This window comes from Danio aesculapii, chromosome 16, assembly GCF_903798145.1.
Source record: "Danio aesculapii chromosome 16, fDanAes4.1, whole genome shotgun sequence".
Taxonomy (NCBI): Eukaryota; Metazoa; Chordata; class Actinopteri; order Cypriniformes; family Danionidae; genus Danio; species Danio aesculapii.
The window spans coordinates 13,932,680-14,004,768 of NC_079450.1; the positions used below are offsets into that span (position 1 = coordinate 13,932,680).

Below are 72,089 nucleotides of genomic sequence, written 5' to 3' on the forward strand. Positions count from 1 at the left end.
CAAAGTCACAAAGAATATGCAAATGATAAACTTTCATTCTATTATTTTCCACAAATCACCTCTTCCAAAATGTGCTAAATATAATTGTTAACAATCCTGCAACGTGAGTGTTGCAAATGCACACATTGCCATGTCGATTCTGAAATTATATATTGCACAACCCTAGTATGTTTGCGCAAAATACAGTTTTAAATATCAACTTCTAAATATAGCTAAATGCTAAATTCTAAAACAAATGAGTGCACCAACAATGCATTCTTAAGCCCTCATAAAAATTCACTAATTACTCATCCTCAATCAATTCCATACCAGTTTTCTTTTTCTGTTGAACACGAAATAAGATAGTTTGAAAAATGTTAGGAACCTGTAACCATTGACTTCCATAGTAGGAAAAACAAACATTATGAAAGTCAATAGTTTCAGGTTTTCAACATTTTCAAAATAACTTCTTTTGTGTTCAACTCAAAAAGGTTTGTGACAAGAGTAAATGACAGAATTTCCCAATTTTGGGTGAACTATCCCTTAAACATTGGTCAGATCTGGCTAATTTTATATATCGCATGTGTTTAATACACCGTTGCATAATCTAGAGCAGGCACAGAGCCTGATTAGATCAGCTTTGCCCTGCTGCACACACACAAACACACACATTTCCTAAATATCATCAAGAATCAAAATCATATTAACCGACATGCATCAATTCCATGAATATTATCATCATTATTATTGCAAAACTAACATATTCTGCATCAAACATCCTCTACACAGCACACACACACATGATAGGGTGCATAAAACTAATAATGCAATGTAAGAATCAAAGAATTGAGCTAATTGAATAAGTTTCCCCCCTAGTGGAAAGCAGAGCTGGTCATGTGCATGTGCGGGCAGTCAGTGAAGCTGGAGCTGATCGTGGGAGCCTCGCATCAGCTCACTGCCCACCGCACGCCCCCGCAGAGTCTCCCAAACTCTCGCTCGCAGGAGGAGAGATGATGTGGGGGATGTAAGACACGGGGATCAGCAGACAGCAGCTGGATTCTCGGGCTGAAATCAAGCGCTCTGATGGACTGAAGACGGCAGATATACGGTAAGAGCCTCTCGAAGCATAGTCTGCTGCAAATGCATCTTTCAGAATGTTGCATTATTGTTATTATTTCATATTTATTATTTTGTAATGAGCTTCATTCCTTCGTATTGCAGCGATGTCTTAACATTTCCTTGGTCAATCTTTCCTAATGCATCACTTTTACACTCCATTTTTTAAAAGTCGTTGCGTGTCGTTGTAAAGCGTGCATTTTGCGCCGGGATGCTTGCGCGCTGTTCAGAAATGGTCGCTGGCTGCTTATTTTTAGATGTGAAGGTAAATGCAAATGTTTTATTGGAGGAACGATGCACATGTGGCTGCAGCTGTTCATAGGGCTTCATGAGCGTTCACTGCGGTGTGAATTCGCGCGATTTGGATTCTCAGCTGCGCCGACTGTGCTGGCATTTCCTTAAAGACGCTCTTTAAGATTTACTGGATGTCTGAAGGGTTGGGTTTTGGGATTGATGTTTTAATAATGAGTTTATTTGGTGATTATTTAAATATATAGGAGGATTAATGTGAAGCTTTGGTTTGCAGAGGATTGAAGTGTGTGTGTGTGTGTTTGGTGCTTGGAAGTTCATTTGTGGACACTGAAGCTTTGCGTCAGGCAGAGAGCTGACGTGAATAGACACCAAATTTGATGCTTCGAGACTAAAAATAGTCTTGAGCTGAAGATATTTGCAGCTGGAGGGCAAATCGAGTCTGTAACGCACTGAAACGGCTCCGTTTTAAGACTGATGTTCAGCACCGCGGACAGCGACACTTAATCGGGAGCGACTCACTTATCGTAAGCCTTGACTATCTAATATTTCACTCACGTGATCGAGTCTCGTGGAATTATGCTGTTTATTTTCACGTCTGGTTATGTTTGAATGAAGTAATGGATTTTGGAATACAGTGAGCAAGTTTTTTTGAACATGCAATGCATGTTTTTGGACATGTATGCGTGGTAGTCTTGGCGTAGAAGTGAATGTTGCTAAAGATATCGAAAAGATGCCCCATATACTGTATATTACTCTTCAAAATGAGGAAAACAAAACTAATTTTATTTTGTATAAAGAAAGTTAAGCCTTTTAAAAGAGCGATTGAGTATTTTAAAAAGTGTTTTACACCAGTTTTAATTTGAAATATACAGTGTTCAGCAAAGATAAGTGCACCCCTCACAAATATCTTTTAAATTCAAATTTTTAATAGGAAGCTATATACTATATTTGTGCAAATACGTTAGATTAGTCAGTACTGAAGCCAAATCCGGAGCTTATCTAACAAAATAACTTACGATAATGGTCCAAAAACTAGTACAGCCAAATTTATATGTTATAGAAAAATATTAAATACAAATTTAATAAGAGGAAAAATCAAGAGAAGCAAAAAAAAAAAAAAAAAATAGTTGGTTGTAATTTTTTTTTGCAATATTTTGCTTGAAATTAATTGTTTTATCGTTCAATTTCTAAATATGTTTGGTCATTAAAATATTATTTAATAAAATATATCTGTTTAATAAATCTGTTTAAATGCACCAAATCACATTGCCTATATTCACTGAGAAATGGATACAAATATTTATTTTCAAAATGAGCTGTACTCAATGATGCTGAGCACTGAATGCTATATATATTATGTATGTTTGATGAAGCAGTCAACGCATGCTGGCAAAACTTAAATCAGATATTAATAACTGATATATGAAAGATAAATTACTTTGTGTGGTAATAAAAGTGTCAAATGACAATTGTACATTACTGTAGCACTTTTTATTCGAGAACAGTTGAGCTGGTTTCAGTTCTTTCATTTTCGTTTTCTTTTATTTAAAATATGAAGAGTTCACATGCAAAAACCTCTAAGTTCCGTCTGAAATTCCCATTAAAAATGAAAAATTTTTTCAGCCTCCTTTTGTTTATGGTTGAGTTATTTTACTTTAAAGACCAGGAAAAGGACTTAATCTTTGCCATAAAAGTGATATTACTGAACATACACACGAGCCTGATTAAAATGCTCATTTTAGAGGAAAATCTCAGACAGCATTTAGAAGTTTTTGCATCTAAACTCTTCATATATTTATTAAACTTGTTTGTTAATTAAATGCCATTTTGTTATTTAACATATTATTTTTATTCAGCATGTAAGTTGCTTGTTAATTTGCTATGAAGAATAGGAAATCATTTATTTTCGGCTTGCCGATTCATGTGAAATCGTGAGTATATGTCTATATAATTACATTCCAATTTTGAAATTATTGTTTTTTTTGCTTTGAGTAGGCTATTCTATGATCAGTTCAAACTTTTTCGTTCATTGTATAAAAATACAACATTTTGAAATATTTAGTTTTATTGGCTTATATATCGGTCACTGGCCTCCAAATCTAAAGAGTTATTGGTTGTCAATATCGACCCAAAAATCCATATCGGTGCATCGGTGTATAATATATACTGTATATGTATATACGTTTATATATATAAACGTTTAACCAGTAAAATTTATGTGCTAATTTTATGCATAAATATGTTATAATACATAAAATTAGAACATTCATTTTACTGTATGGTAATGTTTCCATACAATTGCAAAAGTAATTGGAAGAATAAGAGAGATATTGAGATATTATTAGATTATCATTTTTTTAAATCATTGTAAGGCATAATCTTTACTGTATAGAAATACAAGTACTATTTCAAGTATAAGAATTATATTGGAATAGTAAGAGAAACATATGGTTAAGATTTAATAATAGATCAATTGGAATAGTAAAAGAGATGTGACCAAATTATTCAGGTTTAGTTTAAATTATTGTGTTATAAATTATAACTTTGATAAATCATAAAACAGTAAAAAAAAAAAAAAAAGTACAGTTATTTGAAGTATAAGATTAAAAAAGGACTCAAATTAGCCATTTGAATTTTTTGGTCATTTGCCTAATGCATAAATAAATAAATAAGTAAATAAATAAATGAATAAATACATAAATAAATAAAAACCAAACAATAAAACAGTAAAGAATTACAGTTATTTGAAGCATGAAATTAAAAAAGGACTATTTTATTTTACTATAGGTAAAACAATTATAAAAATTAGTCATTTGACTATTTTTTGGCCATTTGCCTAATGCAGTGTTTCCCAACCCTGTTCCTGAAGGCACACCAACAGTACACATTTTCAATGTCTCCCTAATCAAACACACCTGAATCACCTAATTAGAACATAAGAAGAGACTCCAAAACCTGAAGTTAATTAGTCAGGTTAGGGGGACATCCAAAATATGTACTGTTGGTGTGCCTCCAGGAAAAGAGTTGGGAAACACTGGCCTAATGCATAAATAAACAAAAAATAAAAATAAATAAATAAAAACCAAACAATAAAACAGTAAAAACCTTTTTTACAGTTATTTGAAGAATAACATTTTATTTATTGGTAAAATTTGTAGGTAAAAAAAATAATGAAAATTAGCCAATTGACAAAAAAAAAAATAAATAAAAATAAATAACAGTCTTTAAATGCAGTGTTTCTCAACTACGTTCCTGGAGGACCACCAACACTGCATGTTTTGGATGTCTCCTTTGTCTGTCACACCCATTACAGGTCTTTCAGTCTCTATGAGCTGATGATCTGAATCAGGTGTGTTTGATTAAGGAGACATGGAAAATGTGTAGAGCTGGTGGCCTTCCAGGAATGTGGTTGAGAAGCACTGCTTAAATGCATCCTATATTCTGGCTAGTGCATCAATCATCAGATTTTTGATGATGCTGCGTTCCTGTCTACATAAAACAGTATATCCCTGAGATCCACAGTTCCAGAACACATTGGTATGTGCTTGTGTGAAAGTAAGACATACAGATTGCTCTCGAATTGGAGGAAAATTCATTCCCAGCTCTGTAAATGACTGCACACTCAATCTAGTCGACTCAAGTGCTTGTGTTGTCATTCATCTCATTACAGACCAAGTGTAGAAGAAAAGCGAACTCGGCATGACTGAAAATGACAGCGAGACTATAAGTAAACAACACCGAATGAACACAAACAGCAGCACAGGCAGTTTGGAGGAACGTGTCAGGAGCATTTAAGACGTTTAGCATGAAGGAGATAATCTCGTTGCCTCTCTGCAGGACGGCTCTTTTTGAAGCTGCCAATATGAGTGATGAATTGCCTGAGCGGTGGTGATGCGACTGGGTCACAGGGTCACCATGCGCCGCTGACGGATGCTGTTCGCTCAGCTGCTGTGAAAGTGATTGCACCTGCCTTGATCCGTGTGATCTAATGAGGCAAACAGCAGCATAGAGCGCTTGCTGGGCCGAAAAACGCTTGACTGCGCAGCCCTTTCTGGTCATGGGCAACCTCAGATGAAGCCTCCAGTCGAACAAGCACACTCGTGTTGTGTAAAAGAGAGAGCCGGAATTAGAGAACGCTTTTATTTGGAAAATAGTTTAAGGGAATTGTTTAAAAAGGTGGAGTTTTTAGATTATTTATCATTAATCAAACTAAAAGATTGAATATGTCTATTTTCAGTGTTGTTTATTAAGAAACTGATATGATTGCATGTTATATTTTGTATATTTAGTATAGTTTTTGCCATGAATATATCCAATGCTGCTGATATTGCATTAAAACAAAGATAGACAGACAGACAGACAGACAGACAGACATCTAGATAGACAGACAGACAGACAGACAGACAGACATCTAGATAGACAGACAGACAGACATCAGATAGATAGATAGATAGATAGATAGATAGATAGATAGATAGATAGATAGATAGATAGATAGATAGATAGATAGATAGATAGATAGATAGATAGATAGATAGATAGATAGATAGATAGATAGATAGATAGATAGATAGGCATTTATCTACAGACAGACAGACAGACAGACAGACAGACAGACAGACAGACAGACAGATAGATAGATAGATAGATAGATAGATAGATAGATAGATAGATAGATAGATAGATAGATAGATAGATAGATAGATAGATAGATAGGCATTTATCTACAGACAGACAGACAGACAGACAGACAGACAGACAGACAGACATCCAAATAGACCCACCCACCGACAGACAGACAGACAGATAGATAGATTATCATGCCATCTATTCGGTTAAATTCGATATCACGGTGCATTGACGATGCTTTCCATAAACAGGTTTTTTCTTCACAACACAAGAATTTTTAAAAATTTAAATCTATAAATATATTAATAATTATATATTTTTTGTAATACAATTTTGTCCTATAATACAAGCAGTCAGATATTTGAACTGTACCTTTAATTAAACCTGCTCAAAGAAAACACTCTTTTCGAATGTATCAAACAAAACTCAAAGACATGCACAGAATACAACATGAGCATTTATAGCAAATAAACTCATTTAAATATTGTCCCGCTTGCTTTTTGAGGGCTGTCAAGCGAGGTCTTACACCCCTGTGATTGGTCATTGTCTCACCTGCTCAACAGAAAGGGCTGCGATTGGCTTTAGAAATTAAAGTGATGCGGGAAGAACAGCCGCGGTTACAGTCTATATGTGCATAATGTGCAGTTATCACAGGTAATCCATAATAGACACATTGAAGAAAACTCTGGATCCACAAGTATCGCTTTAACAGCCGAGAGGAGAGGAAAAGTTACCTCACAAACACCCCAGCGGCTCAAATGTCCCAAGTGAGAGAGAGAGAGAGAGGCAGAGATGGATTTTTACAGCGTCCTAGACTTTTCAGCAAACTTACAAGCAGTTGAACTGTGCATAATTATCTACTTTTTAAGTAGAAGGAGCATTTTGTTTACTCGCCCTCACCTTTTTCGCCATAGTATTCTATTGCGACATCGCGCATAGGAGATAAATGACATCAGTACATAATAACCGGTTATGACCTATTACTGAACTGATATCGAATTGTCCCTATCTGCATCACGATGCACCGAAGAAACAATTCATTTTGACACCCCTAATAGATAGATAGATAGATAGATAGATAGATAGACAGACAGACAGACAGACAGACAGACAGACAGACAGACAGAAAGAAAGAAAGAAAGAAAGAAAGAAGGAAAGAAAGAAAGAAGAGAGCTGGAGGGTGGTGGATCTCTGGGGCGTGACGATGAAGACATGATACTCATTTCAATCAACAGAAAGAATTAGATACGATTTGTCCCGACAAGACCGCATGGTGTTTCGCCTGCCTCCTGCTGTCCTCAAGACAGGAGAGGTTATTTTGGTCATGTCAGATAGCTCTTCAATGTGTATACACGCTCCATGATCCATAGGGAATGCTGGGAAGAGCTTGGGTTTTGTTTAAATCTGATTTATCTGACAGATTCAATCGTTCAGGCTGTCATTTTGTCTGATGTGTTTGTTAACATCAAAGTTGGTGTACACCCAATATTGATTGACCATCTTAAAGAAACACTCCACTTTTTATTGGAAGCAGGCTCTTTTTTTTTTTTAAGACCCCTAAAATTAAAGGGCACCTATCATGCCGAATCAACCTTTGGACACAGTTTGAAGAGGACAATGTATAGGTTTACACTACCTGACAAAAGTCTTGTCGCCTATCCAAGTTTTAGGAGCAACAAATAATATCTTGACTTCTAGTTGATCATTTGGTATCAGAAGTGGCTTATATGAAAGGTAAAGACCTCTAGATTACACTTACTTTACCAAAATAAAATATGATCATGCCTTGATTTTTAATTATTTAATTAGGACAGTAAGGTCTGACTTTGCTTAGACAAAAGTCTTATCACTTAACAGAAATAATGTACAGTATAGAATATAAAGTCATGGTGCAGTGGAAAATGAATTAATATTGTGTAAGACTCCCATGGGCTTGGAGGACTGCATCCATACATCTCTGCAGTGACTCAAATAACTTATTAATAAAGTCATCTGGAATGGCAAAGAAAGCGTTCTTGCAGGACTCCCAGAGTTCATCAAGACTCTTTGAATTCGTCTTGAATGCCTCCTCCTCCATCTTACCCTTACGTTTTCATGCCAAAAGCACAGAACAGACTCACATTTAAGAAAAAGGGGAGTCCCCTGGTGGTTCAGCGGTATGGGTTGTGTATAGGGAGGATCGGCTCTTTAATGTTTATTGCCACCCTTCAGAGAAAGACTTAAAATACAGGAGAAATACAGGAAAATACCTTTACGGGATGATAGCGGGATAGATAATACGGGAGAATTCTGGGAAAAATGACAGGTGTGCACGTATGATTTCGCAGCCACGACTACATCATTACATGAAGACAGAAATGACATTTTTGGGTGAATTATGCCTTATAAATAGAGTATGTGACACTTTTAACATCGTTTGGAAGTGTCCACGTATATAAAAGAATGTGAAGACTTGTGCGGGAGCCTTTACGCTTCTCTCCAGACCTCGAAAATGTAATTGGCTGAATCGCAGAAAAGCTAAATTAGGATGGTGTGTAGGGTCGAATTGAGATCGCAATCTTTTTTAATTGTTCATGCAGCCCTAAGTGGTACCGCCTTCTATCATTTGTTTTACACACAAAAGATGGTGGCCTTTTGTGTGTAAAATGAATGATAGAGGGTGGTACATATTTCTTGGTTCTCAGACATGCAGCCCTGGGCACATATTCCAAAGTGCACATACAAAACACAACAGGTCATAATATTAGTCTAGCGCAAGTACTGCTAAAACCTTTGTTCTAATAATGAAGCTGCTAAATCAACCTTTTACTCCTACCATTTCAGTACTCTGCTGTGTATGATGAGATTGTACAAAAGTATCAGTGCATTTATTTTCAATAAAACTGTGAGATGCAGATAAAAACATGACTAATATAAACTCTTCTGATTGGCTGCTGCATTCAAAAGCTAAACTTGTGTTATTGGCTATAAGGCTGTTGGCGTTACGGTGCTGCAGTGGGTAGCACGATCGCCTCACAGCAAGAAGGTCGCTGGTTCGAGCCCCGGCTGGGTCAGTTGGTATTTCTGTGTGGAGTTTGCATGTTCTCCCCATGTTGGTGTGGGTTTTCTCCGGGTGCTCTTGTTTCCCCCACACGTCCAAAGACATGCACTATAGCTGAATTGAATAAGCTAAATTGGCTGTAGTGTATGTGTGTGAAAGAGTGTGTATAGGTGTTTCCCAGTTAGGTTGCGGCTGGAAGGGCGTCCACTGCGTAAAAACATGTTAGATAAGTTGGATAATCAGACAACCCCTGATTAATAAAGGGACTAAGCCAAAAAGAAAATGAATGAATGGTTATAAGGCTCAGCACTGCAAAAAAGTGGGAAAATCAGATCAAATCTAAATGTAATGCTGTTAATTAACACTCTTTATTCAGTTAAATCAACAGTGACACCCGTAGCAGGTTAGTTTAGTTGTACATGAATGTCTTTTGCAATACCTTACCTTGAATTTATGTGGAATTTTGTTCATTTTAATAGCATTTATTGCCACAAGCTACTGTTAATTTTTAACCTGGTGTAAACAAAACCTCAGAAATGTTGACAGAAAGATGATGATGTTTTTTTTGTCCATAAACTGAAAGAGTATTGACTTTATTATTTGACATAACATCTATTTTGGAGTGACAGAGCTGTTTTGTTTGTCTGTCAAGACCTTTGTTTTGAATTTTTGCTCATGTGTTCTGTGGAGTCAAAGACAAAACTGATGGAGCTGATCAGGTTTATGTGTTGAATGCAATGTAAGTCTCAGCATCTGGCTAATGCATGACTGTAAAACTCACAATCCCTCTCAGAACTGTACCAGGTGTTCTGGGTTTAATCAGTCTGTGTATAAATACCCCTTCAGTATCTCTAAAGAGTGCAAATTAACTGAGAGAACAGGTTATTATTTTTGAAAACACAGATGTTGGCGCAAGAATAACTGCATGGAGCTATATGTATATATATTAGCTCTGATTTAAAACACTCTACACACACTCTGTTTATTTCAGTCCAAATTAGGGTAAAATGTGGACAAACAAACCATTGGGTTTAAAACATAACACCTAATAAAATAAACCTAATGGTAGCAACAACCCAGCATTTTCTGAAGTATGGGAAACTCCTGCAGCATCTTTATTGAAACTGCACTAAAAACTGGTTATTAGTATCATGAGACAGTGGAAGCTTCTCTGTGTTACTGAATACTTGAACAAAAGCAAGGGAAACAAGAAAAGAGACTTTTGATTAAATAAAGAAGACCTGTGAATCGTGATCACAGACGAGAGCAATTGAATTCAACTTCAAAATAAAGGTCTTGACATTAATCAGAACAAAAGCCCTGTCTGATGTCCTTAAAGGGATTGTTCACTCAGAAATCAAGTCTGTCATCCTTTGCTCGGCTTCTGTAAGATGTTTTGACGAACACTGGTGTCTAAAAAATACTGGACCCAGCTGAGTTTACTGTGTTCAATTTCACTGGAGTATTTAGAGTGCTCTCGTTTTGATATTTTCATTTTAATTGTAGTGTTTTTTCAATAGTTTACATCCATCAGAGTCAAAAGACAATATAATATAATACTATATAATACCGCCTCACAGCAAGAAGGTAGCTGGTTCGAGCCTCGGCTGGGTCAGTTGGCATTTCTGTGTGGAGTTTGCATGTTCTCCCTGTGTTCACGTGAGTTTTCTCCAGGTGCTCTGGTTTCTCCCACAGCCTAAAGACATGTGCCATAGGTGAATTGGGTAAGCTAAATTGGCTGTAGTGTATGTGTGTGAAAGAGTGTGTTTGGGTGTTTCCCAGTATTGGGTTGTGGCTGGAAGGGCATCTGCTGCGTAAAACATGTGATGGATAAGTTGGCGGTTCATTCCGCTGTGGCGACCCCTGATTAATAAAGGAACTAAGCCCCGGCTGAGTCCCGGCTAAGTCAGTTGCCATTTCTGTGTGGAGTTTGCATGCTGATTTCCTCCGGGTGCTCCATTTTCCCCCACAGTCCAAAGACATACAGTGTAAGTGAACTAGTTGAACTAAATTGGCCCTAGTGTAGGACTGTGTGTGTAAAGGAGAGTGTTTCTCAGTACTGGGTTGCAGGTGGAAGGGCATCCGCTGAGTAAAACATATGCTGGAATATTTGGCGGTTCATTCCGCTGTGGTGACCCCAGATTAATAAAGGGATTAAGCCAAAGGAAATTTAATTTAATTTAATTTAATTTAATTTAATTTAATTTAATTTAATTTAATTTAATTTAATTTAATTTAATTTAATTTAATTCAGCTCCTTTTTAACAGTGTCTAAAATTATTTGTTCAAGGATCTAGTCTCTCTAACGGGCCATTTACACGCTCTCCGAGGGGCCATTTACACAAATGCATCTGTTGTCATTTCCATGTAAACATTTGAACGTCTCGGGAGAGTTGCTGTCAATGGAGGATGGGGGAGCTCTCGAATTTCATCTAAAAAATCCTAATTTCTGTCCTGAACATGAATGAAGTTCTCAGGTGGTTGGAACGACATGTGGCATATATATATATAGTTTACTGTACAGGCAGCACGGTGGCGCAGTGGGTGGCGCAATGAGTAGCGCGCTTGCCTCACTGCAAGAAGGTCACCGGTCCGAGCCTCGGCTGGGTCAGTTGGCATTTCTGTGTGGAGTTTGAATGTTCTCCCTGTGTTGGCGTGTGTTTCCTCCAGGTGCTCCGGTTTCCCCCACAAGCCCAAAGACATGCGCTATAGGTGAATTGAATAAGCTAAATTGTCTGCAGTGTATGTGTGTGGGTGGAAGTGTATGGGTGTTTCCCAGTGATGGGTTGTAGGGCATCCGCTGCGTGAAACATGCTGGATAATTTGGTGATTCATTCCGCTGTGGCGACCCCAGATTGTTAAAGGGACTAAGTCGAAAAGAAAATGAATGAATGAATAGTTTACTGTACAAAAGGCTAAAACATGTGGTAATATTTGGTTTATGATAGTTACTAATGATACTACTTTATGAAGTGTAATTCATTAATGAAGAGCTGTAAATATATATACAATATAATGGTTATTCCTAAATATTTCCATTTACTATAAATTACTATAGTATTTTAAATGTGTAACACCTGGTTTTACTGGATTTTTTTGTGTTTGCTGTTATATACTATAACGTGTTTCTGTTTTGTACAGCGTATTATTTACAGTAAATGCAAAAACTGAACAATTCTGCCTCATATGTTTCATTGACAGTTTTATTGATCACTAAAATATGATTGACTTGGATTTAAGTTGCTTCGATTTAAAAATAAAAATTGCAAAAATAGCTTGGATGTAGCTAAGCTGCTTTTTGCCAGCTTAACTTTTAGCTTAGCTTGCTACATTTCCCAGAGGGTAGCTTTTAGTGTAGTTAAGCTACATTTTAAGTAGAGTAGCTAATAGTTTAGCTCACTACATTTTTCTAGCAGCTTGCCCAACACTGATTTCAATCTACTAAAATGTCAATAAAAGTGGAATAAGATTTGAATTTTAGCATCAAAAGCCCACAGATCAAAGATCAATGTCCCATAATGCGGTTCAATTTCAAGTCGCTTGCCCAACACTGAATATCCGTTATGTTAATTTACAAAATAAACCTGATTTAACGTCCACAAACTGGGATTGAAGCGTCTTCTTTTATAATTGTACTTGAATTGAATTACGTAGCGATTTTACTGTCTTTATTACAAACAAGCACTGTTTTAAAAACATTTGAAACTCGTTCTTGAGGTGCAGATGATCACAGAGAGCTGAACAGATCTTTTAATCCCAGTTGCTTTGCGCACATCCTGTCTTGTGGATATGTTTATACATGTTACTATGGAGACTTGTTAATATGTGGCTGTAATCAATTCGGTGGGCGGAGAAAACTGCACTCCTACATCATGTTGTGGTGGGCCTCAGAATTGCAGGGATTTGGATCCTATTTTAACGTCAGGAAATTTTAAAAAAGAGACTTATTGTGTTTCTATCACTCCAGTACGACTGTGGAAACACTATACCTACACACAGTTCTGTCCAAACAGCTTACGAATGTTGATTTTTTTTGAGTGAACTAATCTTTATACGGTGGAAGCAGATGTTGTTTGAAGGCAGCCAATGCAAGACCATAAACTGTCATAATGCATAAATCTGGTTCAGAAAGCAAGACTGAATTACTGACGACTCATTTCAGACAGAAAGTGTTTCTCCCTTCTTTGAATCTTGTCCTTTGATATTCACAGACAGCTGCATTACGCACTACATGTAAGTCATTAACCAAAAAAGAATAATAGGAGCACTTTAAAACTGCCTGGTCAGGTCAGAATACATAGCAGGACGCCTTTGCGTTTCGGCAGGCTGATCTCTTGAGAGACGATGCCTGCCCCAAGTCTTTGTGCCACATCTCTCCAGTAAGTCTATCATGGAGATGAGTCATCCATGCTGTCTGCCTGTATGTATGTGTGTATGTGTGTGTGTGAGACAGGAGATTAACCTCACTGTCTCCAATCTCAGAGAACCCGCTCTCTTAAAGGGGGATTTTTTTGCGATTACACTTTCAAAGAGTTCTTTTCTCCATGTTCCCCTCCACCTCCTATAATCTTGATGTGAAAACAGTAGCATTCCTCTTTCTTTCTTGGGGTGAGCTGGCTTGGAAATCACAGAGAATTCCTTAATACGGCAGCCAGGAGGAGCAGCTCGCGGTCTGTGGGTGTGCTGGTGTGATGCAGGAGGGTTGTGAATTGGGCACAGCTCGCACATATACTCTCCATATTTTGTTTTCTTCATATCCGCAGGAATAGACTGGGTTACGGAGCACTGGGACCAATTCTGGTGTGTAACTGGACTGTAAATCAGCGGTAGAATAGCTGCAAATCAAGTTTATGTACAGTTGAAGTCAGAATTATTAGCCTCCTGTATATTTGTAGATTTTTTTCCCGCAATTTCTATTTAACAGAGAGATTTTTTTTCAACACATTTTTAAAAATTTGACTAACTCATTTCTAATAACATTTCTAATATCTTTGCCATAATGACAGTACATAATATTTTACTAGATATTTTTTTAAGATACTAGACATTTAAATGCTCAACTAGGTTACTACAAGCTAGGGTAATTAAGCAAATCATTGTATAATGATGGTTTGATCTGTAGACAGTCGAAAAATAAATATTGCTTAAGGTATCTAATAATATTGACCTCAAAATGCTTTTAAAAACATTAAAACTGCTTTTAATCTAGCCAAAATAAAACAAATAAGACTTTCTCCAGAAGAAAAAATATTATAGGAAATACTGTGAAAAATTATTTGCTCTGTTAAACATCATTTGGGAAATATTTAAAAAGGAAAATTCACAGGAGGCCGAATGACTAATATTTATATATTTGTCTTCAACTGTATAATGTAAATGTTTATTTATTTATTTATTTTTATTTATTATTATTACAGTTTATTATAAACTGTGACCCTGATTCATAAAAAGTCACTTGCTACAAGCAGTTTGAGATTCAAAATAATATAAAAAAATATATATACAGGTAAAACAAAATGAATACCAATGGCTCCTGATAAAATATTGAGGTCTTAAAGTGATTTTTGTTGACCCAAAACAGAAAATTCTGGCATCATTTACTCTCCCTTCACTTGTTCCAAACAATTTATTTGTTGAACACAAAAGAAGAGATTTAGTAGAATGTTGAAAACTGGTATCCAATGACTTCCATTGTAAATACCTAAATTTCCTATTATGGAAATCAGTGGTTACAGGTTTGCTCGTCATGATTTTGCCAAGTACGATGCGATCCTGGATTTACATCTATGTTAATCCTGGAACATCATTTTTGGTTTGAAAATGTAATCCATACATATTCCCTACCCCTAAACCCAATCATAACTGTAAATTATTCCCGAGGGGAATAATAGTTGGATAACAATCATGTAGAAGTGCCTAAACCTAACCGTAAGCCTAAAATTTACATAAATGGTAAACGGTATCCCTTAATTCTGATTGGCTGATTTAAATGTTGTTCCAGGATCAACATAGATGTTAACCCAGGAACATGTCCTACCTGGTGAAATCAAGTTGGCATACAGGTTTTTAGCTTTCTTCAAAGTATCTTCTTTTGTGTTCAGCAGAATAAAAAAATTCACAAAGGTTTGGAACCATTTGACGGAAAGTAAACATCAAGCAAATTTTCATTTTTGGGTGAACTATCCCTTTAAGAAGTCATGAAGGACTCAGAATTGTTTGGCTGTGAATTATTGAGATAATCAGACCATTTTTGTTCAATAAGACCTCAATGTATGGTCAGGAGCCACAGCCATTCGTTTAATTTTGCCTGTTTATGTTTTCTAACTGTTTTCTGACTTGAATTTTAAGAATCACGGAGGAGAGCTAAAAAGTTAGAGCTAATAATCTTCTTTATTGTTTCAATAAAGAAAAAAGTCCCATTTGAATGCTATGAGAAATGCAAATCTTCGTTTTTAGGTGCACTCTCCTTGAAGAACATAAACATATATGCTTACACTATACTGTATATGCCATGTTTGGCCATGTTACATTTTTTAATGCTTTATTATGGCTGGCAAGGATGCTTTTTATTTAATAAAAAATACAGCAATAAAAGTAGTATCAAATTCTGTGTGACAGTTTCCAAAGAAAAAGAAGCTGTATTTTAAGCATCAGTACTCCAGTCTTTAGTGTCACATAACAGTTTAATCTGATCAAAGACATTTATCGTTTTAAAGCAATATATTTATATATTATATATATATATATATATATATATATATATATATATATATATATATATATATATATATATATATATATATATATATATATATATATATATATATATATCATACAAAATAAGACTGCTTATCGTACTACAGGAATAATAATCACTAAATTTCCTACAGGAATAACAGCGCAATCTGTGCACTAGAATAATTATTGTATTTACTTTCCTTGGCGATGGCGTAATAATGACGTATTTATTTTTAGCTGCGTAAGGCTTAAATTAAAATGTTGTTTTCGAATTGAGATAAGAGTTTGATCAAAAGCTTACGAGAGCTGAAAGGCTACAGTGCTTCCAGTATTCTTTGTGAATTTCCGACTAAAAACTAGACAAAAGGTGGAATGGATTAAATAAGGCGGGGTGGAAAATGTATAAATATTATATAATTTTATCTGTTTGCCATCTAATTATTTTTATGAAATTCTGACAGAAATAATTTTGCTAGAATTTTTTGAGACACAATATATATATATATATATATATATATATATATATATATATATATATATATATATATATGGTACACCCCTCACAAATCTATCTTTTAAATTGATATTTTTAATAGGAAGCAATACAATATTATATTTGTGCATATACATTAGATTAGTCAGTACTGAAGCCAAATCTGGAGATTATCTAACAAAATAACTTATGATAACGGTCTAAAAACTAGTACAGCCAAATTTATATGTTATAGAAAAATATTAAATACAAATTTAAATAAGAGGAAAAATCAAGAGACGCAAAAATTTAGTTGAAATTTTGTAGGTTGTAATTTTTTTTTGCAATATTTTGCTTGAATTTAAATGTATTATCTTTCAATTTCTAAATCTGTTTGGTGACTAAAATATTATTTTAATATATATATCTGTTTAATAAATCTGTTTTGTTTAAATGCACCAAAATACATTGCCTATGTTCACTGAGAAATGGGTAAAACTATTCATTTTCAAAATGGGGTGAACTCAATTCTGCTGAACACTATATATTTAACATGATCAATGTCTTTGATCAAATGCAACTAAGTTTTGATTGGTTTAATTAATGCTGAACAAAGAAATGTATAGTCTAAACATCTGAATGGTGGTGTACATAATAAGTGCATTGTCATCCATTTTGTGTTGTCCTGAGCCAGAAGGGGTGCTGGGCTGTTTTTAGTCAAAATACATCTTTGTTAATCCCTGCTCTATATCCCTAGAGTTCGGGATCTTCATGCAAAGCTGCAGCGACAGGAAGACCACTGGAAATAAATCAAACTAGTCATATATGAGAAAAGTAGGACTCTCGTTGTGTTCAACAGATTATGATGTAAAAAGCAGTGCAAAAATAAATAGCAAGTAAATCCTGTTAAACAGATACACCCTTGCGAATTCCCATATTGACCTCGGGTAATGTTACCAGCTTTCAGAGCTGAACCAGCCTGACAATCCTTCATGACAATACATGATCAACGGCAAAATTAGAGTCAAGCCAATGTGATCCTCCTCTGCTCTGTTTGTGTAGATCAGTTTCTTATTGATCGGTTTGGGTTTGAAAAGAGGCGGAGCTTCATCCTCACAGCGCCTGTATCAATATGGCATCTGGCTCATTGAATTTCAAATAAGTCTGAGTTGATTTTTGATAGCTGCGGCATGTTAGTGGTGCTATTATTGGACTGGATGCCCTTCTATCCCACCCTCATCACTTGCTTTAATCATCTTACCAAGATAGTTACTGTAGTGATCTGCTGGCCCACGTTCATACATATGATAAAGCTCATATGTTGCACAATTGGAAGATTTCTGATTGATGTTTTGAACGTGCACCCCAAAGCACGGTATATTTTAGGCTAGGATTTGTATTGGTGTAATGGTTATTATAATCATCTTTCACACTAATGCCAGCCCACACAGATTTTTCAGCTCCAAAACGTTCAGTAATTCTGTTAAACAAGGTTTATTTGCCTTATTTTGCAGTTGCTAAATGTCAGATAACAGTGAAGCAATTTCAGACAACATCATTTTTTTGTGTTCGTGTATTTCTGATATCTGCTTTGTGTAAGATGTATACACACATCATAAATCATTTCTTTCGTGTGCGGAGCTGACTGACTTGTCACATGTCTGGATGCTCTTTGCACTACTCAGGAATTCAATTTTCTTTTCTTTACTCGACTGCCATTATCATCGTCTCTCCTGCCTTCATTACAGAGAAGATGAAGAGGAGAGTGTGTTAAAGAGTACAGGGCTGCACAGAGTGTCAGCGTACAGGACACAGTGTTCAGAACGCAACAAAATAAGACGTCAGTGCTATACAATATGGTTTGGCTTAGCTGTAGTTAATGCATTGGGTACATGACTAACTGACAACCAGTGTTGGGTTAGGTACTTAAGAAATAATTAACTACTAATTACAAATGACATCATTAAAAATGTATTTATATTGTCTGAAAAGAAATTTAGTTTTCATTCATTCATGTTCTTTTCGGCTTTGACCCTTTATTAATCTGGGGTCGCCACAGCAGAATGAACCGCCAACTTATCCAGCATATGTGTTACATAGCGGATGCCCTTCCAGCTGCAAGCCATCACTGGAGAAACATCCATACACACTCATTCACACACATACACTACGGACAATTTCGCTTATTCAATTCACCTATAGCGCATGTCTTTGGACTTGTGGGGGAAACCGGAGCACCCAGAGGAAACCCACACAAACACGGGGAGAACATGCAAACACCACACAGAAATGCCAACTAACCTAGCCGAGGCTTGAACCAGCGACCTTCTTGCTGTGAGGCGACAGCGCTACCCAGTGCACCACCGTGTCGCCCCGTAATTAAATTTTTCGATGAGTAATTGAATTACTTGACAAAAACACTAGAAATCTCAATGCATGGACAATATAAATTTAAATCTTTAATTATTTAAATTAGAGTCAAAATGTCTTTCAGCTCTATTAAATAACTAAACTAAAAATAAAAGTTAAGCATCATATGGATCAAAATATGAAATGTTTTAAAGTAATGATATCACATTTCATACATGCCATATTGTAATTAATGTCTTACTCAATTGATTGTGTCTTAAGCTTGTGCAGTTCTTAAGTTGAAAAATAGAATTATTGTGCAAAATATTTTGTATGACTATATATATATATATATATATATATATATATATATATATATATATATATATATATATATATATATATATATATATACACACAGTTGAAGTCAGAATTATTAGCCCTCCTGTTTATTTTTCCCCCAATTTTTGTTTAACAGAGAGAAGATTTATTCAACACATTTCTAAACAAAAGTTTTAATAATTCATTTATATATTTTATATATTTTATGTTGACAGTAAATAATATTTGACTAGATATTTTTTAAGACACTTCTATACAGCTTAAAGGCTTAACTAGGTTAATTAGGTTAGGGTAATTAGATAAGTTATTGTATAACGATGGTTTGTTCTGTAGACAGTTGAAAAATATATAACTTACAGGGGCTTATAATTTTTACCTTAAAATGGTTTTTAAAAACTGCTTTTATTCTAGCCTAAATTAAACAAATAAGACTTTCTCCAGAAGAAAAAATTTTATCAGACATACTGTGAAAATTTTCTTGCTCTGTTAAACATCATTTGGAAAATATTTGAAAAAAATAACTCAAAAGGGGGCTAATAATTCTGACTATATATAATAATATACATAATTACTTTGCTTCTCTGGATTGGTGTGTAGAAAAATAATTAAATACAGTGGTCCCTTGCCAAAATGCGGTTCATCTTTCGCGGTTACGCATTGCAGTTTCTGTATAGCTTTTCCACATTGTCCTCAGTTTCGCTAATTCGATGTTCCGCCTCTTATAATCTGCCTCCAAGTTTGGAAATTTCATTTTAAATTCCTTAAATAGCATTCAGAATGCCTTCGAATTGAGATGCAAAAAAGGGTTTTATATCTGCGAGAGCATTCATCACCTCGTTCTTTCCGCTTTTCATTGTAGCGTCACCTGTTAGCTTGGTGCTAGCGTTAGCTTCTTCGCTGTCAGGATTTGCGAAGCAAAATTCATTGTTACCACAGTTGAACTCTGAGGCTATTTCGTCTGTTGAATATCTCAAAGTGTCCTAAAGTTCAAAATCTGGCCATCTGTGGTAGGAGCGTTGAGTTGTATGTCTGTCTAGCTTGTCGCCATGTTAAAACCCTTGGCATTGCAGTTTTGCAATTTTTTTTTAGTGCAATTTGACATGTTTTTTACAGCATATAGTATTCTGCGTTCTGATTAGTGCATTGTGTTCTGCATCCTGATTGACTGTAGACTATTGTCAATCAATCTCCTCTGTTTTACATAAATCTTTGATTGCTAGCAGTGTAAGTCTGAAGTGCTGTACTGTATGTTTGCAAGTTTTCTCCCCAACAAACCCCACAATGTCAACGAAACATTCTGCACTGTCAAAGGCACCTGCGTTAACACCCAAAAGGCAGAGGAAGACGCTAACATCGCACAAACAGTTGGACTTCTGGACATGCTAACAGAAGGTTGAAGTTATGAGAGTGTTTAAACAAGAGGGAAAAGTGTGAAAATGTTAGTGTCTGTCTGAGAAAAGTGTATAAAGTGGGTAGTGAGGGGTTTTACAGCCTTAAAATATCTTTAATAATTGTAAAAAATAAAGAGGACTACTTCAAGGATTTCACCTATTACAGGCTATTTTTAGAATGTAACTCCCACGATTAATGAGGGACCACTGTATAGAGTATTTTAGGCAAGAACATAATATTGTTATTGTGGCGCAGCACGTTTTGAATTGTATGTGCATCTAGAAAAGTTTATGGTCATGGGATATGACGCAGTTTGGCGGCAACTTACCAGAATGTACAAGTCCACCACTTGAGGGAATTCCAGAGAATGCAGTCCAATAAACATTGGTTCTGACCACATGAGTTCCTAAGTAAGACAAAAGCAGAGTTTGGTTATTGCTATGAGGGTTTCCCAGTTTGAATGTAGGATGCACACAAATTCATGTTAATGTGAAGAACAAGGCTATTAAACACCTTCCATAAACAGCATGTTGGAATTAGGCTGGCACTTAAACATGAATGCAAGAGCCTCACTACACAAACAGATTTTAATGGTTTATATACAGTAGTTATATTAGTCTATTGGTTTACATAGTTAGAAAACATGTAAACATGGTTGATTGTCAGAGTGCCAATGGCAGGGCGGCCAAAGCCAATGATGCTCTTGTCAGCAATGCTTTGAAAGCATATCATCGTTGGCAAGGCAGCCATATAGAATTCTGACACTCTTCCCAGTGGCGATGTGAAAGCCCAGTTAGTAATATAAAAATGCCAAACATACCTCATGACAAGTTACTTTTATTTGTTTATGTTGCAGGTTCGAGGTAGGATGTACCAACATTGTTAGAGCCGGAGGAGAGAGGTGGGAGATTCTGGGATTCCAGAAGGGGAGAGCAAAACATCATGGGTGATGGAGGGGCCTTGCACACAGAGGGCAATGCCCTTCTGAAGGCAGTGTTTCATGGTAAACTCCGCCTTGCCCGCCTCCTACTTGAGGGCGGAGCTTATATCAATGAAGGGAATGAGCGAGGAGAGACACCCATTATAGCGGCCTGTCTGGCGGGATACGATGATCCACAAACCCGGCAAAGAATGGTGCGCTACCTGTTGGAGAAGGGTGCAGACCCAAATATTCCTGATAAAACGGGCCGGACTGCTTTGATGCATGCATGTGCAGAACTGGCAGGCAAAGAGGTGGTGTCCCTGCTGCTGGAAAACGGTGCTGATCCCAGCTTGAAAGACTACTCTGGGGCTTCTGCACTTGTACATGCCATCAATAAGGGTGATCGGGACACTCTCCAGGTCCTACTGGATGCCTGCAAAGCCAAAGGCAAAGAGGTTATCATCATTACCACTGATACATCTCCCTCTGGCACTAAAAAGACCAAACAATACCTGAACTCCCCACCATCTCCTGGTATAGTGGACAAGCTCTCCCCTGCTTGCATGTCTCCATCAGAAGTAGAGATCCATACCACTGGATCTGGCCCTAGTGAAGAGGAGGAAGGTATCTTCAGCTTTGCCATGACTTCAGCACTTCCGCTACCATCCAGCAGACCACAAGGGGAGCGGAGACCACCGCCCCGCAAGCTTCTGAAAAGACTGAACTCTGAGCCTTGGGGTCTGGTTGCTCCTTCTGTACTTGCTGAGCGAGCTGAGAGGATAGAGGGCGATTTAGCAGAAGAGGACAAACTGGTCTCGGAGATGAATGGGATGACAGTTTCTGGTCCAGGCAGACCTCTCCTGTCACGTAGGCACAGTATAGAGACCCATGACCCATCCTCTCCAAAGCTGATGGACCGGTCCTGTTCAGAAGACTGTGCTGCACTTTGTGGCTCTTCCTGGGCAGATAAAGTTAATCAGCACCAATCACTGTATCGTAGAAACACAGCTCCTGAGACTCAAGACAATGTGGCTCAGGCATCAGCGGGAATCCGCGGTTTACCACACCCTAAACTCACCCGCATGGAGCACTACGAGTCGGACACTCACCTGTGTCCTACCTCCATCCCTGGATCTCCAGATTCTGGACGCGTCTCGGTTGAGCGCCGCAAATACAATGCCTCTCCTTTGTCATTGCTCACAAGCTCTTCTCGAGAGTCTCTGGAGAGCATTCCCAACTCAGTATCTCCTATCACAATGCGGCGGCGTCCCACAGGACTGCTGGAAAGGCGGGGATCAGGGACTCTCCTCTTGGACCACATCTCCCACACTCGACCTGGGTTTCTTCCACCCCTCAACATCAATCCCCAGCGACCTATTCCTGATATCCGTGCCAATGGAAAGCCCACTTCTCCCGTTCACTCAGGGAGCAAGATCCTGCTCCCGGTCGCACCTTCATCCCCAAAACGTGGGCCAGACTTCAAGATGAAGAAGAAACTCATGAGGAGACACTCAATGCAGACAGAGCAGATGAAACAGCTATCGACCTTCCGGGAAATACTTACAGAAAAGGTGATGGAGATGAATGGAGATTGAGAGCAGAAGAGAAAAAGATGGAGAGAGAGTCAGTGATCTTCCAGGATCATCTACATCTTTTTTTGAGGCACAACTGCTCTTGTTCAGTTCAGCTCCAAAAGAACATAATACATACATCAAAACAACATTGCAGAAATAAAACGTGATCAAGATCTAAAAATTAAAGAGAACATTTGTCACATCACTCAATATCAAAAAAAGGATCACTTCCAAGTGTTCCATGTTTTTAATGGTGACCATTCTTATTTGGGATTATTCCTTGATCGTGAAAGATTGAGAATGTGTGAAGATGGACCCATTTGTGTCAGTGGAAGTGCTGTTGGTGTTTGAATTTGCTGCAAAACTTAGATGAGACCTCACAGATTTTGTATTCTGTGGGTTTCGCTATATATTAGCGCTGTTATGGCTCTCAGCTTCCTTACTGTTGTGCACTGTTAGAAAAGAATGTGCAAAAATTATTTGACCTTTAGAGATACCACAGCTTGTCACTGGGGCAGTATCCTGAATTGGGCCATTTTTGGAATATGATGTGCATTTGCATATGTTGTCCCCTTAAGATGTACATTGGTGTACCCTTAAGCAATGGCTTGGTGTTCTGGGTCCTATGCTGCACAGGTTTCTACTCTGGGCATTTGGGAGGGGGACTCCCCTAGGTAAAAAATTGCACCCCCCTTCACCCCAGACACTGTGGGCCCCTCCAAGCCTCAAGGCCTTATCTACTCTCTATTGAAATTTTTAAGGGGAAAACAAAGATGGTACTGCCCATATGAGTGTCTACCCTTAATTTTGGAAATTTTTATTATCGAGTGTGGCTCTGTGGTGATCCTGTGGAATAATTCTTAATTAATTTTAATGTTCCTTAAAAAATGCCAATTTTCCATTAAGTATTGTTGTTCGAAACTCAATCACTAAATTATTCAGCCTTTACAATACATTTGAATTTCAATCTAAGGTAAGATAATTGAAGATGATTGATCACTTTTTTAATAATTTTTTAATGTGATATTTAGTTTTGTTTGTCCTTTTAAGGACTTTTAATTGACAAGCTTTCTGATTTTCCATAGGATGTACCCTAGAGCAGTGGTCTCCAACCTTTTTACCACCGTGGACCGGTCAGTGCTTGACAATTTTACAGTTTTACCGTGGCCGAGGGGTGCTAGACCACCATCAATCGTTTTCTCACAGGATGACAAGCTAACAAAACATTGCTGCAGAAAATTAAAAAGCACTGCAGTGTTTGTCTGAGATAACTAGTCTATCAATATTTGTATATTCCATACACAATATAAAGCTAATCGATCAGTTCATGTCACGTGACTTGCGGTGCGCAGCAACTGGGTGCGCCGCTCCTGCGCATTGCTCCTTCATTAATAATAACGAGCATGCATGTGGAAAAGACGCATTATGTGAACGGCTGCCGTCATTTGGGATCTCCAGCAGTTGATCTTCTTGCAAAAAAATGCTGGATTCATCTGATTTGTTGACAAATGGGTTGCGGATCCATTCCTTGGCAGTTTATGGATCCTTCACTGGGCCTTTTCCCTTTCACAAAGAAACTTTCTAAAGTCATCTGTTACTTACTCATTTTGCTGCTTGTGGTAAATTTTGGCGCTCAAGTGAACGAGATGTAACCGAGAAAATATGGTCATTTTTCAAAACAAAAGATTTTTAGATTAAAAGATCTCAGATAATAAATAAAATGGAAATAATTAATGATTTATTGTGCGGCCCGGTACCAATTGATCCACAGATCAGTACGGCTCGGGGGTTGGGGACCACTGCCCTAGAGGGCATTGAAGTTTGCGGACTGCTGATTATTACTGTAACAAACTATGGTGTTAAATGAAGAAAATATGATTGCATACCAGAAGTGCATACAAATGTTTAAACTAAAAAAAAAGTATTTTTACAGCAATTGATTAACATAAAACTATTTTTAAAAATATGTAATTACAAAACCCAATAGTACCAGTTAAGCATAATGCATGTTCAGGGCTTTTGGATGGGTTGCATATCTTTCTTAAACTCTTGTGCGTGATACAAAATAAGTCAAGTGCAATTCTTGAAACTCAAAATCCCAAAGAAACTCTACAAACACCCATCCAAAACCACACATATCAACAAACCCTGACCCGACTCTGCGGGGGGGCAGAGAGAAACCCCTGGCCTAACGCACACTCTGGAGACACAGAGCACAGATATTGTGTACATACTGTACAGAGTACTATTGTGTCTCAGACGTTTGAACGTGCAATATTCAGTGCTGCCTCGGCACTGATTTCATATTATTATTGTGAATGTGAACAATCACTCGGACGTGCGTCTGTGCTAACATGCTGCGCTAAATAGTTCAAGATGAGCTGGCAGCTCAGTTTACATACAGAAGAGGAATCTCTGCACAAAATACATGAGAATGAATTTCTCTAAAGAGCTGTCCGTGTCAAACACATAGTTCAACTCAAGCTTATGATGATGTGAGTGAATTTAGTGCTTCTGCTTTGAGATGTTCTAAACTTGATGTGAATTCAACTTAGTGTACTTGAAATGTATCATGAAAACTAAAAGAGGAATATTTTTTTATGCCTGTAGGGTTTTATTCTTGTCGTTTTTTATTTTTATCTAAATGAATTTTAACGTTTAATACCGAAGCGTTGGTGCAGTTTCACTTTGACGGTAGCTTCTGTGTCACAGGGTGTTTGTAGGAAATAATATATGAACATCCGGAGCTCAACGGCTACAGCAAATCTTCCAGAAAATGCGATAAAGTCCCATCGATGGATTGAAATCTCAGATCTCTGACTACCTGGCTCTTTGTTATCCTGATGTGATTAGGAGAATCTTGGCACTTTGCTGTGTGTTCATTGATTTAAGCGATTCTCCTCTTTTCATTTCACACACACCAGTCAGATAACGGAGTTTGATTAGTTTGTATCTAAATATATATTTCTGACCTGCTGTACAAAAACATCAGTATAAATGAGTTGTTCAAGTGTACCTGAAAAGGTTTTAATAGTGTAAAGGGTGTTTTAGGTGCTGTACACAATGACCTCTGTCTGTGCTACACTGTCGTCGGGTAGTTTGAGCCGTAGCCCAGTGTTCTGCTCTCATTTCACATAGAAGGGTCACAGTTACACTAACAATGCATCATTTAATGGATTATGGATTAATTACTTCTTGTTATTTTGTATGTTTAGTGTGATACACAGGTCAAATGTAGTAAACCAAATAATTTTAACAAGTATTAAATTATTTAAAAGTATAAAAAAACACTTTGTGGTGGTACTTCTTTGACTATTAGCATGTAATTGTATTTGTATGAGCTTTGGTCTGCTTTGGACAAATGACTGAATAAATCATTTATCTTAACCGGTGGTTCTCAAATGGGAGCTTTTAGCTTTATTTAAATAGGTTTTCTTTTTGTCACTTGAACAAACAGGAAAATTGGATTCTTCTAAATGGTAGATGTATAAAATTGAGTAATCCTTGTTAATAGCCATTACTGTAGAAAACAGATATTGTATTATTATTATTATTGGGAGATACAAGGGTCTGTGACTCTATTGGAGAAAGAATAATGGTATAACTTGGAACATGTGATTTGATGGCCAATCACATTACAGTTTTATTGCGTAAAGTTTTGTGACAGTCGAATTTTAAGAATACCATAGAAATCAATGTAAAGTTTTGAAAGCTATATCTGTGGTAAAATTGTTCTTGACTTCTTTTTTTTATATATACATATAAACAGCACTGTTTCTATGTGAATTCAAAAATAGATCCATCCAAACCTAATGTTCAAGTTCAAAAAAGATTTTTTTAAAAATAACAAGAACAATAAAATTTCATTTGGTGTAGTGAAAAAAAGATTTCCATCACTTTGCCTTTACACTTTTTTGGCATAAGGCTCGTGCACACCAAGACTATTTTCAATAGCAATGACCAGCAGTTACGGTCATTTTTCAATTACATACTTTATACTTGACATGACTTTGTACAAATGACCAGGGGTCTCATTTATAAATGTGGTGTGTGCACTAAACAGGGTGGAGATGTGCGTAAGCCATTTCCGACTCAAAAGTTGCGATCTATAAAAAAGAAACTTAATGGGAGAAACAAAACAAAATTAACTTAAATATTGATTTAATTTAAACAAGCTAAATCATTATATCATCCAAAATAATTCATAAATAAAGTACAACTTATTCTGGCGTACGTTAATTTTTAGGAAGCTTTTCCATGCAAATTTTACAAATCAGACCACAAAATACAGCCATATTAGTAACCCTGATAAAGTTGCAGACGATTCTAAATGCATAAAAAAAGTTCTAAATTTGAATTGTGGGTAATTATCCTCGCATATTGGATAGGCTCATCATCTTTTTGTTGATATACACTGTTTGTATATTTTGTCCGCTTAAAAAGGCAGATATACACTACCTGACAAAAGTCTTGTCGTCGATCCCAGTTGTAAAAGCACGAAATAATAACTTGACTTCCAGTTGATCATTCGAAAAAGTGGCAGAAGGTAGATCTTTCTGATGAATCATCTGTTGAACTGCATCCCAATCATCACAAATACTGCAGAAGACCTATTGGAACCTGCATGGACCCAAGATTCTCACTGAAATCAGTCAAGTTTGGTCAAGGAAAAATCATGGTTTGAAGTTACATTCAGTATGGGGGCGTGTGAGAGATCTGCAGAGTGGATGGCAATGTCAACAGTCTGAGGTATCAAGACATTTGTGCTGCCCATTACATTACAAATCACAGGAGAGAGAAAATTCTTCAGCAGGAGAGTGCTCCTTCTCATACTTCAGCCTCCACATCAAAGCTCCTGAAAGCAAAGAAGGTCAAGGTGCTCCAGGATTGGCCAGCCCAGTCACCAGACATGAACATTATTGAGCATGTCTGGGGTTAGATGGAGGAGGAGGCACTGAAGATAAATCCAAAGAATCTTGATGAACTCTGGGAGTCCTGCAAGAACGCTTTCTTTGCCATTACAGATGACTTTATCAGTAACTTATTTGAGTCATTGCAGAGATGTATGGATGCAGTCCTCCAAGCTCATGGGAGTCATACACAATATTCATTCTTTTTCCACTGCACCATGACTTTATATTCTATACTGTACATTATTTCTGTTAAGTGACAAGACTTTTGCCTAAGCAAAGTCAGACCTTACTGTCCTAATTAAATAATTAAAAATCAAGGCATGATTATATTTTATTTTGGTAAAATATGCGTAATCTAGAGGCCTTTGCCTTTCATATAAGCTTCTGATACCAAATGATCAACTAGAAGTCAATTAGTATTTGCTGTTTCTAAAACTTGGATATGCAACAAGACTTTTGTCAGGTATAGTGTACAGCATGGCCATCTTATCTAACATGCCCTTATTCATAAACAGTTTGAGCAAATAAAGATAAAAATAATGGTGTATAATCGTGGTTTATGAAATCCACCAAGTATTTGTGCTGTGAATTGAGCATTCAAATTAAAGAGACATATATAGTGTCTATAGGCAGTCCATATTTCAGTAAAATAGTATTTGATTACTTTTGCAGAACAAACAGTTTCTAGTTTCGGTTTTGAGTTACATCATGATGCAAAACCATTTGAGAACCACTGTCTTATACAGTGAGTGAATGCTTCTAAAAATGGGGACAGAGATAGATGAGTGTAAGCTGCTGCTTCACCGGTATTCAGTGAAAGCCAGCAACAGATCATTGCAGATGCTGTCCATGCTCTATAAATGGCTAGAGGATGAGTGACCTTCTTCCCGCAGGAATTGCTCTTCTCATCCAATTTCAGAACCAGTGGCAGGCTCATCTCTTCTCTGTTTGCTGGACACACAGCAGTGTCAGCGGCGCCTGAGAGCACTTGTCCTGTAAAAACACTGCTTGTCAGTCTGACACACACACACAGACAAACATACATATATATTCCCAGCTGTGAAAAAAACATCTCCTTGAAAATCAAAACACTAAACAGACATCAGAACATAAGCCAAATATGAAATGTCCATGTCTCTGCCATTTAGTGTAAAGGCTTGAGCTTAAAAGCAGTGTTTATGGGGCAGAGAAACAATTTTTATACTTAAATCATTGACCAAACTAGCTGTAAATGGCATCTCTTAATTAAATGAGTAACAAGTAATTATAGGCTACAGTTTTATGCAAATTTGTTTGGCCTACTACTACTATTCATTTAAATATTTGTATTAAAAATTCAAAGTTACTTGAAAACATACAAAATACAAATATTAAAATAGACAATAAGTAAATGTTATACATGGAAAAATGTAAAGACCTCTTGAAAAATGCTCTAATTTTGGAAATGTTGTTATATTTTTTTAGACATGTTTAGGTCTATGTTCATTTTTCAGACAACACAATGCCAATTCAGCCTACAGAAAAGACAGTTGGTGAAAAAGCCCTAATTTTCAATGGACTATTCACAGCTAATGTTTTTCAGCTAATGATGAACTTCCGGCGAAAGCTTAAAGTGACTATTTTCAATTTTATAAGGTTGCTTTTACAGCATCGATACTGTACTGTAATTAAAATACAATCAGTTAAATAGACTTAAGCATCCACTTGGTTGTTAAATCGTAAAAAGAGACGAAAGACCGTTTAAACGTACGCCATCATTAGTAGCAGGCTAGCACAGAAATTCCATTAAAAACACTGAGGTAAAATTAATTTCCATATTTTAATGGCGCGGAAAAACATAATTTAATGTGCTTCTTATTCGATCTGGTTCCCACTTTATATTGTATCTCAGCCAAGATTGTGAATATCTCAGTGAAGATTGCTGTTTTTTTTTTAAGAAATCAGAACTTAAAAGCAGCGATTTTGTATGGTATGACAATTCACCGGAAGCCCTGGGGCTGGCTGACTGAAATTCAAAGTCCGTGTTACCAATCATTTTAACGTTATCAGACCTATAACGTTACATAAAACCCCTATTAAATTTAATGTCTGTTGTTTTTGTCCATAGCCATATATGAACCTATGTTGAATGAATGAAACTTACAGAAATATAAACACAGACACACACACAAAACGAAATGGGAGGGGACCAAAATATTGATTGCGTTTTGGGGTAGCACTAATGTTTGGCGAGTTTTAAACCTTGCTAGGTTACACGTTATAGCTTAAGTACATAAATGTCTCTTAGAGGAAAAACTGGATTCATTTTATTTTAAATATATAACCTGAGATAAACTGTACAGCATATTCGTGGAGGTGACATAAAGTTGCATCCCTGAACTATTTGAGTTAGTCCTGCAAAAGTTGTGACTGTGGAAGGACGATCACCGAAATGAGGTAAGCAGAGCTTTTAATTACTTTACGTTGTGATAGACAGTATTACATGAAAATGTTTCTTCTGAAATTGTTTATAAGCCTTTTATAAGTAAAAAAAAAAAAAAAAAAAAAAACAACAACAACAAAAAACTGCAAGTACAAGCTAAATCATGGTTCACACTATATACTGTAATGTTCTTTATTTGTTCTTTGTGCGCCCTCTGCTGGTCGTGTGTGCTGGATTGTGTGTGCCTGAAACGTGTGTGGTTCTGCGGGCCTGCAGCTGTAAATTATTGCTTTATTGTTATATTCAGTGGCGGTTCTATGGTTGGAAGGGGGAGGCGGGGACGGTGCTCCGTGACAACAAGCTTAGCCCTGCCTCTGCCCACCCCCACCCCCTAAATTTGGACTCTTATTTTTTTGGCACAACTTTGTCACACTCATTTGTCCTATTTTGAATGCTATGCCATCATAATAAGTGAAAATAAAAAATAAACATAGTTTTGACCAATGCAAACAATTATTTTTCATGAGTCCAACATCCAGCTGCTAGAAAACATACAATCTGGCATAAGAGAAGTTGTCTTTCTCTGCTGTATTGTTTTTAAATAGAGAAAACAGTTTACAGGTTTTATTCTAAATCTTGGGCTTTATCCTTGATACAAAAAAGACCAATTAAAAGATGTGAAGCACCAAAAGTGGCCCATATTAAAATCAATTTGAATACTACTTATGAGATTGCTGTTATTCATCAATTTTCAAATGCACTTTTTTACAAGAGAGGCTAGATAAATTGTAAAGCTCTACATTATTATTATTATTTTTATTCAAATGGTCAAAATCTGACTGAGGAAAGTTGAATGTGTTGGCCAGTTTGTTATTTATAATTTGCCTAAATGACATTAGGCTTGTTTTTAGTTACAAACTGATAGATATTTATGTTTTCTAATGATATATGATGTCATTTATGTGTGATTGTGTTTTTTCATATTTCTTTATTGTAAATCTTTAGTAAATATTTTTGGTACATCAAAAGGTGTGGTTATGATGACCATCCGACAAGCTAATTCAGCTAAAAATAGTGCTTAAAATATATTGAAATCTCATAATTAAATAGAAAATGAGGCGTATAATTGCAAAAAAGTTCCACTTTTTGAGAAATAAAGAACTACCCCTTTCACCGTGCTGGCTACAGGCCTGTGAAAGAACACAAAAGAGTGTGATTACACTATTGCTAATCAATCATTCTGTAAATAAAAACAAGCAAAACTATCATTTAACATGCTTTAAAAGGTTCCATCCCCTTGCATAGTTTGATCTCCATAACATTTTATTTATGATAATAGGTTTGACAATTATGAAATGAGCTTTACATTGTTTTATTATTTAAAAGCCATTGATTGTAAATGTAGTGTACACACATGTATTATACACAAATATAAAGTTCTAACCATTTATACTTGCAATATGTCAGCCTATTAAATAAACAGTAGATCAAAACAAATCCAAATATCAAATAAATAAAATCATGTGTGTTCTTTTTATGCCCGTATCCAGCCTACTGAAAGAGGTGGTTCTTTCCTCTCAAAAAGTGGCCATTTTTGCAGTTATTCGCCTCATTTTCTATTCAATTATGAGGTTAAAATACAGCATTTTAGTCATATTTTAAGAGCTAAGCATTGGTAGATTAGCTTGTCGAAGTGCTTACAATACTATTTGACTTTAAGTGTATGTTTACTGATGTGCATTTTAACTGTAAGTTATCAGAGTTTTATAAATAATGTTATGAGATTAGCTTTTAATGTTTTTATATAGAAATATGAAAATTTATTATCAATTTATCATCAATCAAAAAACAAAACAAAAAACAATTAGAAACCTGTTAAAACTTGTTTTAAATTAAAGACTGTAGCCTATAGGCAAAAAAAAAAAAAAACTGGCCAGCTCTTTCAATTTTTCTCAGTCAGTATTCGGCCCTTTGAATTATTAAAAATTAAATTAGTTTTAAAGCCTTCTTTTTTCGGTTATGTTCACAATTTATGATGGCTTAGTAGTCAAAAATTGGACAAATCAGCTCATGTAGGGACCAAATTCCAGACCTTGTCAGTGGGGGGTCTTTTGAACCACCTGAATGTAAATAAATGAGTAAATAAATACATAAATTCCTGCATAAACAAAATAATAAAAAAATAGAAATGCAAATAAATAAATAAATGCATATAAAAATTCACAAATTCATAATACATTCATAAATATATAAATAATTTATAGTGTGAGCAGGTAATTACATAAGTGTATCCCTCATCGCCCCCTCATCAATTTATGGATTTATTTAGTCATTTATTTATTTATATATTTGCGGATTTATTAATTGTTTTTGTAGGTTTCGTCGTCCATATATACTTGGAGGGAGAGGATTAAATGATATTTATTCAATATTGGCTGATTTTCACCTCTAGAGGGAGCCACACTTTCATTTATGCGGTGGACCTGCTATATTTAAATCTGCCCCAAATCTCCGTTGTTTAATAAATGCGCTCAGAGTAGATTAAGAACCGATTTGATTAATTTAAAAATAAAATAAACAAATGTATTGTGTAAATAAAAGGCCTGTATAAGTGAATATGGTCTATTCTACAGATTTAAATAATGCCTCATAGAACGTCACAGTTTGGAGAGCACGCGAACGTTCTAAAAGAATGTTTGACATCATAGCGGCCATTCCATGGTGAAAACAGTTAGTTTGACAGTCGCCATTATCGCTTGTTGAATCAGTTTGTTGTTGTTGAGATATATTCTTCACTCCACTTTTTCAACATGTGGTCTAACAGTCAATCCGTGCCACGATCTCCAGAACTTCGAGACGTGAGCTCTGCTAAGCGTCAGATGAAAGTTTCAGTGGAAAGTATCAGCTACTTTTTATCTGAGTCTGATCTGAACGCCAATGCGGACCATCCCTCGTCTGATCTGCCCCTTTCCTGGAGCAGTGCAGTGAGGATGGACACAAGCACGCCTCTCCATCAGCATCCTGAGGTTGTGTGCTCAAACCTGACTGTTCTGAAGCTGCGCCATGTTCCTGTGAAACCTGCTGAGAAGCAGAAGTTCTCTGATGGTCATGGGCTGCCAAAACGTCGAGGAGTGAGGTCTCTTAAGCATATGATGGAGGTTTCACTGAAAGACATCAGCTATCTTTCATGTGAGCCTGACCTGAATGCCAACGTTGACCATTCCTCATCTCTCCTGCCTCATTCTGAGAGTCGAGAAGCTCCACGCTCTAAACTGCCCATTCTGAAGCCAAAGCGTGTTCCTGTGAAGCCTGTCAACCAGCAGAGTTTCACAGATGAACCATCAGAATGGCTGGACGTGGACTCGAATCATATAATGAAAGGTACAGTGAAAAACATCAACCCTGAATGTGTGTCTGACTTTAATATCAGTGTTGCCCTTTGCTCATTCTTTGTGCCTCTTTTAGGGAGCCAATCAGTGAGAATGGACAAGCGTAGGCCTCTCCGTCACCATCCTGATGCTCCACGCTCAAAACTGCCCATTCTGAAGCCAAAGTGTGTTCCTGTGAAGCCTGTCAACCAGCAGAGTTTCACAGATGAACCCTCAGAATGGCTGGGCATGGGGTCAAATCATATGATGAAAGGTACAGTGAAAAACATCAACCCTTCATGTGAGTCTGACCTCGGTGTTGCCCCTTGCTCATTTTTTGTTGCCCTTTCAGGGAGCCAACCTGTGAGGATGGACAAGCGTAGGCCTCTCCGTCAGCATCCTAATGCTCCACGCTCAAAACTGCCTGTTCTGGAGTCAAAGTGTGTTCCTGTGAAGCCTGTCAAGCAGCAGAGTTTCACAGATGAACCATCAGAATGGCTGGGCATGGGGTCAAATCATATGATGAAAGGTACAGTGAAAAACATCAACCCTTAATGTGAGTCTGACTTTAATATCAGTGTTGTCCCTTGCTCATTTTTTGTGCCTCTTTCAGGGAGCCAACCAGTGAGAATGGACAAGCGTAGGCCTCTCCGTCAGCATCCTGATGCTCCACGCTCAAAACCTCCCATTCTGAAGCCAAACCATGTTCCTGTGAAGCCTGTCAACCAGCAGTGCTTCACAGATGAACCCTCAGAATGGCTGGACGTGGGGTCTTGTGAGCATCAGATGGAAGTTTCACTGAAAGATCCTTCATGTGAGTCTGAACTGAATGTCAGAGTTGAGTGTTCCTCATCTCTTCTGACAGTGAGAGTAGGCAAGTCCCAGCATACTGCTGCTGTTTCCACACACTTGCCTATTTTGAGGCCACGCTGTGCTCCTGTTAAGCTTTTGGCTGGACAGAAGTTCATTGACGAAGCTCCAGAACGTCAAGTGTGCAGGTTTCCTCCTTTAGTGAATAAGGCAGAGAGAAACGGCACTGACCCTTCATTTGGGTCTGATTGGAAAGTTAAGTCTCACCTTTCCTTACCTAGCCTGCCATGTCTTACAAGTGGAGTGAAGATGGACAAACATGTGCCTCTGCATGTTCCTTCGTCCACAACTTTGCCTGCTCTGAAACCAGCTCATGGTCCAGTGAAACCTGCTCTTCCTTCAAACTTCATGTTTATCCCATTTAATAATGAGGATGTCAAGATGAATAGGGCTCGCTCAAGAAAAAGAAGCCCTCTTCTGCTTTCAAGATTCCACTCTGCAACCTATTTTTAGGACTATTCTTGTTTTGTGTGTGTCAATAAATGTTTTCCAACTTTAAAATTATTCTCTGTGTGTTTTTCTTTTTTTAATGCTTATTTGTGTATTAATCAGTTATTTGAGCATTATGGAAAGTCATATTTTTGTGGGTCAGAAAGATTTTCAACTTGCTTTAAAAGGTTCCATCACCTTGCATAAAATAATAAATTAATCTCAATAACATTTTATTTATGATGATAGGTTTGACAAATTATGAAATGAGCTCTACATTTTTTTTTATTTAAAAGCCATTGATTTTAAATTTTGTGTATTCACTAGTATTATACACAAATATTAAGTTCTAACAATTTATACTTGCAATATGTCAGCCTGTAAAACAGACAGTAGATCAAAATAGATCCAAATATCAATTAAATAAAAATAAAACTACCTTTATTTGTCTAAAGGTAGAAAAATACATGTATTTATGTGTAAGTTTATGATAGTGAGCAGTTAAAATAGGTCTCTTTTTGTCTCTACTGGGTTTCTAAAACAGCTTGGGATCTGAAGTGATTCACAGCAGACATGAAGAGATGCCATTTTTCAATAAAACCTTTGCAATAGATTAATTATCATATTTGTCCAAATGTTAAATATATAAAACAGGCCCGTAGCCAAGGGGGGTTCAGGTGTTTCGAAAGACTCACCCCTCACTGACAAAGGTCCTGAATTTGTCCCAAACATGAGCTCATTTGTCCTATTTTGACTGCTATGCCATCATAATAAGTGGAAATAAGAGTGTAACTCTCAATAGTTTTGGTCAATGCAAACAATTATTTGTCATGAGTCCAACATCCAGCTGAAAACATACAATCTGACATAAGAAAAGTTGCCTTTCGCTACTGCATTGTTTTTAAATAGAGAAAACTGTTTACAGGTTTTATTCTAAATCTTGGGCCTTACTCTTGAAACAAAAAAATGACCAAAAAAAAAGATGTGATTTTTTTTTATTGTAAATGATTAGTAAATAATTTTGGTACATCCGACAAGCTAATTCAGCTAAAAATAATGCTTAAAATGTATTGAAATCTCATAATTAAATAGAAAATGAGCCGTATAATTGCAAAAATGTCCACTTTTTGAGAAATAAAGCACCACCCCTTTCACCGGGTTGGCTACAGGCCTGCCATTGGTGGTAGACGGAGGTAGGCCTCTCTTGCGTGCTCTCGCTGTCGTGCGTACTCCCTCTCTGCTTTCCCTTGACTTTTGTCAGTTACGGTGCTGCGTGCAACAGTTTACTGAATTCGTCAAAAGTTAAGCCCCAAATTGACACAGGTAATAAAAAACTAAACTTCAGTTATGCTCATGTTGTGAAACACTATCAAATAGTCCACTGTTGATTATGTTAGACTTCTATTTTCAGTAGCGATTTATCGCTTTTAATAAGAAGTCCTCAGCGATGCAGAGGCTATTAATCAGAAAATGAGTGTGCATAGTTTTACGTTAAGAAATGCAGTCTTGAATTTACAACAGTCGGCAAGTACTGGAGAACTCATTGATGAAATGTAGTTTTCAGTCACGCTCATGTAAAAGTAATACTCAACTAGTTTAGTTTTGCCTTCATTCATTTTTGTTTTAAGTAGTGACATAAAGCACGAGTCTTAAACACATGATTTATTTACAACACGTTTTTAAACATAATAGTTTAACTAATTTCTAATAACTACTTGTCCTTCTTGTGGTGACAGTGAGTGCATGATAGTTAGTTATTTTGCAAGATAATTCTATTAAGAATAAAGTGTCATTTAAACACGTAAGTCGGTTATGTTATCTAGGAAAGTTAGAATAATTAGTCAAGTTATTGTATAACTGCTTTGTTGTGTAGACAATTAAAAAATATACAGTAAATATTTCTTTACGGGGCTAATAATACTAACCGTAAAATATATATATTTTTTTATTAAAAACTGCTTTTATTCAAGACAAACTATAAGAAATAAGACTTATTATGACTCCAGAAGAATTAATTTTGTTTGATAGGATATACTGTGAAAATTTCCTTGGTTTGTTAAAGATTAAATTTTCCATTCAAATTTTATTTGTACAGCGCTATTACAATGTAGATTGTGTCAAAGCAGCTTCACATAAGAGGTCATAGTAAATAGGAACAGTATAGTTCAGTTTTTAGAGTTTAAGTTCAGTTCAGTTTAGCTCAGTTCAGTGTGGTTTAATAATCACTACTGAGAGTCCAAATACTGAAGAGCAAATCCAACGATGCGCAGCTCTACAGATCCTGAACCATGCAAGCCAGTGGCGACAGCGGAGAGGGAAAAAAACTTCACTAATTGGCGAAGTGAAGAAAAAAACCTTAAGAGAAACCAGGCTCAGTTGGGCACGATCATTTTAATTTCTCTGCTGGCCAAACGTCTTGTGCAGAGCTGCAGTCTCAGTGGCGGAGGCTGGAAGCTGGCCTCAGCGAAGACTCGTCTGTCCCTGGAGCGTCACAGGAATCAGTCTCATGTTCTCCACTACTCCATGACCACCACAGTAGCTGCTCAGGATACGGCCTGGTCCAGGATATGTAAACCTTGGGATCATCTCGTTGTTGGTCTTGGATCGAATCAGTGACTCTGCATAGTCTGAGGGCCTCGGGAAGAAGATCCCCAGGTGGAAATGGAGAATAAAGAAAATAATTATTTTAGCTGCTGTCCATAGTGTTTATAAACAAGATGCAGAAACCTGTGTGGAAACCCGCTAACTGGTGCACTGAGTGTATGCTTTACTAAACAGATAGGTCTTTAATCTAGTTTTGAATTGGGAGAGTGTGTCTGAGCCTCGGGCGTTATCAGCAAGGCTATTCCAGAGTTTAGGAGCCATACTGTAAATGAGAAGGCTCGACCTCCTTTACTCGACTTTGCTATTCTTGGTACTACCAGAAGCCCTGAGTTTTGAGATCTTAAAGAGCGAGTTGGATTGTAGCGAGACAGAAGGTTGGTTAGATAAACAGGAGCTAGATTATTTAAAGCTTTGTAGGTAAGAAGCAATATTTTAAATTCAATACGAAACTTAACAGGTAGCCAGTGTAAGGAGGATAAAATTGGGGTGATGTGATCATATTTTGTAGACCTGGTAAGAACTCTGGCAGCTGCATTTTGTACTAATTGAAGTTTGTTAATAGAGGATGCTGGGCAGCCAGCAAACAAAGCATTACAGTAGTCCAGCCTAGAAGTCATAAAAGCATGGACTAGCTTTTCTGCATCTGAGATGGATAGCATACTTCGTAACTTAGCGATATTTCTCAGATGAAAGAAGGCATTTTTTGTGACATGGGAGATATGATTTTCAAAATTTAAATTTAAACCACTGAAATTTCACAAATCATGTTTTCAAGGGAGCCCATATTATTTAGGGCAGCCGAGCTCCCTCTAGCTCCCCTGTAGTTCGCACCCTGCTTTCAAGATTAAAATGTAGCCTGCTGTATTAAAATGGACATCAGTTATGGAAATCGGTTTATTCATTACAGAATAGAAAAGTAAAAAGTTATTATTAGCATTAAAATATTTCCCAAATGATGTTTAGAGCAAAAAAATTTTCACAGTATGTCTGATAATATTTTTTCTTCTGATATTAATTATTAGCCCCTTTAAGCTAATTTTTTTGACTGTCTACAGAACAAACCATTTTATACAACAACTTACCCTAACCTGCCTAGTTAACCTAATTAACCCAGTTAAGCCTTTAAATGTCACTTTAAACTGTATAGAAGTGTTTTGAAAAATATCTAGTAAAATATTATTTACTGTCATCATGGCAAAGATCAAATAAATCAGTTATTAGAAATGAGTAATTAAAAGCATTATGTTTAAAAATGTGTAGAAAAAAAAATCAGAAATTGTGGAAAAAATAAACAGGGGGCTAATAATTCTAACTTCAACTGTATATAAAAATTAAATATTTAATTTCACTCAAAGTTAAGTCAAAAAGGACCTTTTTGTTTAAAAAAACACTTAAATTTTAAACAATACAAAACACAAATGGTTTCAAAATAATAACACCATAATTCATACACACCATATACTGCCAAAAAATGTAAAAAAAAAAAAAAAAAGTATTGTTTCTTAAACTTGTAGTTGTCGGACAAAAATATACATATTCAGTTAAAAAATAAACTGATATAAAATCAATGATACATGCACAAAATACTGAAATTATATTAATAAATATATAAATACTGAAAATATAAAACTTTTAAAAGAGTAACACCTACATGATACATGAATTTATACATTTTCAATGAGCTCAAATAAAGCTCTGATGGATTTCTTCCAAGGTCCATAATAATCCCATTAGTTTCTTAATAGTTGTGGCAATGGAGTGGCAGAAGGACTTGGATCACAGTTCAATGCAGATGCTGGAGCACGTGAATCATAGCTTGGTGGAGGTTCAGAAAGATGTGGATCATAATTAAACGAAGGTGAAGACAAGACTGCATCATGATTTGGGATGTAGTTTGCCAGAGAAGGATATAGATCATATTTTGGCAGAGGTGCAGAAAGTTTTGGATTGTAGTTTGGTTGAAGTGCAAAACGGCCTTGATCACTGTATGGTGGAGGTATAAAGGGGTTTTGTTGGCCCTGAGGCTCAGTATTGTTATCAGTCATGTAAGGCACATCTCTGTTTATGTAACTCACTGCAGCTCGCCCAGACTGAAAAACAACAAAAACAGGATTTTGCACTGTAAAAAAGATCTGGTAAAGAACAGTTTTCATATTTTGTGAATCACAAGTGTTTTCTGCTTATTTGTGAAATGCCTTGTGGGATGTTGATCTCTGCTCTGTCCACTTTTGATGTTACTGTTAAACTCTACAGTTTAACATAGTAATTTTTATTGATATGTTTGTATTTTTAAATAAGATAATGTAGAAAATTATAATATATAGAGAAATAAGTCTGTAAAATAACAGAAAACGTACTGGCAGTTTATTACAAGGTTTTTGTAGCATAATGTAAAGTCACGCCAGCAGAGGGAGCCCTTGCCCGACTACTGACTCAGCTCTGCTCCCTCTGCAGTCACTTCCTGTTTGTGTAGTATTTCAGTGAGAGCTAAGGCCATGCTTCTTTGCGACAAAGAAAGGAAAATGTTAAAAGAAAAATGAAGGGAAATGGGGTTTCAATAGTGCACATTAAAGGATATATTAGGAAAAACATCAAAAGACATTAAGTCTCGGTTATTATATTTCTTAAAGGTCACTGGTTTAGCAAATAGGATATAGAGTCTAATATGTATAGTTAAGGTATTAAAAGAGTTAAAAGAAGAAATGGGTGGAGAGTTGAATACAAAATAACAGGGTACAGTAATTCTCTGTCCAAATCCAGTCCACACTCCAGTACAGAAGGGGGCGGTAATGCACTATTAAAGTTGGATGCCAACTGCCGTTAAACACCAAAGAAGAAAAAGAAGAATGCTTCTTTGCGAAGTATTGCCAGTCTACCTGCACTACCAAGCGTTTTCCAAGACTTTCATGACTGCCTGCCTGTGTATGACCCTGCCTGCCTTGATCAAGTACGTTATCTGTCTTTGTCCTCTTGCTCTGTTTTGGACAGTTTGTTGTTATACTGAACCTCTGCCTGCACTCTCACTACGTCGTCTGGATTTGCCCTTATGTGTTGCCGACTTTCCGCCGGTTTACTCACTGATGTCTCTGCCTAAACCCTTTAATAAAACGTCTGTATATGGATTCTAATACTGTCTCAGACCCCATGTTACACATAATATATAACACCAACCCAGACAATATTTTAAACAAATTACTTGAAACTATAAAAAATTTTCATAAAAGTCACTTTTTACAACTTTTCAAGGTTAAAAGTTGTCAGAAGAAAGATCAAGGTCCCATAAAGCAATTTAAACGCATAAATAAAAAATGTAAATAAAAATATGAATCACAAAATACAGGAAACTGCTAATTTACGGATATTTTTTAGTGTGTGTTGCATTCATTATTGGAAGAATGGGTGTGGGTTAGGAATTGATGAAACATTAAAGGATTTGCACACCCAAAAATAAAAATTAGCCCATGATTTACTCACATTCAAGGCAGCTGTGCGATTAATCGATTTTATCAGTAAAGCCAGTTCTAGTAGACCTTGCTTTAGCACATGCTTTTTTAAGACAGAGTTATAGTTCACTCAAAAGCTAACCAAAAAATCGAAATGGATATAATCGGATAATTGCGATAAGCATTCTGTGATAATGACAGCTGTTTGCGAAGCTTCTCAATGTGCTGTGTAGTAAATGCTGCACATAATAATTACCACATATATTGCAAACTCCAAACTCACTTCGCATCTTCAGTCGAGTGTTTGAAAGAAATCCTTCTGTGAGAAGACACTGTAGTCGTGTTATTATTGTGACTATACTGTAGTCGCGTGGTCACGCGGAATCAATGAAAGCAGTTAGATCTTCTGTTTATAATGAAACACTATGGCAATTCCCTTGGTTTCTTCATCATGGGTGTTTGGAGTTTCCACAGGAGAACGCCCTCTGTCTTTGGGGCAGAGTGTTTTTTTTAACCAATTAATAATAAGTCCAATAATGCACAACCATCCGAAAAAACAAAAAAAAAATACAATGACTCGGGGGATGAATAAAGGTCTCCTGAAGCAAATTAGTGAATTTTTGTAAGAAAAATTTCGGAGCATTTATCGTTATGTGAGGCATATTTTATTATCGACGGATGGATGAATTATTGGAATAGTCTTAGACTGTTAAAGAATAACACCTTTGCCATTTTAGAGCTGGAATATCCCAAGTTTATAAATATTAATACAAATTAAATATAAAACAAATGATATAAAAATAAAATAATAAATGTTTAGATGGTATTCGACTGAAAGAAGAAAGTCATATACACCAATAGGATGCCTTAAGGGTGAGTAAATCATGGTTTAATTTCCATCCTTTGTGTAAACTAACCCTTTAATTTAAAGTTTTTCTTTTTTCTTTTTAAGTTTGTTTAACAAAAGAAATGGTAGGTAGTTTTACCTTCTTGTAGCAGTCACAAAACGTCGAGGACACAGTAACAGAGAGGATGAAGATCAGAACATCACAGACTAGCAAGAGAATTAGAGTCTCACCCTGAGTAAGAATAGAAACAGAATCATCATAAACGAAGACGAAATCTAAAGTTTATTTAGATAGCACATTTCATACACAATGTTAATTCAAAGTGCTTTACATAAACAAGAATAAAAAAACACAAGTATAAATATATAAGTATTGGTATTAAAATAAGTATAAGTATTAGTCATTAATTTGTGTCTTGATGAAATCGTTAGAAGTAGCATGATTGATATAAGTGTGAAGGGCCCTTTTAAACAATAATTGATACAGTTTAAATGTAGGATGCATTACAAAATGTCTTGTTTCTATTCCTTTTTTTTCAGCAAAACCTAAATGGTAAACAAAATAATCATTTGACCTTGATGGTTTAAAGTCTCTGATTAAAATGTCATTCAGTGTAATTGTATCTGATTACTCTGATAAAAGCTGACAAAAGCTGGTAAAAGCTCTGATGTTTGCTTACAAAGCGACCTCTGGCTTTGCTCCTTCTTATCTGCTTTCACTTCTGCAGATTTACGTGCCCTCCAGAAACTTACGTTCTGTGAATGAACGTCTCCTCTTGGTTCCATCCCTAAGAGGGAAGAAATCACTTTCCCGAACTCTCGCATTCAATCTGCCCAGTTGGTGGAATGAACTCCCTAACTGCATCAGAACAGCAGAGTCACTTGCTGTCTTCAAGAAACGACTAAAAACTCAACTATTTAGTCTCCACTTTCCTTCCTAATCTTTACTGCCTCTCTGGCTATACCACTAACTGTCCTTTAACTCTCAAAGAAAAAAAAGAAACATTACTAATGCTTTGCTTCTTAGACTTTACACACCTGAAACTTGCCTATAGCACTTGTTCACTGCTGCTCTTATAGTTGTGTAAATTGCTTCCTTGTCCTCATTTGTAAGTCGCTTTGGATAAAAGCGTCTGCTAAATGATTAAATGTAAATGTAGTATTGTATATACCAAAACAAATGTAACAAAATGTATAACACAAACAAGTATCATTTAAAGCCCAAACTCTATTAAAGCATCTATTTAGACCAGAGATGTCCAAACTAGGGCCCACGGGCCAAAGTTGGCTCATGGTTACCTTTGATTTGGCCTGCCATCCCATTTGGGAAGAATGTAAAAATGAAAGGTAGGGTCATGGGGGTGGGTGATTGCCTTTAATAGAGATTGTCTTTTCTAATTTAACGCAACCTTTTGCTTGTTTATTTTATTGTTAAGCTACAAAAAGCAAGCTTGAATTAAAGCTTTCAATTAAATGTTGAGAATGGATCAGATTCATTTAAATGTGCATTGAACTTCATTGTGTTATAAAAGGAATTGTTTGTTTTCATTGTAATAATTGAATTATTAAATGTGCAAAATGATAATGCAATAGTTAACCAATATGATTAAAGTAACGCTTTCTATTTATTTTACAATATTATTTTAAAAATTAGGAAAATATCCTGATATATTTACCTTCGGCCTATAGCCCTCAATTATGTTTGGCCCTTCATAAGAAAAACTTTGGGCACCCCTAATTTAGACTCTGTTAACTCAAACTCTATTAAAACTCAGAAATACCAGCCTGATCTCACAAGAAAACGTAAGTATTTTAGGTTTTGTCAGTTTAGCAGCTAATTCGTATGAATTTGTATGAGTTCAGTCGAATGAGAATGTCCGATTTTAAAAAGGAGGTGTGGTACCCAACCCCACCCCTAAACCCAAGCGTCATTGGTTGATGAGCAAACCGTGCGAAATTGTTCGTATTAGATCATACAAATTCATAAAATTTAGCCTCTAAATTAAAAAGTTACGAATTGCCATGATATGGCGTTTGAAATACTAATACATTTTTCATATTAAATCTTTGAATTTTGCCTAAATTGCCTATACAATTTTGCCTATACGAGTTCAGTCATATGAAAATGTACGATTTTAAAAAGGAGGCGTGGTACCCAGCCCCACCACTAAACCCAATCGCCATTGGGTGATGAGCAAACCGTACTAGATTGTACAAATTAGATCGTACAAATTCAATTAAAAAATTTAAAGTTACTAATTGCTGTGAGATTGCTTTGGAAATACTAATTAATTTTTCATATTAAATCTTTGAATTTTGCCACTATGCTTTTTGATCTTTTTAGTCATTTAATTTATCATCAAATTTAGAATAATGATTAATTCTTTTTAATACTTAAGCATGCTAAATAATACTCATAAATAATTACCATGCATAATTGTTTACATAAAGATTTACATAAAGATATGTCGAATTGAATCATAATGGAACATTTTATTGCCCATATTTTGGTTAATATTAATATGCTTATTTCTGCTTTTGTGAATTTAACACAATGCTGACACCAAGAATGGGATGCATCATTTTTACCCATAAACACTGGCCATAAGGTTTTTTTAAATATATTTTTACATTTGCTACATCTCTTACCTCGCTGTCCAAACAATGACATGGGATGGAGACAACAGCTGCTATAGCACTTAAACAGTTCAGAAGCTGTGAGATTCTGACCTGAAATGAGAAAAATAAAACGTAATACATTGTTGTCTAAAGCATATTTTCTTATATTAGATGATATATTCAAAACTCACTTGACATGTGCTACGTATGTGTGCCGCTGAGACGGTCACAGATCCAGTTAAAATTGACTACAGTTAAAAGAAACAAAGATTATTCAGGATTTGTTCTTGGCACAATGTTGTCTTGGTGTTGGAATACAATACTTACAATTAGACATGGCCAGAGGACATAATAAAACCTTGTCCAGATTGATAGAACAAGCATTTCTATACCTACGGATATTTCCAGAGCCTGTAAAATATAAAACAGTAATTGTTTCCTTATAATGTAAAATTTAGCATGTCTACACAACCTGACAAAAGTCTTGTCACCTATCCCCGCCTAAGTTTTAGGAACAACAAATAATAACTTGACTTCTAGTTGATCATTTGGTATCAGAAGTGGCGGATATGAAAGACAAAGGCCTCAAGATTACACTTATTTTACCAAAATAAAATATAATCACGCCTTGATTTTTAATGATTTAATTAGGACAGTAAGGTCTGACTTTGTTTAGACAAAAGTCTTGTCACTTATCAGAAATAATGTACAGTATAGAATATAAAGTCAAGGTGGAGTGGAAAAAGAATTAATATTGTGTATGACTCCCAGGAGGACTGCATCCATACATCTCTGCAGTGACTCAAATAACTTATTAATAAAGTCATCTGGAATGAGACACTACTCGCTGCAGAGCCATTTGAGCTCCAGCGAGGGGAGCTTGAGCTTGAGCTCCTCCTCCTGTAAGCTGTTTTATTGCGTACACCCACCCCACCCCTAACCTCAACCCCCAGTGACATCACTCAAGAAGAAGTGCAAGGAAGAAGGAGCTGGAGCTCAGCTCGGCCCAAGTGACTCTGCAGTGAGCACCACTTGTCTGGAATGGCAAAGAAAGCGTTCTTGCAGGACTCCCAGAGTTCATCAAGATTCTTTGGATTCATCTTCAATGCCTCCTCCTTCATTTTACCCCAGACATGCTCAATAACGTTTATGTCAGGTGACTGGGCTGGCCAGTCATGGAGCACCTTGACCTTCTTTGCTTTTAGGAACCTTGATGTGGAGCCAAAAGTATGAGAAGAAGCACTATCCTGCTGAAGAATTAGCCAGTAGGTCCAATAGGTCTTCTGCAGTGTTTGTGATGATTGGGATGCAGTTCAACAGATGATTCATCAGAAAAATCTACATTCTGTCACTTTTCCAAATAATCAACTAGAAATCAAGTTATTATTTCTTGCATTTGTCAGGCAGTGTACACTCAGGAAAAAAGTTGTCAGTGTGGTGGTATCCTATAAAGCAAGGGTTTTGTATTTTACAGTGTAGCAGAGCCTCCCAAAAATGACCATCCATGTTCAGTATGAGGTATACACATCTTAAAATGTAAAAGACATCTATAGCTTTTGTACAAGGAACCATTTTATGATTTCTTTTTTTTTTTTAAAGAAGACTAAAATATAATTTGGAAAATAAATGTTTTCTATTATGTTACATTATTATTTTTTGACTAATATTACTGTATTTATTTACTGAAACATTTATTTACTTATATATTTTAAGAAAAAGTTTATTGTTCATTTAATATAATTTGCATTATAATTACATTGTATATGTTATTTTTTTATACATAGTTAAATCTTTTTTTGTATTAATTATGTTTAGATTTATTAATTAATCAATTTGGTTAATTTATTATTTTTTGTTTGCGGTATACTTGTCTGTTTATTTATTTATCTTAATGTAAAAGCAATTTAATGTTATTTTATTTAAATTATTATTTATTTATTTTACATTTACGTTTACATTTTTACTTCAAACATTTACATTTTTACAAAATTTGACAATTAAAAAAAAATTTTTTCTTTCATTTTTGGGAGGTCATCAGATCACATCGAAAACTACTGCATAAGCTGCAAAATTAACAAAATTAACAATTTCCATATTTTGTGATTTACAAGTGTTTTCCATTTATTTATGTTTGTGAATTGCATTATGGGATGTTGATCTCTGCTCTGTCGACTTTTGATGACAAAGTGACTGTTTTTGACATTTTAGTAGTTAGAAATAATATAATGTATCAGAAACAATACATAAGTAAGTCTGTAAAATAACAGAAAATGTACTGACAGTTTATCACAAGTTTTTTGTACTGTAATATTCAACACCAACCCAGACAGTATATTACTGTATTAAAAATGTACACTTTTTTTTTTTTTCAAAACTTTTCAAACTTTTCAAGGTCAAAAGTTGCTGGAAGAAAGTTCAAGGTCTCATAATTCAAAAGCAGTTCAAAAGCATGAAGAAGCTGCGAAAAGATAAAAACATGAATCACAAAATACTGAAAAACTACCAATTTATGGATATTTTTTTACAATGCAAATACCCATAAACATATATATAAGTAAGTTTTAGCTTTTGTACTCTTAGGTTCCCATTCCAGTGACAGCACAGTGCCTTTTGTCTTGAGATTGTAAAAGATATGGAGAATGTTGAACAGATTTATTTACCCCCAGAGCCTTTGGGCTGATGTTCAGGAATTTAGAAAGCACCTGCTGGTCAAACGGTGAGGTTTGCTGCTGCAAATAGCTGTTCATATCATCACGTCTGGGCATCTTTAAATGTGCTGAAATAAATATGTTGCAATTAGATGTTATTAATTAATGAGTTTATTAATCCTACAAGATTTAAAAGCATACTTTTCACTTTTATGTTTTTCAAAGTAAAGAGGAAACATCTATGACAATGCATATTCTTAGAGCATACACACACACACACACACACACACACACACACACACACACACACACACACACACACACACACAGTTAACAGAAGGGTTTAAATCTGCTTCCTATCCAACCTATTTCAAATTAAAGTAAAAACTGAATCTAGAATATATTGTCCTCTCATTTTAAAAGCATTTTGTCAGGAGTGGGATTTAAACTTACAACTTTACAAGGAAACTAGAATGCTCATTATGAGTCTAGTGCCATTACCTCTCGGCTATCCCGACACGCCAAGTGGCAAAACCTGTTCTAACTCTAGAGTCCTGTGACAGGAGTCCTTAGATTCTAAAAGCCTCAAGATCCAAAATGCTGAATTTTTGTAAAATCCACAAGTCCTGTTTGACTTGAATTCACTGTGTTTTTACATCTAGAAGCACATCTGTTTATATTTTGTACAGGTGGAGACTTGTGAGACAAAATAATTCCTAATGCAGCAAACAACCCACCCTAATTGAAAAACAAAATGAAATTGACTGGTAATTGCAAGACAACAGCATTTTCCAGTGGGCTATAATATTTAGAATCAGCTCATTCACGTGATCACTTGAACATAAGATTTGCGTTAACTTAGAAAACAAAGAAACAATATATTCATGCAAGAACCATTGCATGTGCACAGCGCAGCAGAGGATATCTCATAGTCTGCACTGGTATTCTACTGTGGCAGACTGTTTCAGCTTCATATAACGTATAAACACAGAGAGATATTCATGATAATCTGACAACATTTAGGACAGTTTGGAAAATGCAAATAATAAAAGAAAGTAGTGATTTACACGTTTACTTTCACTTGTATTTCATTGCAGACAGTATGAACACAACATATTTCATGTTTTGTCTGATGAACTTCATTTCATTTGTAAATATACGTCCTTTCCTGCCATTCAGACCTGCAATGCAATCCAAAATAAGTTGGGACAGGAGTAGTTTAGGGCTGGTAAATGGGTATATTGTTTAAATAATGATGTGATTTGAAACAGGTGATGGCAACAGGTGATTGTGATTGTGATTTGGTACAAAAGCAGCATCCAAGAAGGTCCAGTCCTTTAGGATCAAAGATGGGTGGAGGATTGCCAGTTTGTCAACAAATACATGAGTAGAAATGTTTAAAAACAATGTTCCTCAAAGGAAGGAAGACATTTGGATATGTCACCTCCAACAGTGCATAACATCATTTAAAAGATTCAGGGATTTTAGAGGAATTTCAGTGTGTAAAGGACATGGGCGCAAGCCTAAGCTGAACACCTGTAATCTTTGATCTCTCAGCCGGCACTGCATCAAGAATTGTCATTCAACTATAGAGATATCACCACATAGGCTCAGGACTACTTTGGCAATCCTTTGTCAAGTACCACAATTCGTAGTTACATCCACAAATGCCAGTTAAAACTCTACTGTGCCAAAAGGAAGCCTTATGTTAACAGCGTCCACAAGTGCCGTGGACTTCTCTGGGCTAGGAGGCATCTGGGATGGACCATCACACAGTGGACACATGTACTGTGCTCAGATGAATCAGTGTTCCAGGTATTGTTTGGGAGAAATGGATGTTGTGTGCTCTGGACCAAAAAAAGAAAAGGATCATCCAGACTGTTACCAGCAACAAGTCCAAAAGCCAGGGTCTATCATGGTATAGGGTTGATTCAGTGCCTTTGGCAAGGTAACTTGCACTTCCGTGATGGAACCATTTTTGCTGAAAAGTACATAGAGCACAATATGCTGCCTTTTTCTCCAGGGATGCCATGCATATTTCAACAGGACAATGCAAACCACATTCTGCACACAATACAAAGTCCTGGCTGCAGAGGAAGAGAATACAGGTACTTGACTGGCCTGCCTCCAGTCCCAACCTGTCTCCAATTGAGAATGTGTGGCGCATTTTGAAGTGCAAAATGTGACAAAGAAAAAAACAAGACTTGTTTGCAAGAAGAATGGGACAAAATTTCACCAGCAACACTTGGTGTCTTCAGTCCCTAAACCTCTTTTAGGTGTTGTGAAAAGGAATAGCAACATTACGAAGGGTTAAATGCTTCACTGTTCCAACTTTTTTTGGAAATGTGTTGCAAGAACCAAAATTGGAATACGTGTTTATTTTGGAAAAAAAAAAACAATAAAAATCATGAACCCTATAATAATGTTTGTTCTGCAATGTCATAGAACATTTAGAAATGGCTACTTTTTTATTTGCGTTTTCCATACTGTAAAAGTAAAGTGGAATTAAGTGTCATTTTCTCACAGCTGAAGATCAGGAATTACTGAAAAAAGTTGCATGAGCGAAACTATGAATGGTACTGTGCAAACAGTGTTGGAGAAGACAGCTGATAGAGATTAAGTTTTATTTTACAATTCGATCTAAATGTAATGGCACAGGAGACAGAGGTAAAGGAATATATATATATCAAAGTTTGCACTGTCACTAAATAAAGGTACGAGAGCTGGTTGGTACCTTTTTAAAAGGTACACATTTGTACTTAAATTCTATATTTGTACCTCAAAAGCATATATTTGTACATAAAAATTTTAAAAGATACACTTTTGTACTTTTTATTTACTAATATTTAGCCTTAAGGAAATAACATGGACCTTTTATGTATGTGTAGCTTTTGAAAAGATACCAACCCAGTGACACCTCTTGTACCTTTATTTCTAAGAGAGTACCTAAGCTACAAACACATATAAGCAGATGATAGATGAAGAATGCTTACCTTGGGTTACAATAATTCAGGGCTCAAATGAAAAATCAATTTAGAAGTAGAAATAGCACCTAATCTGGAGGAACTGAATCATTATTGATGTTGACGGTGTGTTTGCCTTGAGTCATTTCCATTTAGTGTTTTCTGGTAAGACTTCTTCCTTCTCAGAAGAATCCACCTCCACAAAATATGTAAAGAATGATCCTTCAATGACACAATCATTCAGGATGTAAACATAGAGGTGAATTCAGCCTATAAATATTCATAGTATTATTGACAAATAATGTAGAAAGTTTTTTTTTTTTTAACAGACTTGCTAATCTTAAGGCTTTTGGAGTTAAAGGAGTCGATTTTAAACATAAGGATTCAGGCCTGATTCCATAGTGATCAGTTTTTGCATTGCTTTTACACATTATGATGTAGAAAACTGCACTCATTTATACTGAAATGGAAATCTCTTTGTCCTGTCACTTTAAAAGCATCTTGTCAGTGGCAGGATTTGAATTGGAATTGCAGAATGCTCATCACAAATCTGGCACCTTAACTCGAAAGCAAAATATAATTGACATTTATATTTTAAAATAGTTAAATTCTGGAATAAAGACATCAGGGGCGTAGCTGACATTTTATAAAAGTGTGTGTGTGTGGTGTGGGGTGGGGTTGGGGGCGGGGGGGCGGGGGGGGGGGGGGGGGTGTTGATTTCTCATATGTTCATATAATTATTAATCACCTGTTTCTAAATGGTCTGTCTACTGCACAGGTGTCATTTCCCATTCCTAGAGGGCCACAGCTCTGAAGGACTCAATTAGTTTGATCAAGTGTGTTTAATTAGAGTTGGAACTAAACTGTGCAAAGCTGCAGCCCTCCAGAAACTGGAATTGACATATGGGGTCTACTGTAGGCCACATATATATAATAATTCATGCGTATGTAATAACCACAAGGGGGCGTTAGAGTGCAGGTATAGAAATCTCAGCTACGCACCAAATATCTGAAGGTAACAGGATGAAACATTTCAAATAAATAAATCAAGAAATAATTGTCGGACGCTGTGTATCATATTATAAAAAAACGTTTATTATTCAAATATTATAATATTCTTGTAGAAATTGTTTTCGTCAGTGCTTTGTAGTTAGGCATGGTTGTTTATAGTTGCTTTAAAATGTTTATTCATGTTTATTTAACATAAATATTGTTTTTAGTTACCTAAATATTATTTGAATATTATTTTTTAGTTTATTGAGGTAAAGAAAGAAAGAAAGAAAGAAAGAAAGAAAGAAAGAAAGAAAGAAAGAAAGAAAGAAAGAAAGAAAGAAAGAAAGAAAGAAAGAAAGAGAAAAATAAAAATGTGTGCTTGTGCATTATTTTGTTTACCTCATCATTTTCTACAAAAGGGCTACTTAAGTTAAAACGTTAACAAAAGAAATATTGACAACTTGATTAATAATATGATGGACCTCTGTTAGGCATTAAAAAATGATGTAACATTAGAAAATAACGTCTACAAGTACAATTAATGTTAAACAGATGTATGAAATCTTTCTTAGAACACGTTTTCAGTGATTTTAACACCACTGACCACCCCAGTATAGCCATTCTTGATTGAGGGACCCTAATTAAAAAATGTAAAGACATTTAAATCCCAATTTATACTGTACAAAGTTAGATTATAAATATATATGTCTAAAATATTGTTTGTAATGAATTATTTAAAATAAAGCACATTATGTTATGTTATGTTATTATGTTATGTTACATTATGTTAATAGACAACATTACAGTACTGTAGTATTAAATGTATTATTTATATACCCATTTTAACTTACTTTAACCACATTTTCAAATAATTTCCAATCATTTAATTGTTTTTGTCATAATTATTATTATTAATAATATTATTATAAATATTGGGCTGCACAGTGGCAAAGTGGGTAGCACGGTCGCCTCACAGCAAGTCGCTGGGTCAGTTGGCGTTTCTGTGTGGAGTTTGCATCAGGCCCATAGCTGTTGCCTGGTGAAAGGGGGGTGGGGGGGAGGGGAGGGGGGGTTCTTAAAAACTGGACCTTTTTGCAGTTTTTCGTCTCATTTTATATTTAATCAGGAAGTTTTAATTGGAGTCATATTTTAAGCACCATTTTTTTTTGCTGGACTAGCTGGTTGGATGGTCATCATACTGTACATCATAACCAAGCTTTTTGAAGTAAGTATTCATTTCCTAAAGGTTTAGAATGAAGAAATATGAGAACAATACTTATTTTTTAAATACATATTTATTAGATTATATATCATAAAAAATAGAAAAATGTTAAAGTTTTAAATTAAAAACTAGCACATTGTCATTTAAATATCATTCATTTAAATAGCAAACTGGCCAGCACATTCAGTTTTCCTCAGTCACACTGAAGCGACAGCCAAAGCCTTTTTCGCTGGGTTATTTTCATAATTTATTATGGCATAGCAGTCAAAATAGGACAAGCTCACGTATGATACAAATCCACCTCCACCTGCCTACAGGCCTGTGCATGTTCTTCCTGTGTTGCCGTGGGTATCCACACTGGGTGGTCCGGTTTTCTCCACAGTCCGAAGACATGCGGTACAGGTGAATTCTAAAAATTAATTTGGCCGTAGTGTATGTGTGTGGATGAGTGTGTATGAGTGTTTCCCAGTACTGGCTTGCAGCTGGAAGGGCATCCGCTGTGTAAAACATATACTGGATAAGTTGGCTGTTCATTCCGCTGTGGCGACCCCTGATGAATAAAGGGGCTAAGCCGAAGGAAAACGAATGAATACATGTATTATTATTTACTTTTGACATTATTTTGTGCTCCCTTTGGCTCCCTGGAACTACAATATAAACTTTGCCTTTGTAAATAAAATCAAATAGTTTTGACAAGTTGGAGGGTTTCACCTTGACACTCCCTTTTGTTTTTGTTATATCTCAAATTGTAACACATTACGCCTAATCACCCCATAACACAAAATACTGTTGTCTACTGTTGTACTTCATCCTCACGGCGAGGTTTCTTTCCCTAGTGGATTTTACAGGCTATCCAATAGCCGGTCAACCCCTCCCCTTCTTATAAATATTCATATTCCAGAGTCCTTCCTTCGATGTTATTGGCTAACAAAATGCCGGTCGCGGCAGAGCGAACGGATGAAATCACCTGCCAATCTCACCGTGGGCGGGGCTTGTCAAGCCCAGATATATGTAAAAATACCATTCACACGCTTTCAGTGGCTGTGACACGAGCGAAGGGGCTTTTCGAAATATCATATTCAAATCAGTCTCCGGCGAGGGACGGAAGAAGTCCCCAGTTTGAACAAATGGACGAAGATAGCAGCGAACAGATGAAACCCCTTCTAACCACAGTAAGTATAAAGTTATTTGTTGTTGTCTCGCCAGAGTTTAGTTTTGCGGAAGCCTGGAGCTTCTCTGCGCGCGTCCGTTTCAAAGAAAGCAATGGGACGGGTATTAGGGGGAAAGGGATGGTGGACCGATATAAAGCATCACTTCCTTTGGTCTGTTAACCAACCAAGACTGTCCACATTGTAGTAGTGTACTTGAATGGTGCCTGATTTGAGATGGTATCGCAGTGGAGAGGTAGTTTCATTGTTTTGGGGTGACCACGCTTCTGCCAGGAAGTGTCGTTTAGTTCATTGCGTCACAATAACGGTGAAAGACCAGCGCTTTATGTACTGGAAGGACTATCTCTGTCTCGTTTTCAGGATATCATTACTCAAAACACTTTATAAACATTCAAGTTATAACATTACATTTGTTTTGGGGTTTAGTTATTTTCTCACGATTATGTTTTTTGTCTGTTTGTCACGTATTGATAAAATAGATCTCTCTCTATGTCTGTTTGTCTGTCTCTGTGTGTTTCTCTTTATATATATATATATATATATATATATATATTATTAAGAAAGCATTAACAGTAAAAATAGCAGAGAAATAGCAAAAAGATGTCAATAAGTATGTCAACTTTTTCTTACAATTTATATACAGGACATTCTACCAGAAACCTACATTATCTGTCCCTAAAATACAGTGAATAAAAAGTATTTCACCCCCCAAAAAATGGACTGATAGTTGATTTCTGTGAGATGTTCTGTAAAGACATACAGCATTTATTTGGCTCACAGATTTTTTTCTTTATTAAAAACACTTGTTTGTTTACAAATGTAAAAACGTTGTCATTGTTGTCTTCAGCCCAGTAAAACCTAAAGCGTTAATAGTTTTGTAATGCTAAAAACTGTCATTTAGAATAAAAAAAACTTCAGAAATGTGAAGTTTAAATTGTTATCATTCACATCAATTGATTAAAAACATGCAATTTTAAATAAATACTACAAATATATAATACAAAAAAATGTACAGTTGTCCTCATGTTTTTGTCAGTCCTGTTACATTTGCATCAAATTTAACATAAAGTGATGCACATTTTAGGCTATAACTCTGAAGTGACATCACTTGATGGAGGAGAAGCTGACAGTGATCAAGGATGTGTTCTATCTAGGCATGGGCTGGTATAAGATTCTGACCGTATGATAACCTTGGATAAAAATATTACGGTTTGATGGTATTGTGATTACTTCTGTAATATATATATTTTTAAATGTCTGAGTTAAAAACTAAAACATTTTCCCATTTGAACACAACATATTTTATTTTGAGAAACATTTTAAATATTTTGGAACAGTAAACATGTCAAGCTGAATAATGAACTTCTGCTGTCCTCATTAGTTTCAAAAACACAGATTTATTTACAATTTAAAACGGCCTCTGTGGATCTCTTTTTTTGCTAGAGATACTGTTGTCCTAAAAAATGTTTTAAATGTAAATAAAAAATCTTACACATACTGCGCATCGTTGGATTTGCTCTTCAGTGTTTGGACTCTCAGTAGTGATTATTAAACCACACTGAACTGAGCTAAACTGAACTGAACTTAAATACTACAAACTGAGCTACACTGTTCCAATTTACTATGACCTTTTATGTGAAGCTACTTTGACACAACGTACATTGTATAAGCACTATACAAATAAAGGTGAATTGAATTGAACTTTAGGAATGGTATAGTAGAAAATTTTGGTGGTTTTAAAACCTTGACTTTTCCAAACTGCGGTATAGCTTGAAAATGGTTTTCGTCCCATGCCTAATTCTATTATTAAATTGTATGATTTTATGCTTATTTTTGTATGATTTTTTGAGGAGGACCAGCTTAAATATCTGGCCCTGTCACATTTTTAATGAAATTTTGTGAAAATGTATGTTTCTGGTAGAATGTCCCTTACGTCCCTTACTTTGCAGACATGGTTATATTCATTTTAAACAACAAATACCAATGTTTTCTTTTTAAAAATTAAGATGAAAAAATTTGAAGTTTAATTATAAGATAAGCATTTTGTAGAAATATTATTATGAAAAATTAAAGTCTAATTATAAGTTGTTGTTTTTTTTTGTTGAAATAACACATCAATCACAGAAAAAATTAAACGTTTGTTATTTCAACAACTGTCACTGTAAAAAAATTTGACCTTAAATTCACAGTAAATTACTGGCTAATAATAGCATAACTCTAACAGTTAAATAATGTATGTAAATTCACAACAAATTACTGAGGTAGTTCACAGTAATTTACTTTGAATTTGTTACATTAAATTACTGAAATTACAGCCATATAGTGTAACTTCACAGTAGATGGCGATTTCACAGTATTATCTTGTAGAATTAACTATATTTTGCTGTGAAGCAGGCTTTCCTCGGCTAGTCATTCTGACATTTACCCAGACTTTGAAATAGGGCTGCTCGATTATTGGACAAATCATAATCACGATTATTTTGGTCATAATTGTAATCATGATTATTCAGAACAATTTTTATATCAGTTGAAGTCAAAATTATTCGCCCTCCTGTAAATATTTTTTTTATATATACATATCATATATAAATGTATATGTTGAATAAAATTAAAAAAGGTTTGAATTTCTATAACATGCAAAAGATACAGCCCCTTTTACAGTAATTTGCTGTAACATGCTAATTTGATTAATTTCACAATAAAATTCTGAATACAACACATAACTGTGTTTTTTTTTTTAAATGGTTAAATCCTGTTAAGTGATACTAATGTAATTTACTGTTAAAAATTACAGTAATATGTTGTGAAAATACATAATAAATGTAAATAAATTTTACAGTGCATTATCTGCGCTGATTGGTATTTTTACCTTCATAAAATAATACAAATATTAACATTTTACTCAAATTGATAACTAATAAGTTTTCTCTCCAAATGGTCTTTTAAATATATCATAATAGATGCAATATTGCCACAAGTTTTGGTAGGGGTGTCAAAATTAATTTTCTTCACTGCACCGCGATGCAGACGCGGACAATTCGGTATCGGTTCAGTAATAATCATAACGGGTTATTATGTACTGATGTCATTTATCTCATATGCGCTATGTCGCCGTAGCTTACTATGGCGAGGAAGGCGAGTGCGAGTATTTACAACACTCCAACTACTTAAAAATGCAGAAACTGCACAATTTCACTGCGTGTGTTTGCTGGACAGTATTTCACTGAAACTTACAGCAGAAGCCCCTATTTCACTGCGATTGAGAAAATGAAAGTACTCCCTTTCTCTCTCTCACTGTGGCCCATTTGAGCTGCTGGCGTGACTTTTCCTCTCCTCTCGCCTGTTACAGCGACACTTCTGGATACAGACACAAGTGCGCGTCTGCAGAATTTTCTCCACTGTGTCTATCATGGATCAGCTGTAATCGCTGCTACCATTTATCAGTGCACTCATATGTAAACAGCGCCAGCGGGTTAGAGCCAATCGCAGCACTTTCTGTTGAGCGCGAGACCAATAATAGGGGTGTAAGAAAGAACTTGCTAGACAAGCGAGCGGGATATTTATATTTGTTTATTTGCTATAAATGCTCGTGTTGTTTAAAGGTACAGATCAAATATCTGACTTTGTATTAAAGGACAAAATTACAAATAGTATATAATTATAAATATATTTATACATTTTAATACAAGAATTGCTGTGCTGTGAAGACGATATAAAACTGTGTATGGAAAGCATCGTCAATGCACCGAGATATCGAATTGAACCCAATCGATGGCATGATAATCGTAACAGACCAGTGTAGGTTCACACCAAGTTTTGGGACATCTACCTTTACAACTACATTATCTTTACATAACATTCCAATTCTCAATTGTAATCCTTTGTGTTTAATATTGAGTTGGCCTATAACAGCTTCCACTATTCTAAGGTTAAGGGGTGTGTTTATGGGAGTTTTGTTTACCATTCCACTTGAAGCGCATTTGTGAGGCCAGGCATTGATGTTAGATGAGAAGGACTGGCTCACAGTCTCTGTGTAATTCATCTCAAAGATGTTCAGTCGAGTTAAGATCAGAACTCAGTGCAGGTCAGTCAAATTCCTCCACATCAATCCTGCTCATCCATGCCATTATAGGCCTTGCTTTGTGCAATGGTGTGCAGTCATGTTGGAACAGCAAGGGGTTATTCACAAACTGGTCCTGCAAAGTTGAGAGCATGAAATTGTCTAAAATCTTTTAATATGCTAAACCATTAAGAGTTCCTATTCACTGGAAGGGGCCAAGTCCAGTCGCGTCATAATCCTCCCTCCATCAAACCACTGCAGTACAGTTCTGCTGGCAACCCAAAACCCAGAGTAATTCTTCAGATTGCTAGACAGAGAAATGCGTTTCGTCATTCCAGAGAACACCTCTCCACTACTCTAAAGCCCAGTGATTAAGTGGTTTACACCATCCAATTCTTAGCTATGCACTCAGTAGTGGAAGGTTGGATCCAGCTGCTTGGCCATGGAAACCTATTCCCCAAAGCTCTCTACACACTGTTCTTGAGCTAATCTGAAGGCCACGTGAAGTTTAGAGGCCTGTATCTATTGACTCTGATGAAAGTTGGTGACACCTGTGCACTGTTCATCTCCGCATGAGCTACTGTAACTCCGCACTGTACATGGCCTACTGGTTTGTGTTGCTTCCTCTTTGTTCTGATACCACTAACAGTTGACAGTGAAATACAGCTATTTATAAACTTCAAAGGTCATAATCACTTTATACTTTCTGGACATGAAGACTTAAAATTCATATCCACTCCTTTTATCACTTATGTCTGTCAACCAAAGACATTTGTAAATGTCAACCTAGTTAACAAAAATTTAAATAGTGAACCCAACCATTTTTATCAGTTGTTATGTCTGTCAGCAGTAGACATTAAAATGTGAACCAATTTAACATCAATTTGTATAGTGAAGGATTGATTATTCTGGCTCTTACTGCTGTTACTATTTACATATGTTTGTATAACTGAACCCTTTCTTTCTGTCTTTCTTTTATTCCCCAAAAGCTTAATTTCCATGTAGCTATAATGACTTGAGTAAATGTTTTTGTCTCTCTACAAATGATGTCCGTCCAATAAAGACAAACAGACAATTCTTATGATTACTTAAATATGAACAGTATTACATTCCTTATTCCACATAACAATGACAGTAACTTTTGGTTAGGCATTAGGGATGCACTGATAGAATTATTATTATTTTTTTTTGGCCTAAACCATTTTCAACAAAACAACTGATTTCGATACTGATAACAATTGCATGTAGGGCTGTGCGATTAATCAAAGTCGCATCTAAGTTTTTATTTGAACAAATAACGCAGCGCGCCTAAACAGAGCACGAGAACAGGACTCTGAATAGTCTGCGTATACAGGATGATGAGTTCAGCACCGTAGGACTTGGTGCCGAAAAAGTCAAGAGGTAGATGGAGAAACGCAGATGTATTGTAGAATCATTTCTAAGACCTGTCAGTCACATATCCTATTTAAAAGCTTGTGGAAAGTATAAGGTGCGTCGCTTCCTTCAGCATTCAACGCTCTTTGTTGTGCTCACTCTCCTTTGTTGTTTCTCTGCGATCATCAACCATTTTCTCAGAGAATGACAAACTAACAAAACATTGCTGCAGTTCCAATACAAGTTTCATTTATGGAGAAAATTAAAGGAAATTAAATGGAGTTTGGGTGTTCTTTGTTTGTCTGATGTAATTAGTCTACTGATATGTGTACATTTCATACAAAGTATGAAGCTGATCATCAGTTCTTGTTAAATGACTCGTGGTGTGCTTGCAGCATTCTGAATGTAGAGATGTTTTCAACTAGGTGTGCATGGAATACGAGTGCACGTCACTCAAGAAGTATGCACGCAAGCCGCGCGCCTCCATTGGAAATATCGCATCTGTTACGCGCACAAGTTCGTTATGTCAACGGCCTATTTTACAGTTGCTTCACAAAGAGATCTATGATCTATGTATGGCAAAAAAATATGGACACATACAAAAGTACACATACAAAAGTACACACAGCTTCGGATATGCGGTCTAACAGAATATCTGAGCCTTACTTGTGTTTGACGGAGCACACACACACACACACACACACACACACACAGTAGTCTATTTATTTGGTTTGCCATAGGTCTGTTCTAGAGATTTGTTACACCTATACTATGTGACAGGTCTTTGATGAGGATGTAAGTGTTTTCCTTTGTAAATATGTTTCAGATTCACACTAAAACGTGTGTTTGTGTTAGTATCGTGATGAAAATCGAAATCGCAATATTGTTCAAAAACATTTGTGATCGGTTTCTTTTGCCCATATTGCACAGCCCTAATTGCATGCATCACAAGCTAGTTACTTTTGGCTAATCTTTTCAAAGTGTGAAACGCAGAACATACGGGATTATGTTTTCATATAAACTATGAGCAGTGGGCCATTGCTACGCTGATGTTATCAATACACAGTGAAACACTTGTAAAGTGTGAGTACTATAAACAAAACGTAAAGAACTATCCTTGACTTGTTACCATTTGTTTTTTTTCTCACTGCTGTCAATCTTGGCGCATGTGTGTTGTCAATATTATGTAATGTGTTTAAGGTTGGTTCAAATGGCAAATCTGAGTTGGACTGAAATCCACATGAGGAAGTGCATGTGGGTTATTGCACAAGTATGTATATTGTTTACTGATGACACTAAACAAAGTTAATGGTCTATTTATATGAAAATGTTGCAATGACCAGCTCTTGTGTAGCCCGTTTCATCTTCCACCTGTGGCTTTTTTTGCTATCCATCACTCGGGTGTCTTCAGGGCAGTGATTCCATAATAGTGTCGATGAGAGAAGATTTCATGGTTCATTGAGTCTGTGCCATAGTCATTTTACAGCACTGGTTCAGATGGAAAATTAGACAGGAAGTTTGTCATTGTTCTCTGGCTGGAGGATCAGCAGCTCTCGGGGGTGCAGGGACCAAGCGGACAATGCTGTTGATAAAGCCAGCGAGGGCACAGCCGTAAGCTCAGCAGGTTTAGAGTAGTTCGGGACAGTAGTATGAAGCATTGTGACCTCCTGTCTGCATGTAGTAGTCAACACATTCACTTTGTTAAATCACGGCTAGTCTTTCCGGTCTCACACAGTTTACAGCAGTGGACTCTGATTCTTTGGAAATGCAATTGTCTAACTGCGTATTCATCAGACATGGTGTTGGCACAATGGTCTAAATGTGCATTAGGGCAAATGTTAATTTCACTGGTGATGATGAAATTTTGACCACCAAAAACTGTTCAGTGAGCTGATTTCACTCTCCCTCCTGCTATAGTCACTGCTCCGCTTTCACAACGGACGCAGAAAATGATGCACTATGAAACACGTTTATTGTTGCTGCAACAACCAAAGTGCAAGAGTTGTGGGGCATCAACTAGCTTGTGTGTGCAACGTCTGTCTGGTCAACTAATGTGCCAACATGACATTTCAATAGCTGTCTAATTTCAGAGCAGGGTATCCGTGGGCTCTTAAAGTCATAAAATGTCTTAAATTTAAAAAACAATGTTAGGCCTTAAAGTCTTAAATTCACTAAAATATGGTGTTGTAGGTTCTAAATAGTTTTAAACAGGTCTTCATTTTCTTGTATTCAAGTAAAGCTACCCATTCGGGATGACAATAATCCTTAAAATAATCTCAAAACTTTTTTTTTTATATATATATTGAATTTTTTTATTTATTAATTTTTTTTATTAAGAGATACTAAAACAGCTGTTAGACATTTTTACAGCAAATTCTCCAAATGAAATTTTCAAAACTGGGAAAGAAGTTCTTCGAAGTCCACACAAGCTGAACTGAGCGTTCAGAAATGAGACAATCTAGCCTACAGAGGACAGATCTAGTCACCTAGGAATCATAACAGCTGCTGTTTTATTAAATGGTAATAAAATTTGTAATGACTTTTTTCAAAGTGATTTTTAAAACTTATTTAAGCGATCTGAAGGGAAAACAAGGTATACAAAACCTGGAAATAGGTTTCCTTTGATCCATACATGTACACATAAAACTGTACACCGTCTATAAAATTACTGTTTATTAAGACATGTTATACTCTCTTTGTTTTTTTAACGTCTTTAGATATCCAAGTCAAATAAAAACTGATTCATGCATTTAATCTGCAGTTTTCTTTTAAAAACGTCCTGCCGTTATCAGTGCGCAATGATTCTTGGGATGTTTGAGGCAGCAAAGGATCCACGGGTTGTATTCTTTATTACCTGGGAAACAAGGCAAGGCAAGTTTATTTATATAGCACATTTCATACGCAGTGGCAATTCAAAGTGCTTTACATAAACAGGAATAAAAAAAACAAGTATAAGAAAAATAAAAACAAATATTAGAAATGGTAAAAATAAAATAAAATAAAAGCTGATAAAATGTGTTATAAAAGAATTAAAAAGAAGAGAAAAACATAGTAGTTCGATCTGTCGGACGTAGCACAGTGCTCATTCAGTAAAGGCACAGCTAAACAGATGTGTTTTCAGTCTTGATTTGAACGTGCCTAATGTTGGAGCACATCTGATCATTTCTGGAAGCTGATTCCAGCAGCGAGGGGCGTAGTAGCTGAAAGCCGATTCACCCTGCTTTGACTGAACTCTTGGAATTTCTAGTTTATTTGATCCTAAAGATCTGAGTGATCTGTTTGGTTTGTATTCAGTGAGCATATCTGTAATGTATTGAGGTCCTAGGCCATTTAGTGATTTATAGACCAGTAATAATACTTTAAAATCTATTCTGAATGTAACTGGGAGCATGTGTAAAGACCTGAGGACAGGTGTGATGTGCTCTGATTTCCTGGTTCTGGTCAGAATTCTGGCCGCAGCGTTCTGGATGAGCTGCAACTGTCTGACTGTCTTTTTGGGAAGGCCAGTGAGGAGGCCATTACAGTAATCCACCCTGCTGCTGATAAAAGCATGAACAAGTTTCTCTAAGTCTTCACTGGAAACAAAGCATCTAATTCTTGCAATGTTTTTGAGATGATAGTATGCTGATTTACTAACTGCTTTGATATGACTATTAAAACTCAGATCTGACTCCAGAGTCACACCAAGATTCTTGACCTTATTTTTTGTTGTTTGACCCTTAGAGCCAAGGTACGCATTCACCTTGAGAACCTCCTCTCTGTTCCCAAACGCAATCACTTCAGTTTTCTCTTTGTTTAACTGAAGAAAGTTTTGGCACATCCAATTGTTAATTTCATCAATGCATTGGCAGAGGGTGTCAATGGGACTGTAGTCATTAGGCAGTAAGGCTAGGTAGATCTGAGTGTCATCAGCATAGCTGTGGTAGGAGATTTGTTTTTTTTCTCATTATTTGGCTCACAGGGAGCATATAAAGGTTGAACAGGAGTGGTGCCAGAATCGAGCCTTGTGGGACTCCACATGTCATGGGTGTCCACCTTGACCTATGGTCACCTGTACTGACATAGTAACCTCTCCCTTCAAGGTAAGATCTAAACCATTTGAGGACCGTCCCAGACAGCCCAACCCAGTTTTCCAGCCTATCCAGAAGTATGCTGTGATCGACAGTGTCAAATGCAGCACTGAGATCTAGTAATACCAGCACTGTTAGTTTGCCTGAATCTGTATTTAGGCGGATGTCATTGATTATCTTTATAAGGGCGCTCTCTGTACTGTGATGTGCTCTGAAACCAGATTGAAAATTGTCCAAACACCCCTTGAAGTTTAAGAACTTGTTAACCTGGTTAAAAACAACTTTTTCAATGATTTTGCCAATGAAAGGGAGATTCGAGATGGGCCTGTAATTGCTCAAAAATATGTTATCCATGTTGCTCTTCTTCAAGAGGGGTTTAACAACTGCAGTTTTAAGTGAGTTAGGAAAAATCCCTGAGAGAAGTGAAGCATTTACCACTTTTAGAAGATGCATTTCTAAACAGGTAAACACCGTTTTAAAGAATGATGTGGGGAGCGTGTCAAGACTGCAGGTTGATGTTTTCATAATTTGCACGATCTCTTCTAAGATTTTGCCATTAATTGCCATGAAATCGGACATAATGTCTAATTTCTTAAGTTGTGGTTGAGCAAAACAAAGGACACATTTGGAGGCTGCAATTGAAGGAACCTTTGAATTTTTTTTAAAATGAGACAGCCTTCGTCAAGCCACCATGACGCAGTGCCCTTTGAATGCATCCTTCAGAGGATGCAGCCTCTGAAATGAGACACATGTTGTATACTCATTCCTGCTGCTTGCAATAGCGTTACTGTGCTGTCATGGCAACGCTGGTATAATGGTGCCTTTCAACGCACTGTCAATAACCTATTAATTTAGATTTTTTTTAAATGTGAAATTCATCCGCTCTGTCCACAGATTATATTGTGCAAATGCCCAGTACAATTAAACAAGAACAAAGAAAGTGTAAAAAAAAAAATAAACAACAACCTAATTTAGACCATAATATCCACAATTTCCAACCATTTCCTTGGTTGCACCTTGTCTTCACATACAAACTTCACTCATTTTATACCATAAATAAAATCAAAAACAGTGTACATGCATATTACAACAGTGTAGACTATTTACACTAATTAATTTGAACCTTTTACACTTGAATTCATTCAAAATTTGTTTTATCGGTGCCAATATCCTAGTGGTTAATGTGTCGACTCACTGCACTGAGGTGCTCACAGCGACATGAGTTTGATTCCTGATTCGAGGTCCTTTGCAGATCCTTTTCCTCTCCCTAAAAAATAAAAAAATAAAGGTTTAAACTCCCTAAAAATTAAATGCTAAAAAACAGTTTTGTTTCACCCTGTTCATATTTTAGTTACTTTTCTGTAAATCCTGAATCCAATAGCATTAATTGACAAATACACACTAGCATGTAATCCGTGTGATTTGAGCTGACTGATATTTCTAATTTATCTGGCTTTATTAGAAACCAAGTTGTAGGCTGGTCCTCATTAGTAATCAGTAAATGCTTGGTGGTTTTGTTTTGCTTACTACGGTATATGAATACTACGGTATATGATGCTGTAGGGCAGCAGTAATTCAATGTAATGTAATTCTGCAATGATGCATTGACATGAATAAATATTAGTCAACCCAAAAACCCAATATGATCATGCAATCATATTTGGCAAACCAACTTTCCCACATTTAATATTTTCAAATTTCAAAAATGGGATTGCTTTGGAAATGCTCAACGCAACAAATTACAGTAGGTGCTATACAGTAGTAAATTCTCATCCACCTACATTTTGTTCAGCTTTTTTTTTTCCTACAGGCAGGCCATCTTAACAGGGATTCCTCCAACATTTGAATGGGGCTTCATTGATTTTATTACTCTTTGCTTAAGCCCCCTGCATTCATACAGATTTTGCAGCTTCTCAGGTTTAATTACAGGCATTAACAGCTTTACTGGCTTAATGGTACGACTTCCCATAAAGGTTACTCTGTTGTCACTGGCAACAGGTATTGCATTCTTCCTCTTCATGAGCATAATATCAGTCGGCTTACTTATCGCTTGGTAGCATTATGTGTGCTTGTTTGCATTTTCATTTATATTTGATATTATACGTTTTTGCTGCACATTTAACAAGGGTTTTTAAAGACGTGTCTTATATCTACTGAATGATTTAACAAATTTAAATGAATCCTTTTGGTAATCAAAAAGGTTTATGCTTTATAGTACCATGTGTAAATAACATGCATGTTTTTTTTTTTTGTAGTTTTCGTAAGAGTTCATTGTTTTTCTGTTATGTTTCTAAATTATGATTTAATTTAGTAATTTAAAAGCTTGTCTAGTTGAAAACATGAAACTTATGTCTAACATTTCACAGCTAGAAGTAATATAAATGTTATAAATGTAATTCTATTTCGAGCCATCACGGTGGTGCAGTGGGTAGCACAATCGCCTCACAGCAAGAAGGTCGCTAGTTTGAGGGTCAGCTGGGTCAGTTGGCATTTCTGTGTGGAGTTTGCATGTTCTCCCTGTGTTGGCGTGGGTTTCCTCCGGGCGCTCCGGTTTTTCCTCAAGACCTTAGACATGTGGTACAGGTGAATTGGGTAGGCTAGAATTGTCCGTAGTGTATGAGTGTGAATGGGGGTGTATGGGTGTTTCCCAGTGATGGGTTGAAGCTGGAAAGGCATCTGTTGCGTAAAAACACATGCTAGATAAGTTGGCGGTTCATTCCGCTGTGGCGACCCCAGCTTATTAAAGGGACCAAGCCAAAAAGAAAATTAATGAATGAATAATTCTATTTCAATTAGAGCTGCCCAATATATCGTTTTGGCATCAATATCGCAATGTGTGAATATTCAATAATCACATCGCAGGACGTGCAATGTGGAGTCAGGATTGTAGTTGACCAGGACCAATCGTTTTGGATTAATTTCAGTTTAACATAAAATGAAAATAAACAAAGTTTGCCAATTGTGATTATTAAAGTGTCTTTAAAACAAATGAACTATCATGTTTGTAGCTTTAACAAAGAATAATTGTACTTAATTATTTACACAATGAAGAATATACAGCTTTATTGTACATTTGATTCTTTTATTTCTGTACCTGTATAGTTTTAGATGCCTTCATTTATATATTTGCTCTGCTTTATCTCTGCTTGTAGTTTGTTTATTATATTTTATGCAAATTCTTTCCTCTACAAAATCATCCCAATCAATCCAAAATTATTAAGTTTATTAAATGTAATATCGCAATGTAAGTTTTTTCCAACATCGTGCAGCCCAAATTTCAATGGTATTTTTATTATAATTTTATATAAGTTATATATATTTCTTTACATTTAATTTCTTGATTTTAATTTAATTAGTTTTTTAGTTCATTTCCTCATAATGACACTGCAGATGCCAGCACACAGAACATGTAGACATGCTATTTAAGTAGTCTTTTTGCAGTTTATTATTTACATATTGTGAATTTTTTTTTTGTTTGGCCTGAGGAGAAATGGTCGTGCCCAACTGAGCCTAGTTTCTCTCGAGGTTTTTTTTTTTCTTTCACTTTCGTCAATTGGTGAAGTTTTGTTCCTCGCCACTGGCTTGCTTGGTTTTGGGAAATGTGGAGCTGCGCATTTGATGGATTTGCTCTTCGGTGTTTAGGCTTTCAGTAGTGAAAATTAAACCATCCTGAACTAAACTGAACTTCAACTCTGAAATCTGGACTGACACAGTTTCAATTTGCTACAACTTCTATGTTAAGCTGCTTTGACACAATCTACATGGTAAAAGTGTTACAGAAATAAAGATGAATTGAATTGAATAATTCAATGATATAGGACTGGGCGATATTGCAAAAAAAATTATCAAGATATCATGTTTCATATCGTTCGGTATCAATAATTATTGAATTTTTAACAAAACTTTAGTAATATTAGGATTTTTTTTTTCCTTTAACCACTTTATTTTAATTTATCAACATTACTAAGGCAAATAGTTTTAATAGTCAAAATCAAAAATATTTAAACAAAATATCTGATCTCTTTATAATAAAAGAAACATACAGTTGAAGTCAGAATTATTAGCCCCCCTGAATTCTCAGCCCCCCTGTTTATTTTTCGAACGTTTTTTCAGAGGATGACAAACCATTGCTACAGCTGCGATGCAAGTTTATGGAGAAAAGTAAAAAGCGCTGCAGTGTTTGCCCTGGGTAATTAGTCTGCCGTTATTACTGAAATGTGTATATTACAAAGTGTGAAGCAAATTGGTTAGTAGTAAGTAGTTAGTAGTGTTTTTCAACTAGGTGTGCCTGGAAAATGTGCGTGTCACTTGTGCACCATTTGCGTAACAGTTGCACGTTGCTCCAATGTGCGCGTCATGCAAGTCGCATGCCTTCATTGGAAATGACAAACTTACACCCTAAGCTTATTGGCATTGCGTTCAAGGCGCATGCTCAGCAGCCACATTTAATAAATCTATAGCCTTCATACCAAACTTTTTTTAATTTTTTTTTATCGATATTGACAATGGTGTTCGGTCAATAAATATCGATACCGATCACCCAGCCCTATGACATTCCACTGTCAAATTTGCTGTATTTGTATTTTGTTTTCAGCATTCAAATCGTATTAAATGAGGAGTATATGCCAGTTATTTTCATTGCATTGTGATTTATAATATTACCTTTGCAAGTAGTCTGTGATGCTGCATTCTGTTTTAATCCCTCAGTGTCTTAACACCTCATTGCAAAGGCATGCTCAGTCCATGTATAGCTCCAATGCTGTTTAAACCCAAGCACTACCCATGCTCGTGGAAAAACACATGCACACTCACAACAACACACCCTCTCTCTCACAAGCACTAAAAACAGCTCTCGGATATATATAACTCCTCATGTTGAGGTCTTCGCAACCAGGAGTGAGACCCAGCCGACGTCAGTTTGAGAAGCGTGCGCTGGCAGCGTCTTGCAGGATCCTCTCTCACTTCTGCTTCCTAAAGTCAGACGCTGATACAGTCCGATATTGAGTAAAACGGATTGCTACTTAAGTTTGCAGACTTCCTTTTTAGTAGATCCTGAGTGTACAGTAGCTTGTCATTCCTTTTTGATTTTTAACCTGTTAGTTTTGATTGTTTTATTAACTTAATCTGTAGAATAGCGGATCATTATCAAGATCTGTGGCCCTGAGCAACTACATGATTGGAGTTTTTGTTGTTTTAAGTGTTGATTGATTTTTTTCATTTTTTATTTTGGTAACGTTTTGAAGACCCTCCCCAGAGTCTGAGAACAATGCAGGACTTCTGGGGAGATGTTGCGCACATGAGGACCACCATAGGAGCTACAGCTTCTTCGGTATGTTTTTTAGTCACTCATGTATACATTTTTCTTGAGCTTGACACATGATACCGATTTTGCATGGCTCATGGAATATACTTTGACTTGCTGTTAGTGTCTGCTCTGCGGTTTTGTTTGGATAATGAGCAACTTCAGCATTATGAATGTGACATTTGCAGTAAAAACTGAAAACATTTATTCACAGAGAAAGTATATGTTAGCATTATATTGAAACATCTGTTTCTATTTTCAAAACTACTAACCATAGGGTTATGGGATCAGAAATATATCAATCTGTAAACATATTTTGTATTTTAATTGGGGAAAATAAACATGCGTTATGGATGTGACCAAAAAAGTATGCGGTATACATCATACTTTGTAGACATTCTGTGAAATTAAACTGCTCAACCCTAAAGAAATAATGCAAGTCAAAAGGATAAGAGTCGGCTCTCTATAGAGCAAAAATGATTGATTTTAGTTTATTATACGTTTTTGCATTTATGAGGAAAAGCTTCGTTGTGGATGTGACAGGTGTGAAATTGGCACTTAAATATCCCAATTACAATTACACCACCACCACCACCAGCCTGAACTGTTGATACAAGGCAGGATGGATCCATGCTTTCATGTTGTTGACGCCAAATTCTGGCCCTACCATCCAAATGTCACAGCAGAAATCGAGACTCATCAGACCAGGCAACATTTTTCCAATCTTCTATTGTCCAATTTGGTTGAGCCTGTGCAAATTGTAGCCTCAGTTTCCTGTTCTTAGCTGACAGGAGTGGCAGCCGGTGTGGTCTTCTGCTGCTGTAGCCCATCCACCTCACGGTTAGACGCGTTGTGCATTCAGGGATGTTGTTCTGCATACCTCAGTTGTAACGAGTAGTTATTTCAGTTACTGTTGCCTTTCTATCAGCTCAAACCAGTCTGGCCAATCTCCTTTGACCTCTGACATCAACAAGGCATTTGCGCCCACAGAACAGCCGCTCACTGGATATTTTCTCTTTTTTTGGACCATTCTCTGTAAACCTTAGAGATGGTTGTGTGTGTGAAAATCCCAGTAGATCAGCAGTTTCTGAAATGCTTAGACCAGCCCGTCGGGCAATAACAACAGTTCAAAGTCACTTAAATCCCCTTTCTTCCTCATTCTGATGCGCATTTTAAACTGCAGAAGATCATCTTGCTTGAAATGCATGAAATGTTCCTGAATAAAAATTGGAAGTGCCAAACTACTGTTAAAGTTGACAAATTAGAAGTGAAACACCTGAAATTTACATGAAACGTGATGACGCGATTGCATTAATGGAGTTATGTGCTATAACATGTAAAATGGGATCATGAAAGGAACATTCAAAAAGCAACCCATGTAAACGCCTTAATCATATTATTGTCTTATTCAGATTAAGGCAAATAATTTGATTACTGATGTCCATGGAAACATAGTCAGTGTTTCACGGTTTTCTGAGCAGTCTAACCACATTCGGGAACAGTGATTGAATAATCACATGTAAAATAATACTGCATATAAAATAGTACTGCATACTACTTTAATAAACAGTTCAATAAAATAGTTATGAAAGTTACAAATGGTACAATTTCTTATGTATGAATGCTTTTAAAATCCTAATGCCTCAAAAACATTCAAATAATAAACCATAATCCAGACTCAACATTGCGTATGCTCACAATGTCACTATTCCAAATGATCACATTGCGATCTCGATGCGAAACGATATATTGTGCAGCTCTACTGTAAAATACAAACCTACATCAAAAACTTAGAAGAGGTTTTATTTTTAATTTCAAGGTTGACATTTGCATGTAATATGGTGTGAAATTTAGTGGTATTCTGATGAAAAAGGACAAGGCATGTCTTCAGGTTTCAAAGGCGCCTTACCTTTCATGTGTCATTGTGGTTTATATTTTAAATCCATCTTGTACCCTTGGCTGCATTTTGCCCTTTGGGTGATATCTGATGCTATGGCACTCAGGAATGGCTGGACAGATGCCTGTGATGGGACAGGGCCACCTTGTATTTTTATTTTTATTTTTTTAAGCACGGGACTCTCTGTGAAAGTACTGGAAGACAACATGCTTATGTCACCGAACTACTGAACTTTGAAGCAACTTAATTCCAGCACAATTTAAAAGCATTCTAGTGCTATTGTTGTTGTTATTGATACCACTAATATTAATATTTAATATAATAAACATTAATTTAACTATAAAAACTGATTCTCTAAATAAATTCAAGAATTAGTGGTGAAAAAAAAATCAGTTGTATGTTTAATGTTTTAAAGCGAATTTTCTGTCACTCTGAGTCTGAACTAAAAGCAATTCTAATATACTCTCATCTGTCACTTTATTAGGTACACCTTACTAGTACCTGGTTGGACCCCATTTTGCCTTCAAACTGCCTTAATCCTTCGTGGCATAGATTCAACAATTGAGATTTTCATCCATATTGACATGATATCATCACGTAGTTGTTGCGGATTTGTCGGCTGCATATCCATGATGTAAATCTCCTGTTCCCCCACATCCCTAAAGTGCTTTATTGGATTGAGATCTGCTGACTGTGGAGGCCATTTGAGTACAGTGAACTCATTGTCATGTTTAAGAAACCAGTCAGAGATGATTGGCACTTTATGACATGATTCATTATCCTGCTGGAAGTAACCATCAGAAGATGGTTAGTCATCAGAAGTCATAAAAGGATGGATATGGTTCGTAACAAAACTCAGGTAGGCTGTGGCGTTTATATGATGCTCAATTGGTACTAATGGGCCCAAAGTGTGCCAAGAATATATCCCCCACACCCTTACACCACCAGCCTGAACCGTTGATACAAGGCAGGATCGATCCATGCTTTCACGTTTTTGAATGTCTGAATGTCGCAGCAGAAATCGAGACTTATCAGACCAGGCAACATTTTTCCAATCTTCTATTGTCCAATTTTGGTGAGACTGTGCGTACTGTAGCCTCAGTTTCCTGTTTCAGAGCTTGTTCATCCTAAATATAAATCATCATAAATCAATAAAATAAATAATTTTAAAGATTGGATTCAACATGACAGTACTGCAATCACAAACAAAAACGTTTAGAAACTCCAGTTCTGATTAAAATGTGAATTCAGAGAGATGGATTTGCATAGCCAACACTGTAAAAAATGTTTCATTTCACAAAATTGATTTGTGTTGGGAGAACATAAAGGAATTAAGTTAACTTGTTAGTTTTTACAAATTAAAGTGGATTGGAAAGAAGTTGTCCACAGAAAATAACTCAACAATTGTGTATCGGATTGGATTATGTCCCTAAAGATTCCCACCTCCTAAGTCTGACAGATCTGTCTTGGCTAATTTTGTAAACTACAACAGCCCTTTTCCTACATTGCTATAATATTGAAAGGCTAAAATCAACAACAAAGGCAGAACAAACCTTCAAAATGCAGTTTATTTTTTAATGATATATTAGTCAAAAAAAGGTTTTAAATTCAACTTGTAAATTTCATGTGAGGCATTTGAATTAATGACTAGATCTATTTATATAATTGTTTTTTTACTCCATGAAATACAGTATAGCTTAACAGTGGCTTTTTCTAACTTCGTTTCTTGATTAGGTTTATTTAAACATTAATAATTAAGACATCACTTACAGGTTAAGTAAAATGTTATGGATACAACGATTGCAAAACTAATGAGCTGGGGACACTGAATGACTTGCCTGAGGGGTAAATGTAATGCTGCATGACTTATTTACAAGCTGTTGGTTCACTCTATTCCTGCAATTGAAACACTTGATTGAGTGATTACTTATTGGTTATTCATTTTAGAGTTTTTTTTTTTTTTTTGTACTATAACTAGTAGTAAAGCGGAATGAATGATTGCATTCATTTGCACTCTCCTGCAGTTTGAGACACAGACAGCATTTAAAAGTTCAAAAATACAGAAAAAAGT

The 72,089-nt window shown here is 36.1% G+C and overlaps 3 protein-coding genes across 9 annotated transcripts in view; 2 read left to right on the plus strand and 1 right to left on the minus strand.

The window, feature by feature from the left end:
• The first annotated feature begins 903 nt into the window (after positions 1-903).
• On the plus strand, positions 904-26,052 carry LOC130242736 (ankyrin repeat domain-containing protein 34A). The gene is made up of 2 exons (XM_056474616.1): positions 904-1,087; positions 21,166-26,052. Exon 2 carries the CDS (start codon positions 21,252-21,254, stop codon positions 22,824-22,826), a length of 1,575 nt encoding a protein of 524 aa, XP_056330591.1. The 5' UTR covers positions 904-1,087; positions 21,166-21,251; the 3' UTR covers positions 22,827-26,052.
• Positions 26,053-38,933: 12,881 nt separating this feature from the next.
• si:ch211-135n15.2 (uncharacterized protein LOC557207 homolog) lies at positions 38,934-50,083 on the minus strand. Of its 2 annotated transcripts, XM_056476286.1 has the most exons (7): positions 49,962-50,083; positions 46,981-47,096; positions 44,648-44,731; positions 44,512-44,568; positions 44,351-44,431; positions 41,841-41,933; positions 38,934-39,501 (listed from the first exon to the last, which is right to left on the minus strand). In XM_056476286.1, the coding sequence occupies exons 2-7, from the start codon at positions 47,083-47,085 to the stop codon at positions 39,142-39,144; spliced, it is 780 nt and encodes a 259-aa protein (XP_056332261.1). In that variant the 5' UTR covers positions 47,086-47,096; positions 49,962-50,083; the 3' UTR covers positions 38,934-39,141. The 2 variants fall into 2 exon arrangements, with proteins under 2 accessions (XP_056332261.1, XP_056332262.1); XM_056476287.1 differs by lacking the exon at positions 44,648-44,731.
• Positions 50,084-53,196: 3,113 nt separating this feature from the next.
• slc4a7 (solute carrier family 4 member 7) overlaps positions 53,197-72,089 on the plus strand; it is an 84,783-nt gene continuing 65,890 nt past the window's right edge. For 5 of the 6 annotated variants that reach the window (XM_056474678.1, XM_056474673.1, XM_056474676.1 and 2 more), the window contains exon 1: positions 67,726-68,148. In XM_056474678.1, coding sequence (XP_056330653.1) covers positions 68,086-68,148 — 63 coding nt within the window. In that variant the 5' untranslated portion in view covers positions 67,726-68,085. Of the gene's footprint in view, positions 53,319-67,725; positions 68,149-72,089 lie in introns of those variants that run through there. The other variant, XM_056474674.1, reaches the window with a different exon arrangement.

Excerpts from the sequence above, each read along its gene's own strand:
- si:ch211-135n15.2 (XM_056476286.1), bottom strand. The coding sequence starts at position 47,085 with ATGCCCAGACGTGATGATATGAACAGCTATTTGCAGCAGCAAACCTCA. Across the intron at positions 41,934-44,350 it reads GTCATTGTTTGGACAGCGAG|GGTGAGACTCTAATTCTCTT; the intron begins GTAAGAGATGTA and ends ATTCTTACTCAG. Across the intron at positions 39,502-41,840 it reads TTTGTGACTGCTACAAGAAG|TCTGGGCGAGCTGCAGTGAG; the intron begins GTAAAACTACCT and ends GTTGTTTTTCAG.
- LOC130242736 (XM_056474616.1), top strand. The coding sequence starts at position 21,252 with ATGGGTGATGGAGGGGCCTTGCACACAGAGGGCAATGCCCTTCTGAAG.